General features: G+C 36.4%; 2 protein-coding genes and 4 pseudogenes across 2 annotated transcripts; all 6 read left to right on the top strand.

Moving 5' to 3' along the window:
* LOC102180017 lies at window positions 10,389-11,289 on the top strand (annotated as a pseudogene).
* On the top strand, window positions 26,491-27,429 carry LOC102181844 (olfactory receptor 6C74). Its single transcript, XM_005680454.2, has one exon. The coding sequence runs from the start codon at window positions 26,491-26,493 to the stop codon at window positions 27,427-27,429; it is 939 nt and encodes a 312-aa protein (XP_005680511.2).
* LOC102179741 lies at window positions 38,633-39,571 on the top strand (annotated as a pseudogene).
* Window positions 42,593-43,649, top strand: LOC108636105 (annotated as a pseudogene).
* On the top strand, window positions 57,494-59,200 carry LOC102179172 (annotated as a pseudogene).
* Window positions 66,520-67,458, top strand: LOC102181570 (olfactory receptor 6C1-like). The gene has a single exon (XM_005680453.2). The coding sequence runs from the start codon at window positions 66,520-66,522 to the stop codon at window positions 67,456-67,458; it is 939 nt and encodes a 312-aa protein (XP_005680510.2).

Raw genomic sequence — 72,089 nt, 5'->3', positions numbered from 1 at the left:
TCTATATATGTTCAGAAAATGTTGTTCTCCTATTTGAATTTCTGTAAAAGCTTAATACATTCAAAACAATGATATGATATGGCTTCTTGAGACTGTTTATTTATGTCCTGGCTTTATGTCCTTTGCACATTTTCTATTGTTTTTAAAGAAATATATTAAAAGGGGGACGTTGAGATTAAACTTTTTTTCTTGTCTTTAGACAAAAGAAAATGTTAATTTTTGTCTTTAGAATTTAAAAAATCACTCACACTATGCTAGTGTAATAAAAAAATTGTATGTCATATTTCTGTTACATTTTATTCTATGTAGTTAATAAATATTGAGTCATATATGTGTACTCAACCTAGGTAACTTTGATTAAGAATAAAATGCAGCTTAGTGAGATCACATTTAGTACTTTATCAGCTATTCCTTATTCATTTTAGAACTATGTTCCTTAGATTCTACATAATAGCATAAGTATATAACTAAAAATAATAATGTGATGATAACAAGCTTATTTTGAGATATTATAATGTCTAATTGAAAGTATAACTATTGAGTGCAAAGAGCAATGTTAATTACTAATTCATTTATATTATTGCATATATTCGCATACACTGTTAGGAAAACAAAAACAAAGTAGAGCACAGGAGTTTTTCTTTCTTTCTTTTTTTTTTTTTAAGAATCACTTAATCCAGTTGTAAATAAGAATAATTGTAACAGAGACAAGAAAATCAAATCAATTTATTTAATTGTACTAAGGAATAAGTAACAGTTAGAACTGTACATGGAACAACAGACTGGCTCCAAACTGGGAAAGGAGTACGTCAAGGCTGTATATTTTCACCGTGCTTGTTTAACTTATATGAAGAGTGCATGTGAGAAATGCCAGGCTGGATGAAGCACAAGCTGAAATCAAGATTGCCGAGAGAAATATCAATAACCTCAGATATTCAGATGACACCATACATATGGCAGAAAGTGAAGAAGAACTAAAGCACCTCTTGATGAAAGTGAAAGAGGAGAGTGACAAAGTTGGTTTAAAACTCAACATTCAGAAAACTAAGATCATGGCATCTGGTCCCATTACTTAATGGAAAATAGATGGGGAAACAATGGAAACGGTGACAGACTTTATTTTTTGGTGGCTCCAAAATCACTGCAGATGGTGACAGCAGCCGTGAAATTAAAAGATGCTTGCTCCTTGGAAGAAAAGTTATTACCAACCTAGACAGCATATTAAAAAGCAGAGATATTATTTTCCCAAAGGTCTGTCTAGTCAAAGCTATGGTTTTTCCAGTAGTCATATATGGATGTGAGAGTTGGACTATAAAGAAAGCTGTGCTCTGAAGAATTGATGCTTTTGAACTGTGGTGTTAAAGAAGACTCTTGAGAGTGCCTTGGACTGCAAGGAGATCCAACGAGTCCATCCTAAAGGAAATCAGTCCTGAATATTCATTGGAAGGACTGATGCTGAAGCTGAACTCCAATACTTTGACCACCTGATGTGAAGAACTGACTCATTTGAAAAGACCCTGATCCTGGGAAAGATTGAAGGCAGGAGGAGATGGGGGCGACAGAGGATGAGATGGTTTGATGGCATCACCACCTCAACGGACATGAGTTTGAGTTAGGTCCAGGAGTTGATGATGGACAGGAAAACCTGGTGTGCTGCAGTCCATGTGGTCTCAAAGAGTCGGACATGACTGAGCAACTGAACTAAACTGAGGAATAGAGTGTGATTATAAGCATGTAAAGTGTTATTTAAAAAGACTTCTGGTAAAATTCAAATTGTATGTTTTAAAACTATTTAAAAATCAGATGTCTATACATAAACTACCATTTTATAGGAAATATAGGACTCAGAGGATCATGTTAAATAACATCATAAGGATCCAGCTGTTCAATTTAGAAAATGACATATTGTATATGAAAATAATCTAATTATTTCAGCATGCCAAAAGCATAGAAAAAAGGAATGCTTGGGAATATTATTCTAGATTAAAATAATGTAAGATACATATCCATCAACTGAACATGTAGATCTCAGAGTCATAGTAACCTAACCAAGAAAACTGCAAAGTGGCATTTTTTAAGTGCCTGGTTAATTTTAAAATATGCAAAATGTGATAATGTCATTAGAATTATGTCTTTAAATTCCTTCTCTGTTAAACAATGGAGTATATAGAGTCGACATGATATGATGTCTGTTGTTTGTTTCAAAATCGTGCACTAAAAAATATTACAGTGATATCAACTAAACAAAAATACTATAATGTTTATAATAGTTGAAGCTGAACGATGGGTTCATTGGTATTATTTATACTATGCTCTCTGTAGTGTATATTTATAAATTTTCATTATACATATTTTATAATAAAAATTAGCTTAGAAAAAGATGGTGTATGACATGGTTAAAGTTCCAATTTACATAATTTTCTTCAGCTATCTCCCAATTTATTTGACACATTTAATTAACTTATACATGCCCTTTTCTTACATTTTCAAATATAAAAACAATAAAGAAGACACATTTTAGTGGATAAATGAAAAAGGGAAAACTAAACATGCATTAATTCTATGAAAATTCTTATTATTTTACATAGTGTTTACTATAACCAGTACCTTAAAGTCCATAAAATTCTAAAACCAAAACACCCCAATTTCTACAACTACTGCAAGTGATATTAAGGACAGTTATACAGGGATAGTTATCACAGACACTTTGTATTTGTGAGTAAGACTTTCTTTCCAGATACCTAAAGCAGCCTGCTATAATAAGGTAGGCCAAAAAAAAAAATCATTTAATATCATTTAGATAACTAATAAGAATTACCATTTCCATTCCAGGCATCATCCTAGGGGTCTACATATACTATCTGAATGTTCAAAATAAAAAGAAAACAGAAGAAACTATCCTGTATCATGAGTTAGTCTTATTTTACCTTGTGAAAAAGGTGAACTTCAATGAGCTACAGTAAATTTTCCAGAATCCCATTTGTTATTAAGAGAGACAGAACTCAAATTCATTTGTTTTTTTTATTCCATAGGCTTGTTCTATTCAGTTTCAACATTTCCCAGTAAGCTTGTGTCCAAGAGTGGTTTATAGACATGCCAAGATAATGATAAGTACTTTTTAGCAATTGGGTTTGGAGGTGCAAAAAGGAGCCTTTCAGGCTCTCAGACACTCAGAAACAAAAAGACACTTTTAGTAACCTGATGCGGTACCAGGTTACATCAGGCTGGTATTATAATTTGCAAGTAGTAACTTGTCATTAATACGTGTGCCAAGCCATTTAAAAAGCTGGAAAGCTCTGTACCATCGCAGGGCAGGTATATATTAATACTTGGAGGATGCTCCTGATACATTTACCATATGGCATATTATCAACATGAATTGCCTTGAATTATATACATAATTTGTCAGATAATCTGTGTGACAGGCTAGTTTCACAATCCCTCTCTCTCACACAAACACACATACACACATACATCTTTAGCTCTACCCCAATCATTTTATTTATTTCTTTATTCAGGTAGAAAATCATCCATAAAGCATAGTTTGGCATGAGGCCAAAATCAGTTCAGTAAAACTCAATTTAATAAAGTTTTCTAAATGTTTGAGAAAATATTCTTTTCTGTTATAGTTAGAGCTATGAAAAAATAACCCTGGGTCTTTGGAAGCTACTAAGTATAGTATGTTTACATGACTATGAAAATAGTATAAAGAAAATCAGAAAAGAATTGGGGAAGAGAAATACCAGTCACTTGTCTTGATTTCCTGTAACCACCCTTAGCAAAAGCTAGATTCCTTTGAAATTTCAGGCTGGATTTTCTACACTCATGATCAAAAGGGATGTATATAGTTGTTCTGTCTAATAAATGTTATCTCTGTATCACTATGTACTTCTCAACCCATGGCAGATTTTCAAACTTCTCTTGTCCTAGGAAAAATAATGAAATACAAATGCATTCAGGATTTTAACGAATAACAGTGTGCCAATGCTTGTTTCTTTGATACATGTTTTAATTTTTACAGTAGTATCAGGAATTGGTGAAAAAGCAACTGACGACTAACAAGCCTGAACTTTTTCAGTGTTTTTCCCTGAACATATTTGATCAGTCTTAATCCTTAAGTAATGGAAACCTGGGGGCTTCCCTGGTAGCTCAGATGGTAAATCATCCGCCTGCAATGCATGAGACCCGAGTTCAATCCCTGGGTCCCCTGGAGAAGGAAATGGCAACCCACTCCAGAATCCTTGGCTGGAAAATCCTAAGGACAGAAGAGCTTGGTGGGCAGTACAGTCCATGGGGTCACAAGTCAGACATGACTGAGCGACTAACACAATGGAAACCTGAGCCTGCATGCATAAAACAACAGCTAACAGATTAAACCTCTGAGAAGAAATTCGTTTTGTCTACTAGTCACTGAAGGCAAAATGTTGACAGTTATAGTTTATGAAGATTCAAGAGCATGGGTAAAAATGTAGACTTTTAGTTCAGAGTGCTGAAATTTTATACCCTAAGAATAAATATAATGAATTCATTATTTCTGAAAAATGATGAAAAACAGATTTGGATAATCTTACCCCCATGGAAAAGAAATGCAAAAAAGCAAAATGGCTGTCTGGGGAGGCCTTACAAATAGCTGTGAAAAGAAGAGAGGTGAAAAGCAAAGGAGAAAAGGAAAGATATAAGCATCTGAATGCAGAGTTCCAGAGAATAGCAAGAAGAGATAAGAAAGCCTTCTTCAGCGATCAATGCAAAGAAATAGAGGAAAACAACAGAATGAAAAAGACTAGAGATCTCTCCAAGAAAATGAGAGATACCAAGGGAACATTTCATGCAAAGATGGGCTCGATAAAGGACAGAAATGGTATGGACCTAACAGAAGCAGAAGATATTGAGAAGAGGTGGCAAGAATACACAGAAGAACTGTACAAAAAAGATCTTTATGACCCGGATAATCATGATGGTGTGATCACCCATCTAGAGCCAGACCTCCTAGAAAGTGAAGTCAAGTGGGCCTTGGAAAGCATCGTTACGAACAAAGCTAGTAGAGGTGATGGAATTCCAGTTGAGCTGTTTCAAATCCTGAAAGATGATGCTGTGAAAGTGCTGCACTCAATATCCCAGCAAATTTGGGAAACTCAGCAGTGGCCACAGCACTGGAAAAGGTCCGTTTTCATTTCAATCCTGAAGAAAGGTAATGCCAAAGAATGCTCAAACTACCGCACAATTGCACTCATCTCACATGCTAGTAAAGTAATGCTTAAAGTTCTCCAAGCCAGGCTTCAGCAATACGTGAACCATGAACTTCCTGATGTTCAAGCTAGTTTTAGAAAAGGCAGAGGAACCAGAGATCAAATTGCCAACATCCGCTGGACCATGGAAAAAGCAAGAGAGTTCCAGAAAAACATCTATTTCTGCTTTACTGACTATGCCAAAGCCTTTGACTGTGAGGATCACAATAAACTGTGGACAATTCTTAAAGAGATGGGAATACCAGACCACTGACCTGCCTCTTGAGAAATCTGTATGCAGGTCTGGAAGCAACAGTTAGAACTGGACATGGAACAACAGACTGGTTCCAAATAGGAAAAGGAGTACGTCAAGGCTGTATATTGTCACCCTGCTTATTTAACTTATATGCAGAGTACACCATGAGAAACGCTGGACTGGAAGAAAACACAGCTGGAATCAAGATTGCCAGGAGAAATGTCAGTAACCTCAGATATGCAGATGACACCACCCGTATGGCAGAAAGTGAAGAAGAACTAAAAAGCCTCTTAATGAAAGTGAAAATGAAGATTGAAAAAAAAAGCGGACATTGAAAAAGTTGGCCTAAAGCTCAACATTCAGAAAATGAAGATCATGGCATCTGGTCCCATCACTTCATGGGAAATAGGTGGGGAAGCATTGGAAACAGTGTCAGACTTTATTTTGGGGGGCTCCAAAATCACTGCAGATGGTCATTGCAGCCATGAAATTAAAAGTCGCTTACTCCTTGGAAGAAAAGTTATGATCAACCTAGATGGTATGTTCAAAAGCAGAGACATTACTTTGCCGACTAAGGTCCGTCTAGTCAAGGCTATGATTTTTCCTGTGGTCATGTATGGATGTGAGAGTTGGACTGTGAAGAAGGCTGAGCACCGAAGAATTGATGCTTTTGAACTGTGGTTTTGGAGAAGACTCTTGAGAGTCCCTTGGACTGCAAGGAGATCCAACCAGTCCATTCTGAAGGAGATCAGCCCTGGGATTTCTTTGGAAGGAAAGATACTAAAGCTGAAGCTCCAGTACTTTGGCCACCTCATGAGAAGAGTTGACTCATTGGAAAAGACTCTGATGCTGAGAGTGATTGGGAGCAGGAGGAGAAGGGAACGACAGAGAATGAGATGGCTGGATGGCATCACGGAATCGATGGACGTGAGTCTGAGTGAGCTCCGGGAGTTGGTGATGGACAGGGAGGCCTGGTGTGCTGCGATTCATGTGGTCGCAAAGAGTCGGACACAACTGAGCGACTGAACTGAACTGAACTTATTTGTTTTGATCAAGGTCATCAGACTTTACCTGTGTGCTGTGATATATTAAATTCTATTTGTAGACATAACGTCATCCAGAGCCTTTAACATTTGCAAATAGTTTTGAGTATAGATTAAAAAATTTACAGGTGTACCAGAGGGAGGTCAAATGACCGAAAACAATGGAAATGACAGCAATAGAGAGACCCAAGATGATCTAACCATATTTAGCACACAATCTGTAAATAGTTAATATTTCTTTAAATAACTAAGAAATTTGTAACTTATTTGGTGTTGGACAGCAATCAACAAATATCAGAGCTCTTTGAACAAAGAATTATTATAATCTGGCTTGGTGTGTGAAACTGTTCCATTAAACCATGTTTTAATGCTGGTATGACCTACAATTGTATCAGCATCCTGCATGTGTTCTATCTTGTGTATTCACCATTCCTTGTGTAGTTTCTAATGATAATGACTGCAAATGACTCGCCATCACATCAGTATTTCAGTAGTGAGAGGAGGTAAAGAGGAAGAGGAGGAATAACCACTCATATCAGAAGATAATCCATGGAACTGAATAAGGTATCTTCTTTTAATATATCCTTTGGACAGAATTTAGTTACATGGCCACAATAAGTTGCAAGGAGGCCAACTATATACATAGATAAATATTCATTCCACATAAGAAAGGTAGAGACTGCTTTGTTATTAAAGATCAATCTGAGATCCAATAAAAAAATATCACAAAACTATTTGGAGAAAAGAAACTGAGTTCATATATGACATGAAATGGCAGATATGTCTAGAAAATTAACACTGGTACTTTATTTTCCAGAAACTGTGGACAATTCTTACAGAGATGGCAATACCAGACCACCTGACCTGTCTCTTGAGAAACCTATATGCAGGTCAGGAAGCAACAGTTAGAACTGGACATGGAACAACAGACTGGTTCCAAATAGGAAAAGGAGTACGTCAAGGCTGTATATCGTCACTCTGCTTATTTAACTTATATGCAGAGTACATCAAGAGAAACGCTGGACTGGAAGAAACACAAGCTGGAATCAAGATTGCCAGGAGAAATATCAATAACTTCAGATATGCAGATGACACCACTCTTATGACAGCAAGTGAAGAGGAGCTAAAAAGCCTCTTGATGAAAGTGAAAAAGGAGAGTCAAAAAGTTGGCTTAAAGCTCAACATTCAGAAAACGAAGATCATGGCATCTGGTCCCATTACTTCATGGGAAATAGATGGGGAACAGTGGAAACAGTGTCAGACTTTATTTTTTGGCGCTCCAAAATCACTACAGATGGTGATTGCAGCCATGAAAAAATTTTAAATTTATTATTATTATTGTTATTACTTACTTAACAATATTGTATTACACTTCCTCCTTGGAAGAAAAGTTGTGACCAACCTAGATAGCATATTCAAAAGCAGAGACATTACTTTGCCAACAAAGGTCCATCTAGTCAAGGCTGTGGTTTCTCCAGTGGTCAGGTATGGATGTGAGAGTTGGACTGTGAAGAAAGCTGAGCGCCGAAGAATTGATACTTTTGAACTATGGTGTTGGAGAAGACTCTTGAGAGTCCCTTGGACTGCATGGAGATCCAACCAGTCCATTCTAAAGGAGATCAGCCTTGGGTGTTCTTTGGAAGGAATGATGCTGAAGCTGAAACTCTAGTACTTTGGCCACCTCATGAGAAGAGTTGACTCATTGGAAAAGACCCTGATGCTGGGAGGGATTGGGGGCAGGAGGAGAAGGGAACGACAGAGGATGAGATGGCTGGATGGCATCACCAACTCGATGGACATGAGTTTGGGTGAACTCCGGGAGTTGGTGATGGACGGGGAGGCCTGGCGTGCTGCAATTCATGGGGTAGCAAAGAGTCGGACATGACTGAGAGACTGAACTGAAACTTTGTCCAGGAAGATTAATAGTCACTTCTTTTTGAATATGTCTACAGTTTAAGATGATTATGACAGCAGATCCCCCCCTTTTTTTTCTTAGAATTCTGCTTAAATTTCTCCAGATATTATGGAATGACTTTATTTATCCTTTTATGCATATATGTATATATATATAATATATATAAATATATGTACACTTCTTTAATAATAATAATGTATATTTTAGCAGTTGGAAATAATAATCTTGATATTTTCAGTGCAGTAAGCATTGTTTTATCTAGTATCTCTCACAAAACCTTAATCATTTTATATGCTTCCTATTGAAGATACCAAGGAAGTAACAGTTCCTTGGAGATGTCATTAATCTTTTTTATTGTCAATGTATGGCAAAACCAATACAGTATTGTAAAGCAAAATAAAGTAAAAATAAAAATTAAAAGAAAAGAAATGCAGTATATCTGCTATAAAATTATTTGTACAAAATGTACTTTTAAGAGGACAGTTTTGAAAAATATAACTCTTTCAACTTGATCCTGACCTTCAAATTTTTATCTGTGCAAACCTGAACAATAGGACTGTCCCACTTCATGTATGTCCAGTGATGAGAATAGATCTCTATAGCTAATATTTCTGGAATTACATGTTACTCATATGTTTGAATATCCTTATGATAAGGAAACATATGCCTCCTAAACTTTGTCAGTAAGTCTAAGATTCAGTATGTGTTTGAAATGTACCAACTGGTGACTCATCTCTCAGGCTATGCTGAACTCAAATTTGTTCATATTTTTACTCTATAACAAAAGAATAAAGTGATAACTGTAGATAATAAGAGCAGATGGAAAAAAATTTCAAATGGTCAAAATTTTCTCCTTATAATTTTTATTTCCTAATTTTTACTGTTACTAATCTTCACTTACTAATTTATGTATTTTAATTTGAAAATAACTTGCATATTTTCAGTCTTCTTTCAAATTTTTCCTTAGATTAACTCTCCTATCTCTAAAAACCCTTCTTAATGTTCTACATTTGCATTATGCTTTGCTTTTTCTTTCTCTTTTTTTCTACTTCTTAAGCCTTTTACAGTTTCCTGAACACATATTTGCATATTTCTATCTGATCCTATATCCTGCACTCTTATTTTTACTTTTTCTTATGTGTCTACTCTCAGATTTGTAATATAGAAGAAAACATTAGTTTCTTATAACATATACTGAAAATTTCATACTTTTTCTGCTAATTTTGTTTCAGGATTCAAAAAGGGGAATTTTGAGAATGGTAACAGAAATTGAGAGAAAGTACATGACAGTAAGCGCAGCAAATAAGTACATTCCCAATTTATCATATTGACTTATCAGAAATTGGATTCCATTAGCCATGCAAGTAAAGGAAATGAGTATCAGGCATTTGACTTGATTAATTAATTAAAATGGTGTAGATATGTTAGCCCTGTTCATTGATGGTGGCTAGGACCATGTGTGTGTGAATGCGTGCATATGTGTGTGTCTGTTAAATGCATAAGAAGGGCTGATATGCATGTAATGACAGGTATCACTTTGCTTTAATAATGCAAAGCGTTCAATTAAACAGGTACTGGCATTCATCCCAACCCTTACAATAAAATCAACAGAGGAAAAAGCATTTTCGTATGCTTTAAATTCCCTTCAACTTATTCACATATTATCAATCAACATTTATTTCCATCATCTAGGCTATTTTAGAATTGTGAATTAAGATTGAATCATCTGTTATATACTCTGGAAATGCAAACTACTGTTCCTCCTGGCATAACCATTTTTAAAACACAAATGTGAATTGTGTTAATCTATCTGAAACATAATTTTGCTAAATTTTCTTTGAACATTAGTTACCAATATTATTTTTTCACTAAAACCATTTTCTTTTTTTCCTACACAGAACTGGAAAAGTAGAGGATATTAATGGAAAATTATACAAGAGTGACTGTTTATTCTAGCAGGTTTGACTGATGACCCATGATTGAAAGTCATATTATTTACCTTTCTACTTATCACCTACTTGCTGAGCATCACTGGCAACATGATCATCATCATGCTCATTCTAGTGGATCCTCACCTCAAGATACCCATGTATTTTTTTCCTTTAGAATTTTTCCTCCTTAGAAATTTTCAATACTACTGCATGCATCCCTAATTTGCTAGTTATGATGGCAACTGGGGACAAAAACATGTCCTATAGTAGATGTGTTTCTCAAGTATTTTTTGTCTTCCTTCTTGGAGTTTCTGAGTTTTACTTGCTAGCAGCTATGTGCTATGACCACTATGTTGCCATCTGTAAGCCCCTGCATCATACAACCATCATAAACAGTAAAATCTGCATTCAGCTTGTCTTCTGTTTTTGGATTACTGACTGCTTTACCACCTTTGTACCTTTCCTCTTAGATCTAAAACTATTTTTGTGCCTCCAATGTTGTTGATCATTTCTACTGTGACACAACTGCCCTCATGCAGATCTCCTGCTTTACATGCATATAATTGAGACAGTGGGATTCATTTCTGCTGCAGTGACTCTGTGGTCACATTAATAATGGTGATAATATCATATACCTATATTGTAATAGCAATTCTAAAAATTCCTTCATCGAACCAGAGGGAAAAAGCTTTTACAACATGTTCTTCTCACATGATTGTGATATCTCTTTCCTATGGCAGCTGCATTTTCATATATGTAAAACCTTCAGTCCAAGAAAGAATATCTTTTTCCAAGGGAATTTCAGTGCTCAATACCCGTTGCCCCACTTTTGAACCCTTTCATCTACAGCTTACAGAACCAAGTGAAAACAGCCTTCATGACTGTGACACATAGGGTTGTTTCTTTCTCATACAAATGAATATTATATTTAATTTTAAATAAATGAAATAAACAATGGGGTCTATAGTAATAATATTGTATCCAATTATAGCTTCTGATACATATTTTTTCTTTTATTTCCATTCATCTTTGTATCTTTGAAGCTTTATTTTTGCAAAAATCTTTGTTACAACACATCTTTTTCCTTATGTTCTTCAATAGATATTTTTAAAAAAATCACTTTCTATTCTTTTATAAGCTGAAAGAAGTATACCTAAGTTTTCAAACCATCTATTTGTCTATTTAGTCAAGAATACAACACTTTTTATTTAAATTATATTTAATGTAGCATGCAATGTAAATGTTATTGCAATCCTTTACTTGTACTTAGTTATAATCTAATTAAGCTAATATTTATTTATGTCCATTTGTAATACTACCAATATATTTGTACATAGTCCATTTAATTTAATGATGGAAAATTGCTGCAGAGATTAACCCTTAGTGTTGATGGTCAAACTAGAGATTTTTTTAAAATGATTGTCATTTTAAAATAATTTTCATAAAACCTAGTTGCTTAGATTGTATTTGAGAATTGGTAGCATTTACAACTATTTAAATTGGAGATGAAAATGTATTATTTTACTAGCATACTTTAAAAGTTAATAATAAAACATAATAAATAAAACATATTCAGTTCAGTTCAGCTCAGTCTCTCTGTTGTGTTTGGCTCTTTGTAACTCCATGAATTGCAGAATACCAGGCCTCCCTGTCCATCACCAACTCCCGGAGTTCACTCAAACTTACCTCCATCGAGTCAGTGATGCCATCCATCCATCTCATCCTCTGTCGTCCCCTTCTCCTCCTGCCCCCAACCCCTCCCAGCATCAGAATCTTTTCCAATCAGCCAACTCTTCGCATGAGGTGGCCAAAGTACTGGAGTTTCAGCTTTAGCATCATTCCTTTCAAAGAAATCCCAGGGTTGATCTCCTTCAGAATGGACTGGTTGGATCTCCTTGCAGTCCAAGGGACTCTCAAGAGTCTTCTCCAACATCACAGTTCAAAAGCATCAATTCTTCGGCACTCAGCCTTCTTCACAGTCCAACTCTCACATCCATACACAACCACAGGAAAAACCATAACCTTGACTAGACAGACCTTAGTCGGCAAAGAATTGTCTCTGCTTTTGAATACGCTATCTAGGTTGGTCATAATTTTTCTTCCAAGGAGTAAGCGTCTTTTAATTTCATGGCTGCAATGACCATCTGCACTGATTTTGGAGCCCCCCAAAATAAAGTCTGACACTGTTTCCACTGTTTTTCCATCTATTTCCCATGAAGTGATGGGACCAGATGCCATGATCTTCGTTATCTGAATATTGAGTTTTAAGACAACATTTTCACTCTCCTCTTTCACTTTCATCAAGAGGCTTTTGAGTTCCTCTTCACTTTCTGCCATAAGGGTGGTTTCATCTGCATATCTGAGGTTATAGATATTTCTCCCGGCAATCTTGATTCCAGCTTGTGTTTCTTCCAGTAGAGCGTTTCTCATGATATACTCGGCATATAAGTTAAATAAGCAGGGTGACAATATACAGTCTTGATTTACTCCTTTTCCTATTTGGAACCAGTCTGTTGTTCCATGTCCAGTTCTAACTTTTGCTTCCTGACCTGCATACAGATTTCTCAGAAGGCAGGTAAGGTGGTCTGGTATTCCCATCTCTTTCAGAATTGTCCACAGTTTATTGTGATCCACACAGTCAAAGGGCTTTGGCATAGTCAATAAAGCAGAAATAGATGTTTTTCTGGAACTCTTTTGCTTTTTCCATGATCCAGCGGATGTTGGCAATTTGATCTCTGGTTTCTGCCTTGTCTAAAACCAGCTTGAACATCAGGAAGTTCACAGTTCACATATTGCTGAAGCCTGGCTTGGAAAATTTTGAGCATTACTTTACTAGCATGTGAGATGAGTGCAATTGTGTGGTAGTTTGAGCATTCTTTGGCATTGCCTTTCATTGGGATTGGAATGAAGACTGACTTTTCCAGTGCTGTGGCCACTGCTGAGTTTTCCAAATTTGCTGGGATATTGAGTGGAGCACTTTCACAGCATCATCTTTCAGAATTTGAAATCGCTCAGCTGGAATTCCATCACCACCACTAGCTTTGTTGTAGTGATGCTTTCTAAGGCCCACTTGACTTCACATTCCAGGATGTCTGGCACTAGATGAGTGATCACACCATCGTGATTATCTGGGTCGTGAAGATCTTTTTTGTACAGTTTTTCTGTGTATTCTTGCCACGTCTCCTTAATATCTTCTGCTTCTGTTAGGTCCATACCATTTCTGTTCTTTATCGAGCACATCCTTGCATGGAATATTCCCTTGATATCTCTAATTTCCTTGAAGAGATCTCTTCTTTCCCATTCTGTTCTTTCCCTCTATTTTTTTGCATTGATCACTGAGGAAGGCTTTCTTATCTCTTCTTGCTATTCTTTGGAACTCTGCATTCAGGTGCTTATATCTTTCCTTTTCTCCTTTGTTTTTTGCCTCTGTTGTTTTAACAGCTATTTGTAAGGCCTCCCCAGACAGCCAGTTTGCTTTTTTGCATTTGTTTTTCATGGGATGTTCTTGATCCCTGTCTCCTGTACAATGTCACGAACCTCATTCCCTAGTTCATCAGGCACTCTATCTATCAGATCTAGGCCCTTAAATCTATTTCTCATTTCCACTGTATACTCATAAGGGATTTGATTAGATCATACCTGAATTGTCTAGTGGTTTTCCCTACTTTCTTCAATTTCAGTCTGAATTTGGTAATAAGGAGTTCATGATCTGAGCCACAGTCAGCTCCTGGTCTTGTTTATGTTGACTGTATAGAGCTTCTCCATCTTTGACTGTAAAGAATATAATCAGTCTGATTTCGGTGTTGACCATCTGGTGATGTCCTTGTGTAGAGTCTTCTCTTTTGTTGTTGGAAGGGGGTGTTTGCTATGACCAGTGCATTTTCTTGGCAAAACTCTATTAGTCTTTGCCCTGCTTCATTCTGCATTCCAAGGCCAAATTTGCCCGTTACTCCAGGTGTATCTTGACTTTCTACTTTTGCATTCCAGTCCCCTATAATGAAAAGGACATCTTTTTGGAGTGTTGGTTCTAAAAGCTCTTTAGGTCTTCATAGAACTGTTCAACTTCAGCTTCTTCAGTGTTACTGGTTGGAGCATAGACTTGGATTACCATGATATTGAATGGTTTGCCTTGGAAACGAACAGAGATCATTCTCTCATTTTTGAGATTGCATCCAAGTCCTGCATTTCGGACTCTTTTGTTGACCATGATGGCTACTCCATTTCTTCTGAGGGATTCCTGCCTGCAGTAGTAGATATAATGGTCATCTGAGTTAAATTCACCCATTCCAGTCCATTTTAGTTCTCTGATTCCTAGAATATCAATGTTCACTCTTGCCATCTCTTGTTTGACCACTTCCAATTTGCCTTGATTCATGGACCTGACATTCCAGGTTCCTATGCAATATTGCTCTTACAGCATTGGACCTTGCTTCTGTCACCAGTCACATCCACAGCTGGGTATTGTTTTTGCTTTGGCTCCATCCCTTCATTCTTTCTGGAGTTATTTCTCCACTGATCTCCAGTAGCATGTTGGGCACCTACTGACCTGGGGAGTTCCTCTTTCAGTATCCTATCATTTTGCCTTTTCACACTGTTCACGGGATTCTCAAGGCAAGAATACTAAAGTGGTTTGCCATTCGCTTCTCCAGTGGACCACATTCTGTCAGACCTTTCCACCATGACCCACCCGTCTTGGGTTGCCCCACAGGCATGGCTTTGATTCATTGAGTTAAAGAAGGCTGTGGTCCTAGTATGATTAGATTGACTAGTTTTCTGTGAGTATCATTTCAGTGTGTCTGTCCTCTGATGCTCTTGCAACCCCTACCATTTACTTGGGTTTCTCTTACCTTGGGCGTGGGGTATCTCCTCATGGCTGCTCCAGCAAAGCAGAGCCGCTGCTCCTTACTTTGAATGAAGAGTATCTCCTCACTGCCACCCTTTCTGACCTTCAGTGTGGGATAGCTCCTCTAGGCCCTCCTGAGCCTGTGCAGCCACAGCTCCTTGGACGTGGGGTGGCTCCTCCCGGCCGCTGCGCTGACCTTGAACACGGGGTGGCTCCTCTGGTCCGTTCCTGCACCTTCGCAGCCTGGCACTCTCAGCTACTGCCCCTGACCTCGGACTCGGGGTAACTACTCTTGGCCACTGCCCTTCGGGCATGGGGTCCTCCCGGCTTCTGCCCTTGACCTCGGACGTGGGGTAGCTCCTCTCGGCGCGCTTAGTGCGCCGGTTGCAGCTGCCCACGCTTAATGCGCTGGTCACAGCCGCCTGTGCTTAGTATAATAATAAATAAATATAAATATTAAAATATTAATAAAACATTACAATAAAACATATTTGGTGTTTCTATATATAAAAAGACACCTTTCAGTAACTTGGGATACTTTTGAAAATTATTGAAAGCTGCTTGTAAATAACTGTTAAATAAAGAAAACGATGCTAGTCAGTAATATTTTCAGATTATCATAAATGTCAATGTATACATAGCTATATCTTCTATCAGGGAAACCAAGATGACAGAATAAACTATTGGTTTTTTTAAGGATTTTTGAATTCTTAGTCATAAAGTGATTGGAATTTGGGGAACTCAAATCAATTTGTGTGTCATGACCAAAATTTGAAAATATTAAATAGAGTAAAAAAGGTTTTCCCAGGTAAACATCATTTTCCTGATTTTTTTCTAGAAATGTTTGTACTTTTGACTATAATATTTTTTTCATTTCCTTTTAGTATTTTGATTTTGAATTTGAAGAAAAATTTTTGTTTTGAATAAAATATGTTTGAAAAATGCTGTCTTATTACAGACCAGAAAAGTATATAGCCAAGGAGAAAAATACATATAGTATATAAGTGACAGGACAATTTTACAGGTTTTGGTACAACTAGTTAATGAACTATGTCTTAAAAGATATGTGTCAGGAATATGATTTCAGGAATAACATTTTAAAAATTGGTTATCACTTTACTTCATCAATATTTCATTTTGAGAATATATATCTAATGATTTTGGAACACTAACTTTTAGAAATTTTAAGAGCACAGAATGTGAAAAAAACATGTAACATATTGGGACAATCTTATACAAGTAAAACCTATAGCTCTCTCAGTGTTCTTTTTAGTTTTGATTCTGTTAAGTGTGAGTCAGGAAGGTTTGCTTAAAAAACACTATCCAAGTTAAACCAGTAACTTATCATGGAGCTATTTTGAAATGTTTCACTTATATATTTTTAAATGTCTGTCATATTGCACAGATGCTCTACAATTCAGGGTCTAGCACTTCTAAAATACAACTTCCCCATTCCTATTCTGCCCACTCCCAGGAACGTTAAAGTTATGTTATTTGTCTTCTCTGCCATTTTGTTTAGTCTGTATCATATTGCATTTCCTTATAGCTAATAGACCCACAACCATTGGCGTTTGAATTTGAATCTCCAGATAGTTTAATAGTGCTTTAAAAAAAAAATCTGTTCTTGATCAAGTAACACAGTTTCTTTAATACAGAGTCAGCTGAGCTTCTGCCTGAAGTACTGAAATGCTTTACCTTGAAATGCGTCAGCTTTACTCCTGGACAGCAAACATGATATTAAAATAAGATCTCTGTTTTGTTGAGAACTCATTAAAGGCACTGGTAGCGGTTTTATATATAATTCTAGAAACAAAAATATAGTATAATAGTTAGGATTTCACATAAGAGCAAGAAGTTCAGTAAGTATAAGATCAGATCATTTTGAAGAGGACAGATCTAAAAAATAGAATCATACATGTCAATGTATGGCAAAAACCACCACAATATTATAAAGTAATTAGCCTCCAATTTCAATAAATAAGTTAGTTGAAAAAATAAATAAAATAAAAGATGTTGATGACGGAAAAAATAGAATCATGGAAACAAATTTAGAAAGATTTTAGTTTTCAGTACTCCTTCTGCGGAGTACTGAATTATGTAGTGATTAGTAAGTGATTACTAGTAGTAATGATTAGAAGTAGTGATTAGTGAAAGTTGCTTAGTAATATCTGACTCTTTGCGACCCTGTGGACCATACTCCATGGAATTCTCCAGGCCAGAATACTGGACTGACTGAGCCACCGCAAGCCCAGTGATTAGTAAGAGGAGAAATATAATACATGGAGGTGGACCAAGAAAAGTGGGAAAATATTACTAAAATTATTTTCCACAGATGCTTAAATTCAGACCTTAGAGAAAACAGTTAAATGTACCGGCTTCCCAGCTGGCCCAGTGGTAAAAGAATCCACTTGCTAAGCAGGAGATGTGGGTTTGAACCCTGTGTTGGGAAGATCGCCTGGAGAAGGAAATGGTAATCCACTCCAGCATTCTTGCCTGGTAAATCCCATGGATGGAGGAGCTTGACGGGCTACCACTACATGGGATCACACAGAGTTGGACACGACTTAGAGACTAAACAAGTGCATCATAGAAATACTGTATATAGAGCATCTGTAATAGAAAATCAAACTGTTAAAAATAATATGAAAGTATTATGTCTAGTTGCTGCCTTTCTTGAGTGAGCAGTGGCCATCGCCACGACTGCCAGAGCACGTGGGCAGAACCTCCCCCTCTGTGGGAGGTGAGGGGATGGATGCGCCAGCCCCGCGGTGGGGCCCTGTGCCACTGGTTGTTTGGGCTTCTCTGGTGGCTCAGACAGTAAAGCATCTGCCTGCAGTGTGGGAGACCTGGGTTCAATCCCTGGGTTAGGAAGATCCCCTGGAGAAGGAAATGGCAACCCACTTCAATACTCTTGCCTGGAAAATTCCATGGACTGAGGGGCTCCTCAGAGCCTAGTAGGCTACAGTCCATGGTGTCGCAAAGAATCGGACACGACTGAACGACTTCACTTTCACTTTTCATTATGTCTAGTAAAATTGATAACTCAACAATTTTCAACCATTTTAACTTTCAGCATTTCTCAGTTAAAACATTTTAGAATTGTCTGTGTGAATAAATCTAACCAGTTTATAAATGGCAAAATGCTCAAGTGTACAAAAACAGTAGAACTAAAGAGTTAAAGGAAATGTACGTATTTCCAAAAATAATACAATAAGGGTCATAAGAAGTTACAGAATACTGCTGTCTTTTGGGAAAATGACCAACATATTAATGACAAAAAATACCTAACTCAGCTTTTGAAAGTCACTTGGATATACAAGCCTACTTCCTATGGTTTGTACAACAATCAATGAGTTGAAGGAATTACAAATTATAAATAGTACACATATTTTCCCATGTATCATAAAGAAAATGATAAAGGAAAGCATTTTTAGTTTCTGTTTCACTCAGCTTTCTTAAAGTTCTGTCCTTTTATATGATACAGATTTTGAAAGCATAAACTCATTACTTGGACTAAAGATAAAACAGTATAATAAATATATTGCAGGTTAATACAATTAGCAAAAAATAAGATACTTATTTAAAAATAATAAATGAGATTTTCTGTGTTAAATACGTGAACACTGTTTGGTGGTTATAAGTTGTAAGTTAAATTCAGATACTGGATGGAAAAATGAAATGTGAAAAGTATGAAGTGAAATGAAAGTTGCTTAGTCGTGTCCAACTCTTTGCGACCCTATGGACTATGCAGTCCATGGAATTCTCCAGGCCGGAATACTGGAATGAGTAGCCGTCCCCTTCTCCAGATCTTCCCAACTCAGGGATTGAACCCAGGTTTCCCGCATTGCAGGCGAATTCTTTACCAACTGAGCCACCAGGGAAGCTCATGAAAAGTATAACTAAAATTGTGTAGAAATATCTGTAGAAATAACATGTAGTCCATGTGTAGAAATAACATGGACTCAAAAGTCTATTATTGAGAGGAGCCCTTTGGACCATAGATTATAGTTGACTTTAATATTTCAAATGAACTTCAGTAATTTTTTCTTACATATCACTACAAGTGACTAACTTGTTCTTTAAAATAACTCTTTAGAATATTTATAAAGTAAGGAATCAAATTGTAAACAATAAGGTAATTTATGTATTGGCAACTAGAGCTATACAAGTTCTTAAAGAGGGGAATATCTGTTAGAATATAGCAATCTCTAGGTCTGTCTGTTATATGACTTCAGCTATTATGTGACATTTTATGCAGGGAGAAATACTTCCTCATGGTTAAGATTCTGCAAATAGGCCTTTCTTTGGTTGTGAAACTAAAAGGGAAATAAGAATCAATCATGGAAATAGAGTTCATTTGACTTGGACTGATAGCTTAAACTTTACTGAAAATTGTTATTTTCCTGTTTCTGTTTCACAAATAGGTGGTTGAGAGTAAATTCTTGAGATAAATCAAGAATTTATCCTCTTTACAATGTTGAATCCCTACTTAAATTTTTTTTTCAAAAATAACCTATTTTATTTTATTTATTTTTAAAATTTAAATTTATTTATTTTAATTGTAGGCTAATTACTTTACAATATTGTATTGATTTTGCCATACATCAACATGAATCCACCATGGGTGTACACATGTTCCCCATCTTGAACCCCCCTCCGACCTCTCTCCCCGTACCATCCCTTGGGTCATCCCCAAATTTTTAATGTAATTTTTCATCCAAAATTTCCCTTTTTGAAATATATATTCCTAAAGTTTTTATAACTACTGTGATGAAAGACTAAACAATTTCCTAGAGTGTAGCTAGTTAATTTTTCCCACTTTTGGGGATCTTCCAAATTTTATATTCCTATTTCCTATGACTACTCTGTTGTGGTTCAGACTGTTTCGTTGCCTGATCATTATGCATAGCAAAATGTGCTATCAGCTTGTACTTGGCTCCTAGGAACTAGATTACTAAATTAATCTTTTGATAGTTTGAGCACAGATCATAAATACTTTGATGGTATTTGTGTATCCAGTTTTTCCTGTAGTATTAGCTTGGCCAAACATTTCATTCAGATTTTTCTACTGAATGTAACATCACAGAAATACAGACATATCGAGCCAAAATTTCAGAATCAATTATTCTGGAACTCTAGACACAAGCAAATGTTTACAACAACCAAGCAAGTGTTGAATAAAGAAAAATAAACTGATAACTAAAGGAGAGGTTTGCAGCATTTTTATTTTCCCTTGTCCAGCCCCCTCGCTGGGTTTGTATTGGTTCTGATGGTGGCAACCCGGTGTTCACTGTGTGGGACCTTGTTTACTAAGTTCAACTAAAGTAGAACAGACCTTATTCTCACTTCTGCATTTTATGATTTTAATAGCTTAATTAATGTGTGGCTTGCTGTGAATTTCCTTATTCTAAATAACATTCATGTATGTTTCTAATTCCATATTTATAAATTTTGCTCTCATAATTTTGCTATTGCTGCCTTAAAGAATGGCACTCCAATATTAGGAAGTTCAAACATCCCCCAAACATGTAACTACACTTGAAAGGAGGAGAAAGGTAAAAGTACTCTTCATGTGTATGGGAAACAGTCATTTCAATACAAGAGTTGTACTTCGAACCTAGAAAAAATCCATACTGACATGGCTGGGAGCAAAAAGTGTTCCAGAACAGATGATGCTGAGGAAAGAGAAAATGAAGATGCAAGCTTGCCTAATGTGTTTGTTATTTTTGAGGATATATCGTCACTTCTGGATTCTAGCCTGAGTTGGGAATACCGAAAAATATGTAAATACTTATGCAATTATTTTAATGGAAATTGATACCTGTGGATACAAAATATTGTTAAATAGACAAAAACCATGTAGACAAAGATGTTGCTCAGCTTGAAAAATAATTTCATTGTCAAAATAGTGTAAATTAAGATAAAACTGATGATCATTATAAAAATATGAAAAATATAATAAAAATGAGAAATATTAATAGAAATTACTTTTGTGATGGTGATTTAGTCTCTAAGTTTTCTCAGACTCTTTGCAACCTCATGGGCTGTAGCCCACCAGGCTCCTCTGTCCATGGGATTACCCAGGCAAGAATACTGGTAAGTCTCCTCTGTCTGCTGCATTGCAACTAGATTATATATCACTGAGCCATTGGGGAAGCCAACAAGAATACTGGAGTGAGTTTCCATTTCCTTCTCCAGGGCATGTTCCCAACCCAGGGGAGGAGTAAAGGATACAAGAAAATAAATAACTAATTTTTCATACTAGAAATCCAATAGCCTAAACTGAAAATGTCATTTAAGAAATAGTAATAAATATCAAAGGGGACAAAAACTAACACTGGAAGTCTCCAGAGAATAAGACTAAATGATAGGTGAGGGATGAAGCAGGAGGCTACTAATTTTCATTGGCAGAGTTCCAGAATTTTTCACTTTTTGAACTTTGCAAATGTTTATCTTTAATTTTTTTAAAAAACAATTTTATTAAAGTAGTACTTCAGGTTGAAAAAATGGCAAAATCAATACAATATTGTAAAGCAATTAACCTCCAATTAAAAGAAATAAATTTATATTTAAAAAAAGAAAAAATAGCAATAATTAAATCACTTTTTAAATATTTTAAAATTTGTATTTATTTATTTGGCTGTACCAAGTCTTAGTTATGACACGTGGGATCTTTGATTTTTGTTGCAGCATGCAAACACTTGGTTGTAGCATTTGAACTTTTTTTTTTTTTTTTGAAGCATAAGTCATTACAGGGTATTGAGTAGAATTCCTTGTGCCATCTTCTCTAAATTCTCCCCATTCTTACTGCCCAGACTTCGTGTTGCTATGCTTGGTCATATTTAGTGAATTTGCCTTATTTCCCGTTCTGTTCTATCTTCATCAAAATTTTAGAATAAACTTCATCAGCTCTTCTATCAAGGTAATTCCATTTTTAATTCATCACATATATTTACTCAGTTACTACTTAGTACCAGGGTTATTCCAGATCCTAAAATTATATGGATGACAAATATAATAGACAAGGTTCTACTATGATGCAACTGAAATTTCGTAGGAGAACCAGATTTAAAAAATGAAGAAATAACATGTAGAAATAAATATTGATAGAATTATAAACAATTAAAGTCTATACATAAAATCCATGAGAAAAGAAATGTCTCCTCACAAATGGTCACCTTGCAAATTGACTTTTTTATGGAAATATATTGGGTTGGCCAAAAAGTTAATTCAGGCTTTTCCATGAAAATGTTAAGGAAAAATTTGAATGAACTTTTTGGCCAACCCAAAATAATCTGAAGTCTGGAGTTTGGTGATGGAGTGAGAGCAGAGATAGGGAGAGAGGTGACAAAGAGCTCGAGAATGAAATATAAAAAGAAAAGAGTGGAAGAACATGAAGATAGGACAGGAAGGAAGTGAGGAGTTATACCAAGGATTCTTTGCTGGTCCCTGGTACCTTGCCATTCAATTAGGTTTCAGGACATAATTTTAGCAAAGATGTGGGATAATATGAATTAAATTTTAGAGAACATATTTTTATCTTTTCTGTAGAAAATGGATTGAATGAGGGAAGGAAGCAAAGATTATTTAGACATCTCCTACAGGCTATTATTAAGACTAGGTGGAAGGTAATGGTTTATTGGATTAGAATGTTGGCAGCTGTAGCAGACAGTCTTCTAATTACAAAATGTTTCCTGCTGGACTGAAAATAGATAGGTGCCTTTCATTTTTCTTTTCTTCTTCTTCTTCTTTTTTTTTTTAATGTATATTTGTCATGGACATGTAGGGTAACAGTATTTTTTAAAAAATTCCTATAGTTTGCATCTTATGAAAATGAAAAGTGAAAGTGTAGTCCCTCAGTCGTGTCAAACTCTGTAACCCCATGGGCTGTAGCCCACCAGGCTCTTCTGTCCATGGGATTCTCTAGGCAAGAATACTGGAGTGGATTGCCATTCCCTTCTCCAGGAGATCTTCCCAATCCAGGGACTGAACCCTTGTCTTCCACATTGCAAGTAGATTCTTTACCATCTTAGCCACCAGGGAAGCCCTCTTACAGCTTACAGCTGCCTTACAAAGAAAAAAAATAAAGTGTTTTTATCTTGTTCTTTGGAGCTTATGGATTATAATTCCTCCATTCAGTCATTTTTCATATAGTCTTAACATCTTGTGCAGTGTTCTCCAAGGAAAACTTTCCTTTAAAAAAATATTTTAAATCAGTTAATCCTCTTGAGACACATGACATACTGCTTAAAAAAAGATGATACCTATAATCTTAAACCTACAAAATAAACAACTGGGCTTTCCATGTAAGACAGAACCATTTCAAAATAAAAAGGAGCCTGAAATCTTCTCCTTTTATTCAGTTTTTCTTAACTGCTTAAAACAAGAAAAAGCTATTTGTTTTGCTCTAATCTTAAAAAATATGCTCCAAGTTAAATAAAACATAAATTGGAGAATATTTCCTATCTTAAAAAAATGAGAAGAAATGAAACAACTTCTTACTGTGACAGAATCCTTGAATTTACACATTTGAGTGTGTATTACTGAAGCTAACGTTGTTTGGATAAGAATGCAAAATAAAAGTGCAAGTTAAAGCAAAATATGAAAACATGGATAGGCAGCATTAGAAATTGCCTCTATCGTGGAACTCATGTCAAAAGAAGAAAGTCAAGAATGAAATTGCTACTAAAGACATTAAGGTTTGGGGAAAAAGTCTGTTTTTATTTTAATTATAATAACTTTATTGCCTGAAACTGGAAGAAATATTCAATCCCTGTTTATCAGTTGAAATAGGATGGCATGCAGTTAGAAATATTTTTCTTTCACAAAGGAAACATTAAATTGACTGTTTTAAAAGCTACACTGAAGGAATCAATTGTTCTATTGTAATAAGAAATCTTTGAACCTTTCATTTCCTAGAATCTGGCTTTCAATAGATATTCTTCTCAGCATTAAACAGAATCTCAGAAATGCTCTTTATTAAATGAATGTTGTTTACCTCAGATAATTGTAAATGTGTATTCCTTTAGTACACAGAGTCAGTGTAAATAATGTGGATTATGACACTGGACTGAACTTGGGAAATTATTTTTGTATTTATCAAACAGTCATTTTGAATTTAATAGAATTTAAGCCTTTCAAGAACTGTCTAATTTTAATATTATAAGAGGATCTCTTATCTTGTACCTGTAAATTGTCAAAGCAGTTACAGAAGCCCTTGGGACTGTGTGCTGTGCTTAGTCTCTCAGTAGTGTCCAACTCTTTGCAACCCCTTGGTCGGTAGCCCACCAGGCTTCTCTGTCCGTGGGGATTCTCCAGGCAAGAATACTGGAGTGGGTTGCCATGCCCTCCTCCAGGGGATCTTCCCAACCCAGGGATTGAACCCAGGTCTCCTGCATTGCAGGCAGATTCTTTACCAGCTGAGCTACCAGGGAAGTCTCCCTGGGACTGTAATAGTAGTTAAAAACAATGACTATTTTACTTTTACCGAGCAAGAATTTATCTGAGGAATTAGGAAGAAAATAATGTTGTCAAGTAGTTTAGAATACTTGTTTAGAATGTTGTAATTTAAGGTTAGATTAGTGTGTGTGCCTAGTTGCTTAGCTGTGTTGACTCTTTGTGACTCCATGGACTGTATCTTGCCAGGCTCCTCTGTATATGGGATTCCCCAGGAAGGATACTGGAGTGGGTTGCCACTTCCTTCTCCAGAAGATCTTCCTGACTCAGACATGGAAGCTGGGTCTCCTGCATTGCAGCAAGATTCTATACCATTTGAGCCACCAGGAAAGCCCCTATAAAATAGACTAAACATTTGTGAATCTACCTCTGACAAAATACTCTGGCAGTTTATATAGCTCATCACAATTTATTGATATTTGCCTATACATTTCACCTTTAAAATAGACTAACTTTATATTTCTAAAATCTCACTGAGTATAAATTTTACTTAGAATATAAACACATTTAGAAAAAAGGATCCATTGAAGAGGATAGAAAACAAAGGAGGTAAAAGAAGGAAGACAAAAATTTTAGTTGCATTGTATTCATTTATAATTGTTTGAGATGTTTGCATATTAAGTCCAGAATTGGAATATAGAAATATAATAGGGATAAAATAGTTTCAGATATGATATCATATTATTCTTAAGGAAAATACTTTCATTCTCTAGAAACAATTGATGATACAATTTTGTGGTGATGAATGTAAGATATAAGGATGATTTTGAAGAAGATGAAAAAATAAAAAAACAAAATGGTTAACAGAATTTCAAATTGTCATGTATTGAACCAGAAAGAAATGAGGTTAGAGGTGAATAAATAAGAAGTGGCTCCCAGGGTGACAGGGGGAGACACATGGAGCAGTGATGCACCAGGCATGTCTAGATAATCTTTTATTTATTTTTTATTTAAATTTATTTATTTTCCTTATTCTAGAACCTTGCTCATTACTGCAGATATTTAGTAAAGTGTGCTATATAACACACTCCATGCAGGATGATATACTTTGTATCTGCTTGAGTGAATATCGGAAAAAAGAGCACAACCAGAGTGAGTAAGATGAAAGTAAATTAAAATCTTCAGGTAGAGTGGGAAAAGCAGAACTAAAAGTGGTTGTGAGAATTTAAATATTGAAGCTTATAGAGGTTTGGTAAAAGTAATTCCCGCTTTATATAAGCTAGGGATATTTAGGTCAAGTTACGTTAATTTTTAAAGGTGAAAATTTCACTTCGGGTGAAATCTGACTTCCAGAATTATAAAGTTTACCTTAAACTGTAATAAACACAAAAAGAGATGTTTGGCAGAGTAGAATTAATCATCTTTCTGTAAAGTGAAGATAATGACATTTAACCTTTCTTAAGTAAATGGCTTTCTGAAGATCTTTGGAGGCTCTGTGTAGCTTTAGAATCTGTGACCCAAAAAGATGGTTCCATCACTTTGTATTTTCATCCGTATAACCATAAATTATTCTTTTAATAAAGAAAGAAGAAAGTTATGTAAATAATTTAATGTATACTAAATAGATTGGAAACTTTGAAAATACAGAAAATATAAGTTAAGATACTATTTTTTTCTCTTTGTTTCTATTTTTATATGATTATCAATGTACTGTGTTTTCCTTTGGGAACACATGAATTTATGACACTTGAGAAAACAAACCAAAAAACCTCACAAATTACACTCAGTGAAATTTTGAGTAAAAAATTATATGAGTACATTTTTATAGGCTGTTATTCCTTTTTGATTCTTCTTTCTTCTTTTTTTAAATAGAAGTCAGCGATGAGAAACCACACAACAGTAACAACCTTTATTCTTCTTGGACTAAGCAATGATCCACAATTACAGGTGGTTATTTTTCTTCTCCTTTTTTTCACTTACTTATTGAGCGTCACTGGAAATCTAATCATCATCACCCTTACCCTGCTATATTCACACCTCAAGACACCCATGTATTTCTTTCTTCGAAATTTCTCATTTTTAGAAATCTCATTCACAACTGTCTGCATCCCCAAATTTCTTGTCAGTATGGCAACAGGTGATAAGACCATTTCTTACAACAATTGTGCAGCACAGCTGTTTTTTACTATTCTCTTGGGTGCAACCGAATTTTTTCTTCTGGCTGCCATGTCCTATGACCGCTACATGGCCATCTGCAAACCCCTGCATTACATGACCATCATGAGTGACAGAGTGTGCAACTTACTGGTCTTTGCATCATGGTTGGCTGGTTTCATAATAATTTTTCCACCACTCCTCGTGGGTCTCCAGCTTGATTTCTGTGCAGCCAACACTGTAGATCATTTCTTCTGTGATGTATCTCCTATATTACAACTCTCTTGCACAGACACAGATAAAGTAGAAATAATGATGCTTCTCTCAGCCATTCTAACTCTCCTGGTTACTCTGGTGTTAGTTATTCTCTCCTACACAAACATCATTAGGACTATTCTGAAGATACCTTCTTCTCAAAAGAGGAGGAAAGCCTTTTCTACATGTTCTTCTCACATGGTGGTTGTGTCCATTTCTTATGGAAGTTGCATCTTCATGTATGTGAAACCCTCTGCCAAGCAAAGAGTGTCTTTAAATAAAGGGATAGCTCTGCTCAGTACTTCTGTTACCCCCATGTTGAATCCTTTTATTTATACACTGAGAAACAGACAAGTGAAATATGCTTTTAAGCTCATGATCAAAAATATTGAGGCTTTCTCAATGAAGTGAACAACATTAGTGACATTCTTGAGTTTATAAGTAAAATAAATCAAGAAGTGTGAAGTGTGTTGTACATCTCTTCTATGTTTGTGTTCTACATAATATTACTATCTTACATGACTTACAATGTTCATTGTGACTTGCCTAAAAATCCCAGTCTAACTTTCACTTCTATTTTCTCCTCATGCTAAGATCACATATACATCTCTTATATGTGATCATATTCATTTGCCTTTTGATTTGGTGACTCTGTTGATTTCCTTTAAAAATTGCCTCAGAGGAAGACAAAGTGGGACTTCAATTTTCCTTGTTCCTTTCCACCATTGAGAAATTTAGAGATTCAGTTTGGTGTATATTCTATGCAGAGTTTAGTACCCCACCTAGATTTGATCACCTAATCAGCTTTTCTGTAGTGGATTCCAAGTTTGAATTCTGAATAGAAATTTGGAACAAACCAATTTAATGCATTTCTTAAACTACACACATTGATAGTTTCAAATTTTCAACCAGGCTTGGACTTCTGGTATATTTTTAGAAACAGATTGAAGAAAATCTAGAGATGTTAAGGCATTACTGCCTTGCAATAACCAGATAAATTATTGCTAACATGAACTAATTGCTTACAATGGCCAGGTTTATGAAATGCACTAGCCTGTATCTTGAAAACAGCATAAGACAGGTATTATCATACTCACTTATGAGTAACAATCTTTAGCCTATTTAAAGCTTAAATAACTTGCTGGATTAGAATAATTAATACTGTGAAAGTGACCATAGTACCCAGATTCAATGATTCCCTATTAAAATAGATCAGTTTTCATTCCAGTCCCAAACAAGGGCAATGCCAAAGAGTGTTTAAACTACTATACAACCGCACTCATTTCACATCCTAGCATGTAATGCTCAAAACCCTTCAAGCTAGGTTTCAACAGTATGTGAACTGAGAAGTTCCATATGTACAGGCTGGATTTAGAAAAGGCAGAGGAACCAGGGATCAAATTGCCAACAGCCGTTGGATCATAGAAAAGGCAATGGAATTTCAGAAAGACATCTGCTTCATTGAATATGCTAAAGCCTTTGACTGTGTGGATCATAACAAACTGTGGAAAATTCTGAAAAGAGATGGGAATAGCAGACCACCTTACCTGCCTCCTGAGAAACCTGTATGCAGGTCAAGAAGCAATAGTTAGAACTGGGCATGGAGCAAACAACTGGTTCAAAATTGGGAAAGGAGTACATCAAGGCTGTATATTGTCACCCTGCTTATTTAACTAATATGCAGAGTTCATCATGCGAATGATGGGCTGAATGAAGCACAAGCTGGAATCAAGATTGCCAGGAGAAATATCAATAACCTCAGATATGCAGATAACATCATTCTTATGGCAGAAAGTGAAGAAGAACTAAAGAGCCTCTTGATGAAGGTGAAAGAAGAGAGTGAAAAACCTGGCTTAAAACTCACCATTCAAAACACTAATATCATGTCATTGGATCCAATCACTTCATGGCAAATAGATGGGGGAAACAATGGAAACAGTGACAGACTTTATTTTCTTGGGCTCCAAAATCATTGAGAATGATGACTGCAGCCATGAAATTAAAAGACGCTTGTTCCTTGGAATAAAAGCTATGAAAACCTAGACAGTGTATTAAAAAGCAGAGACATCACTTTGCTGACAAAAGTCCATATAGGTCAAAGCTATGGTTTTACCAGTAGCATGCATGGATGTGAGAGTTGAACCATCAAGAATACTGAGCACTAAAGAACTGATGTTTTCAAACTGTGTAGTGGAGAAGACTCTTGAGAGTCCCTTTGACAGCAAGATCAAACCAGTCAATCTTAAAGGAAGTCAACCCTGAATATTCTTTGGAAGGACTGATGCTGAAGCTAAAGTTCCAATACTTTGGCCACTTGATGCCAAGCATTGGAAAAGACCCTGATGCTAGGAAAGATTGAGGGCACGGGGAGAAAGGGGTGGCAGAGGATGAGTTTGTTGGATGGCATCATCAACTCTATGGACATGAGTTTGAGCAAACTCCAGGAGATAGTGAAGGACAAGGAAACCTGGCATGTTGCAATCCATGGGGTCATGAAGAGTTGAACATGACTGAGCAATTGAATGACAAAATCAAAATATCCATATTTTTCACAGAACTAGGATAAATACTCTTAATGTTTATATGGACCCAAAACAGACCCATAATTGCAAAATGATCCTGAGAAAGAGATCAAAGCTGGAAGTATAACTCTTCCATATTTCAGACTATACTTCAAAGCCACAGTAATGAAAACAATGTGCTATGGACACAAAAACAGACACATAGATCAACGGAACAGAATAAAGAGCCCAGAAATACACTAACTCATCTATGGGCAATTAGTTTACAACAAAGGAAGGAAGAGGGCTTCTCAGATAACACTGGTGGTAAAAGACTTGCTTGCCAGTGCAGGAGACATAAAAGATGCGGGTTCTATCCTGGGGTTGGGAAGTTCCCTTGGAGGAGGGCATGACAACCCACTCCAGTATTCTTGCCTGGACAATTCCATGGGCAGAGGAGCCTGGTGGGCTACAGCCCATGGAGTCACAAAGAGTTGGATGTGACTGAAGTGACTTAGACTGCAGGCATGCATGCACAAAGGAAGGAAGAAGGTACAATGGAGAAATGACCATCTCTTCATTAAGTTTTGAATATCCATTCATCCATGATGGTCATAACTTTGTGGTGGTAAAGTATGCTGTAGTAAACATGGGGGCCCTTATATCTTTTTGAATGAGTTAATTTTCTTCAGATAAATGCCAAGAAGTGGAATTTCTAGATCATATAGTATTTCCATTTTTAATTTCTTTGTGAACTTTATAGTATTTCCCGTAGTGGCTACATCATTTACATTCCCACTAATAAGTCACAATTGTTCTTTCTCCACATCACTTGTTATTTGTTGTCTTTTTTTTTTTTTGGTTGTCTTTTTAATAATAGTTACTCTAAAATGTGTGAATTGATATCTCATTGCATTATTCTCCAGTGATAACAATTTTGAGTTATCTTTTCATGTGTCAGTTGTCCATCTGCATGCCTTTTAAAAAATGTCTATTCAGCATTTCCACATATTTTTGCCAATATTTCAAGTTAGGGATCAGTTGGTTGCATCTACACTATTTTGGTTCTAGATACTAATCTCTGGCAAGTGTTCAGGTCTTTGGAGAAAATGCAATTTGACCACGTTTATTGGGCAAACTGATGAGCAAAAGTCAGATTTCATCTCTCTCATCTCTTCCTTATCCCTGGGACCTAGATTAAGGATGTAGTCACTGAATCCAACTCTTCCCAGAAAGGAGTTATCTCCTTTCATTTCTTCCTGGTAGTGATCAGAATAAGGGGTTTGGGGATAGAGAGATATACATATCTACTTGGAAAACCCAAGATTCCATCTAGATTATTCTTGGGAATGAGATTTTACTTTCCCCTAACTACATCCCCTAATCAATCTGGTTGGCACACCTCCCAGGTGGCAACATCTTCACAAGGGAGGACCTTACGGATTTGCACTTAATTCTGGTCCAGTTCAATTCAGTTGCTCAGTCATGTCTGACTGTTTGCAACACCATGGACTACAGCACGTCAGGCCTCCCTGTCCATCACCAACTCCTGGAGTTCACTCCATCTCACGTCCATTGAGTCAGTAATGCCATCCAATCATCTCACCCTCTGTCTTCCCCTTCTTCTCCTGCCTTCAGTCTTTCCCAGCATCAGGATCTTTTCAAATGAGTCAGTTCTTCAGATCAGATGGCCAAAGTATTGGAGTTTCAGTTTCAGTATCGGTCCTTCCAATGAATATTCAGGACTGATTTCCTTTAGGATGAACTGGTTGGATCTCCTTGTAGTCAAAGGGACTCTCAAGAGTCTTCTCCAACACCACAGTTCAAAAACATCAACTCTTCGGTGCTCAGCCTTCTTTATAGTCCAACTCTCACATCCATACATGACTACTGGAAAAACCATAACTTTGACTGGACAGACTTTGTTGGCAAAGTAATGTCTCTGCTTTTTAATATGCTGTCTAGGTTGGTCATAACTTTTCCAAGGAGCAAGCATCTTTTAATTTCATGACTGCAGTCACCATCTTCAGTGATTTTGGAGCCCCCGAAAATGAAGTCTGACACTGTTTCCACTGTTTCCCCATCTATTTGCCATGAAGTGATGGGACCAGATGCCATGATCTTAGTTTTTTGAATGTTGAGTTTTAAGCCAGTTTTTTCACTCTCCTGTTTCAATTTCATCAAGGGGCTCTTTAGTTCTTCACTTTCTGCCATTAGGGTGGTGTCATCTGCATATCTGAGGCTATTGATATTTCTCCCACAGTCTTGAATCCAGCTTGTGCTTCATCCAGCCCAGTGTTTCTCATGATGTAACCTGCATATAAGTTGAATAAACAGGGTGACAATATATAGCCTTGACATACTTCTTTCCCTATTTGGAACCAGTCTGTTGTTGCATGTCCAGTTCTGCTTATGCTTCCTGACCTCCTTCAGATTTCTCAAGAGGCAGGTCAGGTGGTCTGGTATTCCCGTTTCTCTCAGAATTTTCCACAGTTTGTTGTGATTCACACAATCAAAGGCTTTGGCATAGTCAATAAAGTAGAAGTAGATGCTTTTCTGGAACACTCTTTCTTTTTTGATGATCCAGTGGATGTTTGCAATTTGATCTCTAGTTCCTCTACCTTTTCTAAATCCAGCTTAAACATCTGGAATTTCACAGTTCATGTATTGCTGAAGCCTAGCTTGGAGAACTTTGAGCATTAATTTACTAATGTGTGAGATCAGTGCAATTTTGTCGTAGTCTGAGCATTCTTTGGCATTGCCTTTCTTTGGGATTGGGATGAAAACTGAGCTTTTCCAATTCTGGTTAATTTCATTAAAAGGGACTTGTCATTCAGTCACTTGACCCTTCTAAAAAAAGACTGAGTGTGAGTAGGTGATGTTGGAAACACTGATGAAATTATACTAAGTGAAAAGGAGCACCAATTTTTCGGGAATTGCAGGGACAGAATAACCTAGCATTTAGTGAGAAAATACCTTCAGTTAAGTTCAGTTCAGTTGCGCAATTGTGTCTGATTCTTTGCGACCCCATGAATCACAGCACGCTAGGCTTCCCTGTCCATCACCAACTCCCGGAGTTCACCCAAACTCACATCCATCGAGTTGGGATGCCATCCAGCCATTTCATCCTCTGTCGTCCCCTTCTCCTCCTACCCCCAATCCCTCCCAGCATCAGAGTCTGTTCCAATGAGCCAATTCTTCGCATGAGGCGGCCAAAGTATTGGAGTTTCAGGTTTAGCATCAGTCCTTCCAAAGAACACCCAGGACTGATCTTTAGAATGGACTTGTTGGATCTCCTTGCCAGCCAAGGGATTCTCAAGAGTCTTTTCCAATACCACAGTTCAAAAGCATCAATTCTTCAGCGCTCAGCTTTCTTCACAGTCCAACTCTCACATCCATACATGACTACTGGAAAAACCATAGCCTTGACTAGACAGACCTTTGTTGGCAAGGTAATGTCTCTGCTTTTGAATACCTTAGACCTTAGCAAGCATGAGTTGGGACAAACATTTATGATCTTTGTCAGTAAGAACTATCCCTGGAGCCTCCCTCCAGAAGAAAAACACTCCACTGCAGATCTCTTGAACTGTTGCAAGCAACTTAAGTTGACATGACAGTTGGTTCTTCAATCCTCACTGAGAAAGTTTATCAAGATAAAAGACACAATAGGGGAGGTCACTAGCAGCAACCCCCCATCGTAAGGCGAAATATTCCTTGATGCTTTTCCCACCCCTACTCTCAGCCAGTAAGGGTGAAAAATATCACATGTCTGGTGGCATGAACAGATTGGATTGATTTAGGATTAAATTGGATTAAATAAAATAGAACAGACTGAGTTAAAACATTCCATCCAAAACCAAGTTACAGGATGGAAACCCTGAAGCCTTACCAGCCAGGTGGAAGGCTATACTGGTAAAATAAGATTTTAATCTGGGTGCCTCTTGCAGCAAAATTGTAAACACTTTCTAAGAAACCTTATGCACACTTGGGTTTGTATCTCTTGTGTGAAGACTGAGCATTGGGCTGACTCTTTTTTTTTTTTTTAACTTTCTTTTTTTAAAATATAAATTTATTTATTTTAATTGAATGTTAATTACTTTACAATATTGTATTGGTTTTGCCATATATCAACATGAATCCACCATAGGTATACACATGTTCCCCATCCTGAACCCCCCTCCCTCTTCCCCCGTACCATCCCTCTGGGTCAGTGCTGACTCTTCTGAAATATTTGTGACTTGCACCTTAGGAGTGAGAGAAAAGTCCTCCAGTTTAATTAGAGAGCTCAACAGAATGATGTGCTTATGAGAAATTTCAACAGAAGTCAAAATGCTTTATAAATAAGAGGTGGGTTTACTTGTATATGTGTCTATACCTCTTGTGGGAAGTCTTGTCCTGGACTGCCTTCTCAAGAATGTTTTACAGCTTTTGCATGTTTTTCATTTCTTTCAGAAAATTAAAGACATTCTCTTCTAATTGGACAAATTTAGGCAGATTTTCCCTTTAAAAAGTTGAGAATTAACTAACTTTGGGGTTCCTCTAAGGTTATTATTGATAAGGGAGCATACTGTAAACAACATCCACTAGGGGTTCTCATGGAATTTAGAGGAAAAGGGGAAATGTGAGAATAGGAAGCTCATGCTTTCACCTATGTAGTGAATAATAAAATTTCTGTCTCTGTGACAGTAGGCTGTGTTGTTTTGTCAATATTTGTGAAGTGGTGATGGGCTAACCTGTTTGCCTCTTAAGTGGGATAAAACTTCATACCATTCTTAGGTTTGTATGATATTCTAGATCTGGTAGAGTATGAGAAAGATAAATATCACAGTAACTTAAAAATTGTTTATTTTTATCTCATTTAAATATTCAGGCTGGTATGCTAAAAACTCTTCATTAAGTCTTTGTGTTTCTATGCTGACGTAGCCTATGATCGGCTCAGGAACCTGAGTGTGTTCTGTCTTGTTGATTCACCATTCCTACTGAGATTTCGAATATTCATGGCTCAGAATACTTCCATTCCAACTGCATTATAACAGTGGGGGTGGGGGGAGAGAAAGAAGAGAACAAACCCCTTCTATCAAAGGATATGCCTGAAAGTTGCACAAAGTATCTCCGTTTACATCTTTTGAACAGAATTTAGTCAAATGATCACAGCAAGTTGCAAGAAAGGCTAGCTACATGTACACATAGATGAACATTCTATTTATAGTGAAGAAATAGAGAATGCTCAGTTATTGTAAACTATTAATTTGCATTCTATTAGACAATACTACAGACACTATTTAGAAAACAAAAAGAACAACTTTTCTTTGGGCATGCCTGAATTGTTAATAATTATGCATTTAGCCTAAGATACAACGTTTTCTATAACAAGCTGTGTTCTCCATCTAATGTTCTTAGTATTTATTACTAGTTAAAATAAAATAATCTTTTTTCTTTCTCCTTTCAAATCTTTATCTTTGTATCTGGGATTTCAAAACATGAATGTGTGGAAGGGCAATAATATATTAAACAAATTATACTTAATTCTTTGGAAATACATTAAAAGCAGTTATATCTATATATATATTAAATTATTTAGTACCTAGAGAGAACAGTTTCTAATATACAAATTTGTTGTCCATTGGGAAATAGTGTTCATGAAACTCATCCTCCTGAGAATTCTCCATCATCTTTAGATATTTTCCTTCGGGGCACAGAAGGCATAAACACTACATGTGGTCAAGAGTTTATTAATTTGAAAAAAAAAAAGAGTTTATTAATTTGTAGGGCACTCTGGGTAGTACATAGAAAAGTATTCAGTATATAATGGGGACTTTAAAGTAGTAGCCGAAAAACTGTGTTAAAAGTTCTAATCAATTTGTTTCAAACTTTGCAATATATGTAACAAACTATAATCACAGATTGTGAAGTGGAGTGAAATGCATTTGGAGAGGAATGAAATATCAGTATGCTGTTCAGCATGATGATGAAAACTAAATATTGAGGCAAAGATATTTCACATGAATAAATATGTATATGTATATATATATATATATATATATATAGTCTGTAAAAAAGATGTTGGATTTTTAAATGTTTTTGGCAGAATGATTTAAGAGTCAACATATGAAAAGAATTGGTATGTCTTAAAATGTAAAGATAATATTTTCTTTTATATACATATGTGTGTATAGGTATATAAACATTAGTTCTATTTTACCTTTTAAATTTTGATTTAGGAAAAAAACAGTGAAAGAAGTGTAATGCAACATAACAAAAATTTAGTCTTGAAATTCTTTTTTTTTTTTTTTGTAATTTAGCTGGTATTCACAATATCTAATACAGCTAACCCTAACTGTGTTCATAGACCTTCTTTCTAATGGTTTGTAATGTAAATTTTTTATAGCCTCTATTGGGGAATTGTTGCTGTGATATGATTGGTGAAGCTGGACAAAGGAATGATATAACATGATAAAATTCTTATAAGATTATTTAGATATATGCATTCTACAATTGTTGCCATTATGATAAATTGTGTAAATGAGAAAAAAATTATAACAGATTGCTGCACAATTTTCTGAATGTTCAAATAATGTCCAAGAAAAATGTCATCTCTTTTCATTCATAAATTTATATATATTAATATGTATGGTTTTGATACATGAATTTGAGCAAATACACTATATTCTGGCTTCTAATTATTCATAAAAATGTTTTACTGCTAAGAGGACAGCTTTAGAGAGAACACATTTTCAGTTAATCTTCATGCCCACTTTTACTGGCTGTACAAACCTGAACAATCTGTCTCACAATATATGCCAGTGAGGGGAATAGTCGTAAATAGACAATATTTCTTTAATTGCACATTACCCAGACACTTAATATCCTTACAATAGGGACATATGTGTCTCTCAATATTTGTGTCACCCTATTATGTGATTCATTATGTATTGAAATTTGCCAGTTAATCGTCTTTTTTTAGACTATGCTACTCTCAAAATTGTTCATGTTTTCAGTCTGTATTTTAGATAGAGAACAAAAAGGTAAGTATAAGGAATATAAGCAGATGGAGAGAAATTTCATTCATAAAAATTTCCTCCTTTAATATTTACATATTTTAACCTTACTTTAATTTTTCCTTCAAACTCACTACCCTATCCCTGAAAAACTTTTCTTACCTCTCTTGATTTACATAGAGCTTTACAATTATGTTTCTATTTCTCTTAACTTCCTCCACTTCATACAATTTCATGATGCCATATTTATGTTTATCTCTTTGCCTCTATATCCCTTATCCTTAGTTTTCACTTTATTCTACCACATCCATTCTCAGAATCACAACCAGCAGAGGAAAACTGCAATCTCTCAGTACACACATTGACTGCACAGACTGCACTTGCAGATTTTGTGTTAGCGTGCAAAATGGGAATGACAGGTCACATCAGAGACTGAGGAGATGGAAATACTATAGAAAAACAAAAAATAAGACTTAAAAAAATTTCTATTTATTGAGCTAGTTATTTTTCGTTGGGCTTCCCCGGTGGCTTACATGGTAATGCAGGAGACCTGGGTTGAATCGCTGGGTTGGGAAGATCCCCTGGAGAAAGGAATGGCAACCCACTCCGGTATTCTTGCCTGGAGAATCCCATGGTCAGAGGAACCTGGCAGCCGGTCCATGGCGTCGCAAAGAGTTGGACACAACTGAGCGACTAACACATACACATTTTTGGCTACTCTGGGTCGTCGTTGCTGTGTGGGCTTTCTCTAGTTCCTGGGAGTATGGTCTGCTCTGCATAGTTGTAGTGTACGGGCTTTTCATTGGAGTGGCTTCTCTTGTTGCAGAGCACAGGCTCTAGAGTGCAGGCTCAGTAGTTGTCATGCAGGGGCCTACTTACTGTGCAGCGTATGAGATTCTCTTGAACCCGAAGTCAAAGTGGTGTCCCCTTCACTGCATGGTGAACTCTCAACCACTGGGCCACTAGGGCAACCCAAGAACAGAAAATAAGACTATTTCCAATGCCCCATATTAATTTATATGAAATTGGATCAGGTTAGCTATGAAGATAAATGAGTCTAAAATCAGGCATTTGAGTTTGATTAATTGAGTAAAATGGAAACGATGTACTGCTGCTGCTGCTAAGTCGCTTCAGTCGTGTCTGACTCTGTGCGACCCCATAGACAGCAACCTACCAGGCTCCTCCCTCCCTGGTATTCTCCAGGCAACAACACTGGAGTGGGTTGCCATTTCCTTCTCCAATGCATGAAAATGAAAAGTGAAAGTGAAGTCACTCAGTTGTGTCCGACTCTTTGAGATCCCCTGGACTGTAGCCCTTCAGACTCCTCCATCCATGGGATTTACCAGGCAAGAGTACTGGAGTGTGGTGCCATTGCCTTCTCCTAGCTCTGTTTATTGAGGATGAATAGTGCGTGTGTGTATGAAACCTGGGCTTCAATGATATATATAATTTTTATTCTAGTCTGAGAACTTAATTGAACAGGAAATGGCATATACCCAAACTCTTGGATGATATAATGAGAGAAAAAGCATTTATTATACTTTAAAAGTTCTTTATATCCCTGATTGACTTACATAAAAACTATCAACAATTACTACTGTTATATAGATAATTCTCTAAAAGAACTGCAAGCTGAACTTTTAATTAATCTATGCAGATATTTTGCACATGCATCTATTACTATCTCTGAAAAAATAAAACACTTTTAAAACAGGAATGAACTTTGTTTTGCTGTACATGAAAAATTGCTTTGCTGCTGCTGCTGCTAAGTTGCTTCAGTGATGTCCAACTCTATGTGATGGATGGCAGCACACCAGGCTCCCCCATCTCTGGGATTCTCCAGGCAAGGACACTGGAGTGGGTTGCCATTTCCTTCTCCAATTAATAAAAGTGAAAAGTGAAAGTGATTTGCTCGGTCGAGTCCCACTCTTAGTGACTCCATGGACTGCAGCCTACCAGGCTCTTCTGTCCATAGGATTCTCCACCAAGAGTACTGGAGTTGGTTGCCATTACCTAACTTTACCTTAAATAATGTTTATTCCTGTTATGTCTCCCTTGGGTTCTTTTTTTTTTCTTTTTCTTCTATTCAGACAGAGCAATTGTCAGAAAACTAGAATGGGAAATCATACAAGGGTGGTAGTGTTTATTCTAGCAGGTTTAACAACTGACCCACAAATGAAAATTGTTTTATTTATCTTCCTACTACTCACCTACTTGCTAAGCATCACTGGCAATCTGATTATCATCACACTCACCCTGCTAGATACTCACCTGAAGACCCCCATGTACTTTTTCCTTTGAAATTTTTCCTTTTTAGAAATTTCATATACTACTACATGCATCCCTAAATTGCTGCTTATGATGGCAACAGGAGACAAAACCATTTCCTATAACAGTTGTGTGACTCAAGTGTTTTTTGCCTTTCTTCTTGGAGCATCTGAATTTTACTTACTGGCAGCAATGTCCTATGACTGCTATGTCGCCATCTGTAAGCGCTTGCATTACACAACCATCATGAACAGTAAAATCTACATGCAACTTGTCCTCAGTTGTTGGTTTGCTGGATTCTTTGTCATCTTTCCACCACTCCTCTATGGCCTAAACCTTGACTTCTGTGCCTCCAACGTTGTTGATCATTTCTATTGCGACACAACTCCCCTCCTACAAATCTCCTGCTCAGATACAAAGTTAATCAAGATGATGGGATTCATCTCAGCTGTGGTGACACTGGTGATCACATTGGTAATGGTGATCATATCATATACCTGTATTACCTTGACCATTCTAAGAAGTCCCTCAGCTAGTCATAGGAGAAAGGCTTTTACAATGTGTTCTTCTCACATGGTTGTGATATCCCTTTCTTACGGCAGCTCCATCTTTATGTATGTTAAACCTTCAGTCAAACAAAGAATATCTTTTTCCAAAGTAATTTCAGTGCTCAACACCTCTGTTACTCCACTTTTGAATCCTTTCATTTATACCTTAAGGAACCAACAAGTGAAGATAGCCTTCATGAATATGATACACAGAGTTGTTTCTTTCTCAAAGAAATGAATATGATTTGCACTATACATAAGGAAGATAAACAAAAAGGCATCAATCAACAACAGCATATCCAATGTAGTTCTAATACATATTTCCTGTGCTTTTACTCTAATTTCTACAACATTAATCTTTATTTAAAGCTTTATTTTTACACAAATTTTGTGCTAGAATTTTAATTTTATTCTTCTATATTTATTTTGAATCTCACCTTCTTTGTACATGTAAAAGAAGTTGAGACACATTTTTAATTTGTTTCTTTATCTCTCAGTTCTAGTTAGTCAAGCCTAAAAGTAACCTTACATTTGAACTATATTTGAAGCAGCTTGTAATGCCATGTTATTGCTATCTTTTAGTTGTTATCATTTAATACCTATTTAAATCTAATATTCATGTATATTTTTCATACTACTAATTTATTAATGCACATTCTATTTAAAACAATAGAAAATTAAAACAAATTAATATAATGTTCATGTTCATATTTTAAGTGTTTATTAAATATGATTATCATTTTAATACATTCTTTAGAAATTAGTTCTTTATAAGAAAGTATATATATGGAATTTAGAAAGATGGTAACAATAATCCTGCATGTGAGACAGCAAAAGAGACACAGATGTATAGAACAGTCTTTTGGACTCTGTGGGAGAGGGTGAGGGTGGGATGATTTGGGAGAATGGCATTGAAACATGTATAATATCATATATGAAATGAATTGCCAGTCTAGGTTCGATGCATGATACTGGATGCTTGGGGCTGGTGCACTGGGACGACCCAGAGGGATGGTACGTGGAGGGAAGAGGGAGGGGGGTTCAGGATGGGGAACATGTGTATACCTGTGGCAGATTCATGTTGGTATATGGCAAAACCAATACAATATTGTAAAGTATTTAACCTCCAATTAAAATAAATAAATTTATATTAAAAAAAAAGAAAGTATATTTGAATACTACCTTAAGAGCAAAATAAATGATAGGCAGGAAGAAAACTACATATAATATGTAATTGACCAGACAATTTTATATATTTGTTTAAAAACCATAAAATGAACTATATTTTAAAGGCTATTTGGATCTTAAACATAATCTTAGGGAAAATGTATATTTAAACAAATTATTCCATTTTTGGTGATAATTTAAGTACATACATATATACCTTTTGAGACAATCTAATTAAAATAAGACTTGCTGCTAAGTCGCTTCAGTCCTGTCCAACTCAGCGACCGCATGGACTGCAGCCCACCAGGCTCCTCCATCTGTGGGATTTTCTAGGCAAGAGTACTGGAGTGGGTTGCCAAAGTCTCTCTAAATTCCTTACTAATTTTGATTCTGTTATGTGCTAATTAGAGGAATGTCCTTTAAAAACATAAGTTCAAGTTAAACCACTACTTTATCATTGAGCTATTCTGAAATATTTTATATATTTTAAAGATATATCATCTACTCTGTATTTAACATACAGCATGTACTGAAACTCTTGATAAGGATGCAGCAGCTTTAAACTAAAATGTCCCAATTCCTATTTCTTTCTGTACCAAGGTAGATTAAAGTTACATCATCTGTCATCTTCATTATTTCAGTTGGTCCATGAAATATCAACTTGATTATTTCTATTCATGCCAGTACCATCACCTCTGAATCCTGAATCCTGAATCCTCAGAGAACTTACTACTACTTTTTTGTTTGTTTTTTATTAAATTAGATCTCTAACGCAACTTTTGTTTTCCATTCACAATCCAATTTATTTTTCCACAATAATAAGTGCGATTTTATTTTTTTAATATAAATTTATTTATTTTAATGGAGGTACTTCTATTTAAAAGTTGTGTTAGGATGGGAAATCTAACACAACTTTTAAATAGAAGTACAACTTACTTCTTAAGAAGGTTTCCATGTGAAATGCTAAAATACTTTATTCTTAAATGCTTTCACCTTTTCAGCTCTACTGAAGTAGGCTGAACAACAAATATATTATTAGAGATAAGAACTCAGTTTATTGACTACTCAGTAAATGACAGAAACTGGTAGGTATTTTATGTAAATCATATAATTTTGGAAACAATAGTGTGATATAAAAATCATTATCATTATGCATAAGAGCAAAGGATAGCTCAGTGAAGCCACTAGAAAGAAAAATCAAGAAAACAATCCTATTCATAATAATAATTAATAATTAATAATAATTAATAATTTCACCAAGAAGAATAAATTGCTCAAGAAGAAATTTAACCAGGGATGTGAAATATTTCTATTCTGAAATAGAATAGCAATGTTCTTCAGAGAGGATTTTCTGAAGTATAATCCTTTTCTGAAGTATAAAACATTGATGAAAGGCATTGAGTATGATGCAGATATATGGAAAGATATCCTGTGTTTATGGATTAAAAGAATTAATTATGTTGTTAATATATCCACACTACCCAAAGTTATCTACAGATTTAATGAAATCCCTGTTAAAATCCCTATGACGTTTTTCACAAAACTAGAACAAATAATCCTAAAATTTTATAGAAGCACAATAGATCTCAAATAGTCAATGAAATTTTCAGAAAAAAGAACAGTGCTGGAGATCTCACACTCCCTTACTTCAGACCATACTATAAAGTTACAGTCATCAAATCAGTATGGTCTTGCAAAAAAAAAAAAAAAAAAAAAAAACAGACACAGAGATCAATGGAACAGAATAGAAAGTCCAGAAACAGTGCATGATGGCTAAGACACTTCAGTCTTGTCCAACTCTTTGTGACCCTATGGACTGTAGCCCACCAGGCTCCTCTGTCCATGAGATTCTTCAGTTAAGAATACTGGACTGGGTTGCCATTCCTTAGCAAACAACTCAATTAAAAATTGGGCAGAAGGCCTGAATAGACATTATTTTTCTCCCAAAGATGGCCAACAGGCACATGAAAAGGTGCTCTACATCCCTGATCATCATATTTGGGAATCCTCTCTTCTAGTGTATTCCTTGTGCTTTCTCTTGTAGGTCTCCTGGAAGGAGGAAAACAAACAAACAAACACAAGCAACTGAAGAATGAGAAACCATACAGAAACAATAGAGTTTATCCTCCTGGGACTGTCAGATGACCCACAATTTCAGGCTGTGATCTTTGTCTTTCTGCTCATCACCTACATGCTCAGCATCACTGGGAACCTGACCATTATCACCCTGACCCTGCTGAATGCCCACCTCCAAACCCCTGTGTATTTCTTCCTCAGAAATTTCTCCATCTTAGAAATATCATTCACAACTGTCAGTATACCCAAGTTCCTAGCCACCATTATTACAGGAGATAAAACCAATTCTTTTAATGATTGCATTGCTCAGTTTTGTTTTTGTTTTTGTTTTTTTTTTCATTCTCTTGGGAGTCACTGAGTTTTACCTTCTGGCTGCCATGTCCTATGACTGTTACATTGCCATCTGCAAACCCCTGCATTACATGACCATCATGAATCACAGAGTCTGCACACTGCTTGTCTTCTCTTCCTGGCTAGTTTCATTCTTAATCATATTCCCTGCACTCATGTTGCTCTTAAACCTTGATTACTGTAGGTCTAATATTATTGACCATTTTGTCTGTGATTATTTTCCTCTGCTTCAACTGTCTTGTTCAGACGCAAACTTTCTCAAAATGATGGGGTTTTCCTGTGCTGTGTTTATTCTAATGTTCACTTTGGCATTAATAATTCTGTCCTATACACGCATCATCAGAACAGTTTTAAGAATTCCTTCTACTAGTCAGAGGACAAAGGCCTTTTCCACATGTTCTTCCCACATGATTGTCCTCTCCATCCCTTATGGCAGCTGCATTTTTATGTACATTAAACCCTCAGCCTAGGATAGGGTGTCTTTGAGCAAGGGGGTTGCTGTGCTAAACACCTCACTAGCCCTCACGCTGAACCCCTTCATTTACAGTGTACAGAATGAGCAAGTCAAACAAGCCTTCATGGACGTGGCAAGAAAGACTATTTTTCAGAAGCAAATGAAAATGATGTGCTATAATAAATTAGAGACATTTTGCAGGGCAACTTTAAAAAAATATATAATCAAGAATTTTATTCAAATCACAATGGCTTCCCTGTCAATCTAGTTTATTCTTTTTATTCCTAGGAGTTGAAAATCATATTTGTTTATACACTTCTCATTCAATTTGAACAACTTTTCTTATGTCTTTCTGACTCCCATTCTTCTGAACATTTTGTTAGTTACAATTTCTTAAGTTAAAAATTCTTTAATATAAATTCCTGTTTTGAGTTTGGATGTGATATTTAGTTTACTCAACACAGGAAATATAATCTTATGAATTTCATTTACAGTATATTTGACAGAAACTTTTTACCATTTTATAGTTTTTAAAAAATTTATGTTTATTATTTATTTTTTTACTGAATCTTCATTGCTTCTCGTGGGCTTTCTCTCGTGGGCTTGCCTTCTGTTGAGGCAAGATGGAGCTACTCTTTGTTGCAGTGCATGGGTCTCTTATTGCAGTGGCTTCTCTTGTTGTGGAGCAAGGGCTCTAGGCATGCAGACTTCCATAATTGCGGTGCATGGCGTCAGTAGTTGTAGCTGGTAGGCTCTAGAGTACTGGCTCAGTAGTTGTGGCAGAGGGACCTAGCTGCTCCATGGTATATGGGATCTTCCTGTCCCAGGGATTGTACTTGTGTCTCCTCATTAGCAGATGGATTCTTAGCCACTAGAGCCTCAGGGAAGTCTCTTCACTATTTATCTGGGGAAATGTTTTTAAATGCTGTATAGTTTATTGAAAAATGTGTGTATTTTCATTTAAAGACAGAAAGATTATTTATGGCACACGTTAATAAGGTATATCCTAATAATTTCTTCACCACCCTTATGGCAGAAAGTGAAGAAGAACTAAAGAGCCTCTCGATGAAAGTGAAAGAGGAGAGTGAAAAAATTGGCTTAAAGCTCAACATTCAGAAAACGAAGATCATGGCATCCAGGCCCATCACTTCACGGCAAATAGAAGGAGAAACAGTGGAAACAGTGCCCGACTTTATTTTGGGGGGCTGCAAAATCACTGCAGATGGTGACTGCAGCCATGAAATTAAAAGACACTTGATCCTTGGAAGAAAAGTTATGACCAACCTAGATGGCATATTAAAAAGCAAAGACATTACTTTGCCAACAAAGGTCCGTCTAATCAAAGTTATGGTTTTTCCAGTAGTCATGTATGGATGTGAGAGTTGAATCAAAAAAAAGCTAAGCCCTGAAGAATTGATGCTTTTGAACTGTCGTGTTGGAGAAGACTCTTGAGCATCCCTTGGACTGCAAGGAGACCCAGCAAGTCCATCCTAAAGGAAATCAGTCCTGAATGTTCATTGGAAGGACTGATGCTAAAGCTGAAACCCAATACTTTGGCCACCTGATGCGAAGAGCTGACTCATTTGAAAAAACCCTGATGCTGGGAAAGATTGAAGGAAGAGGAGAAGGGGATGACAGAGAATGAGATGGCTGGATGGCATTACAGACTCGATGGACGTGAGTCTGAGTGAACTCCGGGAGATGGTGATAGACAAGGCCTGGCGTGCTGCAGTCCATGGGGTCTCAAATAGTCGGACACAGCTGAGCGATTGAACTGAATGAACTGAATAATGTTTTCATTAATTAAAAACATAGTCTTTTAGCAATATGTGCTTTTGTAAATGTAGTGCTAGATGGATCACTATTTATTTCCAAATCCCATAGTAACTCAAGAGAAGTCAGTAGACACACATATATGTAGTAGAATATGGTGAAGAAATAACCATTTTAGATATGTAGGATTAAGTTCACTTTCTCCTATTCCACATAAAGTAAACTCTATTTTCTTATCTAGCTGAAATATATACACAGCTCCTTCCCAAGTTCAGGACTAGTTCGAAACAGGGCATATATCTAAATTATTTAATCCCTAAAATATTTATTTGTTTATTTGTACCTTAAACTATTTTATAACAAAATCACTTAAGTTTTGTAGAAGTTAAAATCTTGATAACAAAGCAGAATCTCCCCTTTGTATAGAAAATTAGGATTTCATGTGCTAAAATACTCTTCCACTTATTAAGGCCTTGCTGCTGCTGCTGCTGCTAAGTCGCTTCAGTAATGTCCCACTGTGTGCAACCCCATAGATGGCAGCCCAGCAGGCTCCGCTGTCCCTGGGATTTTCCAGGCAAGAACAGTGGAATGGGTTACCATTTCCTTCTCCAATGCATGAAAGTGAAAAGTGAAAGTGAAGTCGCTCAGTCTTGTCTGACTCTTCGCGACCCCATGGACTGCAGCCTACCAGGCTACTCCATCCATGGGATTTTCCAGGCAAGAGTACTGGAGTGGGGTGCCATCGCCTTCTCTGTATTAAGGCCTTAATGGTGCCTAAAGTATTTGGAAATATGGGTGTAGGTGTGTAGGTGTAGTGATTACAGATACCAAAATAACCCTCATTAATATAAACCACATTTTAGTAATAGAAAGTACAAACTTAATTAGTGGTGCAACATATTTAATAATCATTAAGAGATACACACACTTGAGAGATATATCATGTTTTCTTTTTTTTAAACAAAGGGAGGGGTGAGGATGGGAGTGATGGAAAATAGAAGGGAATTTAAATGTTAAAGGGAAGTTAAGTGTGGGTTCCCCATTTCTATCTTATCTCAAATATAATTTGCATATTAAATAAGGTGAATATCTGAAAAACTTAAGGTTTCTATAATCTCTAAGCAAATATTTTCCCATCAGTAAGTCAGGTGTAAGTTCAGGTAAGCCAGGTATATATAACTTACTATAGAAATGAAAATGAATTTGTAAAGCATATAACATAGTTAGCTATCAATAAATTATAATAATGTTTATTAACATTATCCTGCACATCTAAAAACTACAGATATATACAGATTATACTTTTCAGGTGATAAGAACTCTTAATATGAGATTTATCCACTTAAAAATTTAAAGACACGATACAGTGTTGTTGACTATAACACACTTTTTGTCAATTGATTAGCAATATCCACATTTCCCCCTCCCTCTCCCCCTGGCAACCACCATTCCACTATCTGAATCTAGGAGTTTGAGAATTTTCGGTTTATCACCTAAGTGAATTCTCGCAGTTTTTAACATTTTATGACTGGCTTATGATACTTAGCATAAGGCCCTCATGCTTCATCCATGCTGTTCTATATATTGAGATATTTTTCCTTTTTTAAGGCTGAATAATAGCCCAGTACTATCCCATTAAATGCATTTACTGTATTTTCTGTATCCATCCATCCTTCCCTAGACATTTGGGTTCCTTTCCATATCTTAACAATTGTGAATACTGCTGCAGTAACATGACAATGCTATCACTTACATACCCTGATTTCAATTATTTTAGATACATATCTGGAAATGGGGTTGCTAGATAACATGGTAGTTCTATTTTTAATTTTTGAAGGAAATCTGTACTGTTTCTCATAGTGGCTGCACAATGTGCATTCCCACCGACAATGTATCAGGATTGTAAATTCTCCACACCGTCATCAACACGTGTCTTTTATCATCTTGATAACAGCCATCCTGACAGGTGTGAGGTGACTTAATATTGTCCTTTTGATCTTCCTTTCTCTGAACATTAGTGGCAGTAAGTATCTAGCATATATTTGTTAGCCATTTATCTCCTTATATTTGTGTGTCTTCTTCGGGAAAATGTATACTTGAGTCTTCAGTCCTTTTATTAATTAAGTTATTAGGTTTGGGGGTTTGTCCGGCTTTTGTTCTATTGAGTTGTAAGACTTTCGTACATATTTTAGACATTAATCCCTTATCGGATACAGTGTCTGTAATATTCTCTTCTATTCTATAGCTTGTCTCTTCACTCTGCTGTTTTTCGACTCTTTCTTTGGTGGTGAAAGTGCTTTTTATTTTGATGTAATCCCACTGTTCTATCTACTTTTATTGCTTATGCTCCTGGGGTCATATCCATTAAGTCATTGCCCAGTCCAATATCATTCAGTTTTTCTGCTACGATTTCTTCTAAAGAGTTTTAAAACTTTATGTCTTATGTTTAAGCTGTAATCTGTTTTGAGTTGATTTTGTGTACAGTGTAACGTAAGGGTAGAATTTCCTTCTTTTGCATGTAGATGCCCAGTTTTTCCATAACTACTCTTTCAAAAGACTGTCTTTTCTCCCTTTATGGGTTTCTGGTGCCCTTTTCAAAGATCATTTCACTGTATATACCTGAGTGTTTTCTGGGCTCCCCATGCTGTGTAATTGATTAAGATGGCTATTGTTATGCTAGTACTCTATCAATTTAATAATCATAGCTTTCAATATATTTTGAAATCTGGAAGCCAGCTTTAGTTTTTATTCTGAAGATTTATTTGGCTATTCATGGTATTTTGTGATTCCTTATAAATTTTAGAATTTTTTTTCTGTTTCTGTAAAAAAATAATGCCATTGGTATTTGACAGGACTGCACTGAGTCTGTTGATTTTGTTGGGGAGCAGGACATATACATAAGTTTCCTCATCCATAAGTACTGAATTTTTTCCCATGTGTTTATGTCTTTAGTTTCTCCAAAGATTTGCATTTTTCAATGCATGTATCTTCTACCTTTTTAGTTAAGTTTATTCCAAAGTGCCTTATTCCTTTTAGTACTATTGCAACTTTCATTTTTTACTTAATTTCTTTTTCAGATAATTAATAGTATAAAAATGCATCTTACATTCTTAATGTTCATTCTATGTTCTGCAACTTTAAAAGTTTTTTACAAAGTGTGTAGAGTTTTCTATTATAAATCATGTCACCTGCAAATAGAGATGACTGGTTTATTGATTGATCAAATTTGTCCAATTATTCTAACTAGTAATTTCTGTACTATATTGAATATAAGGGCATCCTTGCTCGTTTCTAATTTTAGAAAAAAAGTTTTCAGTTTTTAATTTGAGTATAATGTTTCATATTTTTGATGAGAGTGAAAAAAGAGAGTGAAAAAGCTGGAATAAAACTCAACATTCCAAAAGGTAACAGCATGGCATCCACTACCATCACTTCATGGCAAATAGATGGGGGAAGAAAGTAGAAACAGTGACAGATTTTATTTTCTTGGGCTCCAAATTATTTTTGGCTGTGTATGGACAACAGAGGATGAGATGGCTGGATGGCATCACTGACTCAATGTACGTGAGTCTATGTGAACTCTGGGAGTTGGTGATGGACAGGTAGGACTGGCAGTGCTGTGATTCATGGGGTCGCAAAGAGTCGGACATGACTGAGCAACTGAACTGAACTGAACTGATGGTGACTGCAGCCATGAAAATAAAAGATACTTGTTCCTTGGAAGAAAAGCTATGAGAAACTCAGTGTATTAAAAAGCAGAGACATCACTTTGCCGACTAAGGTCTGTATAGTCAAAGCTATGGTCTTCCCAGTAGTCATGTATGGATGTGAGAGTCAGACCATAAAGACTGAGCACCAGAAAATTGGTGCCTTCAAATTGTGATGCTGGAGAAGACTCTTAAGAGTCCCTTGTACTACAGGGAGATAAAATCAGTCAATCCTAAAGAAAATCAACCCTCAATATTCACTTGAAGTACTGACGCTGAAGCTGAAGCTCCAATACTTTGGCCACCTAATGCTAAGAGACGACTCATTGGAAAAGACCCTGATGCTGGGAAAGCTTGAAGGCAAAAGGAGGAGGCAGCAAAGGAATGAGATAGTCAGGTAGCATCACCAGCTCAATGGACATAAATTAGAGTGAACTCTGGAAGATGGTGAAGGACAGGATCCTGGAATTTTACATTCCATGGGTTACATAGAGTTGGACACAACTTAGCAACTGAATAACAACAACAAATAATATTCCCTGTGGGTTTTTCATATATGTTCTTTATTGTGTCAAGATAACTTCTATTACTAGTTTGTTGAGAGCTTTTATCTTGAAAGGTTCTTGAATTTTGCCAAACGCTTTTTCTACATATATTGAGATACTCATGTGATTTTCACCCTTTGTTCTATTAAAGTAGTGTCTCACATTGATTGATTTTCATATATTGAACAATTCTTCATACCAGGGATGAATTGACCTCGCTGGTTGAGCATATGAACTAAAAGAATAAATGCTGTCTACAAGAAATAGATATGATTTATGGTATTCCTATAAAACTCCAGGTAGTATAAGAATAATGGTAACTGTCTAAATATTTGTTTTCACAAATTTAAAAAATAATTATATAAACTTCAAAACTAATTGGCAGATGAGACACTATTTTCTTATTTTTACAAGTATGTAAATTGATGCTCAGAAAAGTTGTGTACTTGCATGAGGTTGTGAGCTATAATAGCCAATATAAGAAACTGATTAAAAAAAACACAACAAACAAAACCTTGTGCTTGCTTAATTTTATAGTGTTAACATTAATCAATAAAAACAGATAACTTCAAACTATCATCCCTGACTGCCGAGAAGCAGGAAAAGTATATAAAGTGTTAGCGATATTATGGCACAAAAATCTTATTGGAAAGCAGATTAAAAATAATAGAGCCATTTTGTACCACAAAAAATAGTGGCTCCTCAATAGCCATTGATCAACAATGGATACTAAAGATGAAAAAAAAAATCAATTCAGCATATTTCTGGAGTATCATTGCAAAAGAAAAAAAATCCCCAGATCTAAACCTGGATATAGCCTCTATCATGAGGATGAGGGTTTAACCTAGTGAAGCACTACTGTGCATGTGTCCTTCATGAATAATATAGAGTTCCCTGTTGCTTGTTAATTGAGCTCTTAGGGTGAACGCATTCATCAGATCGCTATCACCACAAAGCTGATATCAGAATACTGTGTTACATAACTGAAAATTGCTGAGAGTAATCTTAAATGCTCTTACCACAAAAAAAGTAAATAGGAACTATGTGAGTGATAGATATGTTTACTAACCCACTGTGGTAATCATTTCACAATATATACATGTATAAAATTAACATGTACACTTTAAACTTATACAATGTTTTATGTCAAATGTGTCTCAATAGAGTTGAAAAAAAGATGAAGTGGACAAAGGTATCAATCCTTGTGATATAGAGAGACATCTGCCAAAATGCTCCTTTACTGAGTTAAATAAAAACAGTACATGTTCTGTCACAGATACGAGTTATGCTACCATTTTCTTCTATTTTTCTTTGCACTCTTTCCTAATGCCTCTCTTCCAGTAAATAACTCTCAGGCAGACTTCCCCCAGCAGTGCTCTAGTTCTGCATTAGTGACTCTATTATTATTTTATTATATGAATTCATTATTGTATTCTTTATGTTAAATAAAGTTAGTTCATTGAAATATATAAATATATTTAATATAAAGTATATTTAATATAAAGTATCTATTATTTGATGTGTTATTCATATATTGATAATTATATAACAATGAATGGCAGATTATTAGCTGATTACATATAATTTTCACTATCAAAGTCTTGGGGAAAAATAAAAACAAAAACAAAGGAAATAAGGAACAATAATTCAATGACTAGACCCTGAAAGAAACAAAAGATTGTAATTTTGTGGTGTTTCTCACTAGTATGTCAAAGACATGATAAAGACATGCAAAGGCCAAGATGAACAATAAGATGGACAAAATTGACACTGCAATTAAATATTGCTATCGATAGTGAGGACTCAGTTAATCCCACGTAACAGCAATTTTTAAAAACTGTGAGGGCATTATGTGCATTATAATAGTTATCATACAACATAGAAATGTCAAAAAACCTTGTTTTGTGAAGTTCCAAAAATAATAAAGTCAAAGAAAAGCAAAAAAATTGTATATGTAGAAAATTTTCATATATCAAGATTAAAAATGAAGTAGATTAAGACTGTTACTTTGTAAGATTTTACATCTATTTTATTCAGTTCAGTTCAGATCAGTGGCTCAGTCGTGTCCTACTCTTTGCGACCCCATGAATTGCAGCACGCCAGGCCTCCCTGTCCACCACCAACTCCCAGAGTTCACTCAGACTCGCGTCCATCGAGTCTGTGATGCCATCCAGCCATCTCATCCTCTGTCATCCCCTAACCCTCCTGCCCCCAATCCCTCCCAGCGTCAGAGTCTGTTCCAATGAGTCAACTCTTTGCATGAGGTGGCCAACGTACTGGAGTTTCAGCTTTAGTATCATTATTCCAAAGAAATCCCAGGGCTGATCTCCTTCAGAATGGACTGGTTGGATCTCCTTGCAGTCCATGGGACTCTCAAGAGTCTTCTCCAACACCACAGTTCAAAAGCATCAATTCTTTGGCACTCAGCTTTCTTCACAGTCCAACTCTCACATCGATACATGACCACTGGAAAAACCATAGCCTTGACTAGATGGACCTTTGTTGGCAAAGTAATATCTCTGGTTTTGAATACGCTCTCTAGGTTGGTCATAAATTTTCTTCCAAGGAGTAAGCGCCTTTTAATTTCATGGCTGCAATCACCATCTGCAGTGATTTTGGAGCCCCCAAACATAGTCTGACACTGTTTCCACTGTTTCCCCATCTATTTGCCATGAAGTGATGGGACCGGATGCCATGATCTTCGTTTTCTGAATGTTGAGCTTTAAGTCAACTTTTTCACTCTCTTGTTTCACTTTCATCAAGAGGCTTTTTAGTTCCTCTTCACTTTCTGCCATAAGGGTGGTGTCATATGCATATCTGAGGTTATTGATATTTCTCCTGGAAATCTTGATTCCAGCTTGTGCTTTTTCCAGGCCAGTGTTTCTCATGATGTACTCTGCATATAAGTTAAATAAGCAGGGTGACAATATACAGTCTTGACATACTCCTTTTCCTATTTGGAACCAGTCTGTTGTTCCACGTCCAGTTCTAACTGTTGCTTCCTGACCTACATATAGGTTTCTCAAGAGGCAAGTCAGGAGGTCTGGTATTCCCATCTCTTTCAGAATTTTCCACAGTTTACTGTGATCCACACAGTCAAAGGCATTGGCATAGTCAATAAAGCAGAAATAGATATTTTTCTGGAACTCTCTTGCTTTTTCCATGATCCAGCGGATGTTGGCAATTTGATCTCTGGTTCCTCTGCCTTTTCTAAAACCAGCTTGTACATCAGGGAGTTCACGGTTCACGTATTGCTGAAGCCTGGCTTTGAGAATTTTGAGCATTACTTTACTAGCATGTGAGATGAGTGTAATTGTGCAGTAGTTTGAGCATTCTTGGGCATTGCCTTTCTTTGAGATTGGAATGAAAACTGACATTTCCAGTCCTGTGGCCACTGCTGAGTTTTCCAAATGTGCTGGCATATTGAGTGCAGCACTTTCACAGTATCATCTTTCAGGATTTGAAATAGCTCAACTGGAATTCCATTACCTCCATTAGCTTTGTTCGTAGTAATGCTTTCTAAGGCCAGCTTGACTTCACATACCAGGATGTGTGGCTCTAGGTGAGTGATCACATCATCGTGATTTTCTGGGTCGTGAAGATCTTTTTGCACAGTTCTTCTGTATATTCTTGCCACCTCTTCTTAATATCTTCTGTTTCTGTTAGGTCCATTACATTTGTGTCCTTTATCGAGCCCATCTTTGCATGAAATGTCCCCTTGGTGTCTCTAATTTTCTTGAAGAATCTCTAGTCTTTCCCATTCTGTTCTTTTCCTCTATTTCTTTGCATTGATCGCTGAGGAAGATTTTCTTATGAATTCTTGCTCTTCTTTGGAACTCTTCCTTCATATGCTTATATCTGTCATTTTCTCCTTTACTTTTAGCTTCTCTTCTTTTCACAGCTATTTGTAAGGCCTCCTCAGTTGGCCATTTTGCTTTTTTGCTTTTCTTTTCCATGGGGATGGTCTTGATCCCTGTCTCATCTACAATGTCATGAACCTCTGTCCATAGTTCATTGGGCACTCTATCTGTCAGATCTAGTCCCGTAAATCTATTTCTCACTTCCACTGTATAATCATAAGGGATCTGATTTAGGTCATACCTGAATGGTCTAGTGGTTTTCCCTACTTTCTTCAATTTAAGTCTGAATTTGGTAATAAGGAGTTCATGATCTGAGCCACAGTCAGCTCCTGGTCTTGTTTTTGTTGACGGTATAGAGCTTCTCCATCTTTGGCTGCAAAGAATATAATTAATCTGATTTTGGTGTTAACCATCTGGTGATGTCCATGTGTAGAGTCTTCTGTTGTGTTGTTGGAAGAGGATGTTTGCTATGACCAGTGCATTTTCTTGGCAAAAGTCTATTAGTCTTTGCCCTACTTCATTCCATATTCCAAGGCCAAATTTGCCTGTTACTTCAGGTGTTTCTTGACTTCGTACTTTTGCATTCCAGTCCCCTATAATGAAAAAGGCATCTTTTTTGGGTGTCAGTTCTAAAAGGTCTTGTAGATCTTCACAGAACCATTCAACTTCAGCTTCTTCAGCATTACTGGTTGGGGCATAGACTTGGATTACTGTGATATTGAATGATTTGCCTTGGAAACGAACAGAGATCATTCTGTCATTTTTGAGATTGCATCCAAGTACTGCATTTTGGACTCTTTTGTTGACCATGATGGCTACTCCATTTCTTCTGAGGGATTCCTGCCTGCAGTAGTAAATATAATGGTCATCTGAGTTAAATTCACCCATTCCAGTCCATTTTAGTTTGCTGACTCTTAGAATGTCGACATTCACTCTTGGCATCTCTTGTTTGACCACTTCCAATTTGCCTTGATTCATGGACCTGCCATTCCAGGTTCTTATGCAATATTGTTCTTTACAGCATCGGACCTTGCTTCTATCACCAGTCATATCCACAGCTGGGTATTGTTTTTGCTTTGGCTCCATCCCTTCATTTTTTCTGGAGTTATTTCTCCACTGATCCCCAGTAGCATATTGAGTGAGTGAGTGAGTGAAGTTGCTCAGTCGTGTCTGACTCTTTGCGACCCCATGGACTGTAGCCTACCAGGCTCCTCTGTCCATGGGATTTTCCAGGCAATAGTACCGGAGTGGATTGCCATTTCCTTCTCAGGGGATCTTCCCAACCCAGGGATTGTACCTGGGTCTCCCACATTGTAGACAGACACTTTACCATCTGAGCCACACCTACTAACCTGAGGCATTCCTCTTTCAGTATCCTATCATTTTGCCCTTTCATACTTTTCACAGGGTTCTCAAGGCGAGAATACTGAAATGATTTGCCATTCCCTTCTCCAGTGGACCACATTGTGTCAGACCTCTCCACCATGCCCGCCCATCGTGGGTGGCCCCACACAGCATGGCTTAGTTTCATTGAGTTAGACAAGGCTGTGGTCCTAGTGTGATTAGATTGACTAGTTTTCTGTGAGTATGGTTTCAGTGTGTCTGCCCTCTTGCAACACCTACCGTCTTACTTGGGTTTCTCTTACCTTGGACGTGGGGTATCTCTTCATGGCTGCTCCAGTAAAGCACAGCTGCTGCTCCTTACCTTGGACGAGGGGTATCTCCTCACTGCCGCCCCTCCCGACCTTGAATGTGGCTCATGAAATAAATAATTGTGATTAGTGAAACTGGATCTTTTTGTAGATGTCATCGCTGAGGTATTTTGTGGGATGCTGCTGCTGCTGCTGTGTCACTTGAGTCATGTCCGACTGTGTGCGGCCCATAGATGGCAGCCCACCAGGCTCTGCTATCCCTGGGATTCTCCAGGCAAGAGTACTAGAGTGGGTTGCCATTTCCTTCTCCACTTCTGTGGGATGAACATAACCATTCTCAAGGGAGATTGCTATAGAGGAGAGTCAGGAGGTTACTGAGAACACCAAGGGTGCCTTCCAGAAATCCCCCATGGTCCACAGCATAACACTGATGTAGCCTGGACTTTGCTTTTTTCCTAGGAGATCAACACATGTCTTTCTTCATAGGTCAAAACAACTAGATTTGAGTATTTGGCTTTTAGTGCAACCAGAGGGACCCCAGATCCTAGTCCCAGAGACACCAGAATCTATACTTGTAAAACTAAATGTTGCCATATCCCTTGTGATTCTTTCTGTAAATATTTCTCCCTTAATCTTCTAGACTGATGTTACTGAAGAGGATAGTATATTTATACATCTTCTTAAGGTTTCTGAACATTTTTATTCTCATGAATCATCATAAAACAGAGAAAAAAATTCAATTTGATTAGTGTGATATTTGATAGTGTCTAGCAGAGAAGCAATGATTTTACACTCTATTATTCATAGCAGAAGTATGAATATATGAAATAAGGAGAAGGGAGTTTTCACAATTTTTAGCAAACCAAATACACAGAAAGATATATACAGCAGAGCTGGGAATTAGCTGAAGAAGTTATGAATGCATAGGAGAGGTTTTGCTATACATATCTGGAATATCCCTTTAAATCAGTCATCTCATGCACATGAAAAATGTGGAGCAGAACTACAAGGGAATAAAACATTTTTCATAAAGCTTAATAGTTAAGAGACAATGATATTTAAGCAGAAAATGGACTGGGCTACAATATGGGTAACAGAGCTGCTAAGATCTGAGGCAAGGGCTTTCTTTTCAATTTGTGCTTCAGTGCAAAATGAAAAGTATATGAATACTGCATATCATTTTAAGCTAAAACTTAAAACTGTTTCTGTATGTACATTCCTAGCAAATCATAGTAGATGCCAAATATTAATGATTTCAATGGAATTATAAGACAAATCATTGAGTAAGTGAATATGTCCCCTATTAAATAAAGCAATTAGGTTATTTATTCTAAATACATATGTAAAATATATACATTGTTCTCATATTATCTTGATACTTACATTCATAAATGCTAATAAAATAAAATTGATAATTAAATTATTTCATCATTAAACATTTATTTTATTTGCTAAGTAAATCATTAATTTCTTATATCATAAAAGTATTGGGTTGTTACTTCAGATTTTTATGTTTCATTTTGATCTTGTGAAGGAAGTGAGATCATCCACTTCTGTTTTAGGTGGATGGACAGGAGTCTGAGTGAACTCCGGGAGTTGGTGATGGACAGGGAGGCCTGGGAGTCGCAAAGAGTTGGATATGACTGAGCGACTGAACTGAACTGAACTGAACTGATCTTCTAATAAATACATGACAGAAAAAAAGAAAAACATATATTTTATAGGATTATTCCAACAAAACTACAATGATTTAATTGGAAAAAGAAAAAAGCATTGATTTATTTCACTTATTGTCTCTCTATAATGCAGAGACATTACTTTGGAACAAAGGTCTGTCTAGTCAAGGCTGTGGTTTTTCCTGTGGTCATGTGTGGATGTGAGAGTTGGACTGTGAAGAAGACAGAGCACTGAAGAATTGATGCTTTTGAACTGTGGTGTTGGAGAAGACTCTTGAGAGTCCCTTGGACTGCAAGGAGATCCAACCAGTCCATTCTGAAGGAGATCAACCCTGGGATTTCTTTGGAAGGAATGGTGCTAAAGCTGAAACTGCAGTACTTTGGCCACCTCATGAGAAGAGTTGACTCATTGGAAAAGACTCTGATGCTGGGAGAGATTGGAGGCAGGAGGAGAAGGGGATGACAGAGGATGAGATGGCTGGATGGCATCACTGACTCCATGGACGTGAGTCTGAGTGAACTCCGAGATACGGTGATGGACAGGGAAGCCTGGCATACTGCGATTCATGGGGTTGCAAAGAGTCAGACACAACTGAGCGACTGAACTGACTGAACTGAATGCAACTTATTGTATGAAGATTTCTTATCATCTGCTAGATTTAGAATCAGAGAATTAGTATTTAAAGCAGGATTCACAAATATGTCTTAAGTAATAGTGCAAATAAGATAATCAAAATAAAATAACATTGACATGAATTATAAAGTTTTAGAACTGCATTAATAATGATGATATTGGTCACAATAAATTATACCTTTCATCTATTCCCTTTAATGTACTTCCACTTAAGTATATTTAAAAGAAGAAAGAAAAAAATAAAAGGAGAGAGAGAGAGAAAAAAATGAACCATACAGTGATCACAGTGTTTGTCCTCCTAGGCCTTTGTGATGATCCTGAGCTTCAGATTGTGATTTTCCTCTTTTTATTTGTCACATATGTATTAAGTGTCACTGGAAACCTGACTACACCACCCTAACCTGGGTGGACTCCCGTTTCCAGATGCCCATGTATTTCTTCCTCCGAAATTTCTCTTTCTCAGAAATCTCTTTTACTGCTGTGTGTATCCCTAGATTTCTGGCGGCAGTTATCACCAGGGACAAGATTATTTCTTACAATTGTGCAGCCCAACTATTTTTCTCTGTTTTCATGGGGGGTGACTGAATTTTACATTCTAACTGCCATTGTCATATGTTGCCATCTGCAAGCCCTTGCATTATACAACCATCATGAGCAGGAAGCTCTGGAGCCTGCTTGTGCTCTGTGCATGGCTGGGCGGGTTTCTTGCCCCTTATGCATCTCCTCCAGCTGGATTAGTGTGCTTGCAATGTCATTGATCACTTTGCATGTGACTATTTCCCCCTTTTACAATTGTCTTGTTCAGATACATGGCTTCTGGATGTAATGGATTTTTACTTTGCTTTGGTTAGTTTGCTATTCACCTTGGCGTTAGTGATTTTGTCCTATACATACATTAGCAGGATATTTTGAGAATTCCATGCCAGTCAGAGAAAAAAGGACTTCTCTACTTGTTCTTCTTACATGATTGTCATCTCCATCTCTGATGGAAGCTGCATATTCATGTATGTTAATCCCTCCCCAAAGAAAACAGATCGTTGACAAAAGGAGTTCAGTTCAATTCACTCGCTCAGTCATGTCCGTGTCCGACTCTTTGTGACCCCATGAATCGCATCACGCCAGGCCTCCCTGTTCATCACTATCTCCCGGAGTCCACTCAGACTCATGTCCATCGAGTCTGTGATGCCATCTGGCCATCTCATCCTCTGTCATCCCCTTCTCCTCCTGCCCCCAATCCCTCCCAGCATCAGAGTTTTTTCCAATGAGTCAACTCTTCGCATGAGGTGGCCAAAGTACTGGAGTTTCAGCTTTAGCACCATTCCTTCCAAAGAAATCCCAGGGTTGATCTCCTTCAGAATGGACTGGTTGGATCTCCTTGCAGTCCAAGGGACTCTCAAGAGTCTTCTCCAAAACCACAGTTCAAAAGCATCAATTCTTCGGTGCTCAGCCTTCTTCACAGTGCGACTCTCACATCCATACATGACCACAGGAAAAACCATAGCCTTGACTAGACGGACCTTAGTCGGCATAGTAATGTCTCTGCTTTTGAATATGCTGTCTAGGTTGGTCATAGCTTTTCTTCCAAGGACTAAGCGTCTTTTAATTTCATGGCTGCAGTCACCATCTGCAGTGATTTTGGAGCCCCCCAAAATAAAGTCTGACACTGTTTCCACTGTTTCCCCATCTATTTCCCATGAAGTGATGGGACCGGATGCCATGATCTTCGTTTTCTGAATGTTGAGCTTTAGGCCAACTTTTTCTCTCTCCTGTTTCACTTTCATCAAGAGGCTTTTTAGCTCCTCTTCAAAAGGAGTAGCTATTCTCAATACCTCTGTGGCCCTCCTTGCTGTACCCCTTCATCTACACCCTGAGAAACAAGCAAGTGAAACAAGCCTTCAAAGACTTTGTCTATAAAGCAGTCTTTTCTGCCAATAAAATTTTTTTTTTTTGGTCAAAAATAAAGGACATTTAAAGAACAATCAGGTTAAATCCTGAAATTCCTAACCATCTATTCATTCACCTTTGCTCTTTATAGCCTCTTAACCTGCCGTATGACAGTTATATTTCACAATCTGTTACTTTCACTTCCAAGCTAAGTTTTTCCAGTGCATTGCTTATCAACATTTCAAAATATATAAAGTTATTCCTCCTACAGAATTTTTGTAGATTGAAATGTATTTCTTTAAGACAAAGCACATTGGGAAAAGATCATTTTAATTCTGTTAATCAGTCCCTGAAAGGATCCTATGAAGTACCAGACTGTACTTCAAATGTAGCATTTCAAAATGAGTGTATAATTTCCTATGTATTTTCAAGGTGAACACTGATAGTTTCCTATGGTGTAAAGAAGCTATATATTCTGTGTAATAGTACACGAAATTCAGTCCAAAGAGATAATAAGTAGTCGTGCATTGCACTTTTAAAGTAGAGGTTTTTATTTCATGAAATTCAATATATATATATAGAAGGTAAATATTGATCATGATATTGTGTATTTTTATAGAATTTATATGTGAATTCCATTAAAATACATAGTAAATTATATTTATGATCAAATAATTAAAAATAAATGTAATATAACTAAAACACTGCCACTTTCCAGAATTTAATACTCATGTCTACGACACTTTGAATTCTTTGTCAAGTGTTCATAAACCTACATTTATTTAGGGTCTATTTTTTGAGATTCATTTTATTTGCATCATTTTCTCTTCTTTATGTCCCTTGTAAATTGATGTTGTTATGTACACATTTGATAAAACAGCCACCTCTCCCAGTCTTTTAAAGCTGGGTTTGTTCAGGGGAAACCATCACTACTCAATCCACCTAGAGACTCTGAGGACCTCTCCAATCTTTTCTGAGTATGTCTGTCCTCAGATTTGTGTTTGGAGAGTCCTCAGCAAGCTGAGTAAAGGTGAGTTCATATCTATTTTAATTCTATTGTATCTACAGTGTCCTATAGTATTGAAGACAGCAGGTTCTCAATGTTTGTTGAAAATAACAGCGATTAAGTCAACAGATGTGGAGATCTTTTTTTTTGTCATTTCTAAAATTAGATTAAAGGAATCTGAATTGTAAATTTTTGCAGATTTCCTAGGTTTTATGCTACAGTCCATCGTGTCGCAAAGAGTTGGACATGACTGAGCGACTACACTTCACTTCACTCCACTCCATGCTTTCATACCAGAACCCAGCCCACCAATCAAATGAAAAGAGGCCTCTGGATAGTAGATACTTCTCAACAATTAGCACCATTATTAAGGGGAAATGACCTGTGAAAATTCTTGGAACATATTGAAGACTTTAAAATTTATTTAATCCAACTCTTCTCATGCCTTCTATGGGAATTTAGTGCGCATCACATTGTATCTCATTCTTCTTTTCATTGTTCTCTATTTAATCTTTTGAATAATTTATTTTATACTTAATAGCTTAGTGGGCCACTTTATGGGGACATTTTATTACACAAGAAAGAAAATGTAGTGTTTGCACATAAGATTCATTCATCCCAATATTGCAGTCAACAAGACCAAGAAATAGCTATACTTTAGGGAAATTCTGATGTACCAAATTCAGAAAACCTCTTCCAAAAACATATTCCATATGTTTTTACCCTGCTTCTCATGCTTTTCTATCTCTTTGGACATTGCCCACCAAGTTTTCTAATTCAATATTGGTACAAATATTAATAACATAGGTACAATCCTTAGAGTATTTTCCTCTTGGCTCTGTTGGCACATTTGATTCACTGCAGTGCTTCCCATGAGCCATGGGCATATGTTGTGATAAAATTGCCTGTGGCTTATGCAGGCTAAAAATCCATATAAAAATCATGTCCATGAAGAACCACAGTAATGATATCTTGCTACCCTTCACCATTTTTGCTCCCATGGCTACAAAGCAAAATGCATCAAAGAAAAATAACTATAGAAAGAAGATAATTGCAAGTGTGTTGAGATAGAGTATTTTTACAAATGCTAAATATCTTAACCTAAACTTGAAGTAGTTGTCAATATTTTTTAATAGTTTCTGCCACTTAATGTGAGGCATTTGTAGAAATAGAGGTAAGATTGTAGAGTAAAAGCCAATGTAAACTTTCCTTTCCTTAGCACTGATTTATTAATTCTTAGCTTAGCATTTCATCAGGTGAAATAAATGATGAATAATTTGAGGTTGCCTTTCCTTCCTGTATATATCAAGGATGCTGAAGAATGAGTCTGTTTATGTTTCCTGTTTGTCATACTAATTTATTAATTTTCAGAAAATTACTCTGAGTTTGGTCCTGCTCATTGAATATATGTCTGATATGTATCACATGCTTTAGTTTCAGGAGGAAATAGTATAGAATTCCAATTTGACCTTTAACTAGCTCTATGCTTTTTTTAATAATAATTAATCTCTCATTGTCAGTTTCTTCAAAGGTAACATAAGGTTATTGCAATGAATCAATGAGATCAATGAGATAAGTACACAAGCAGCACTGTCTCTCAAATAAGTTTCCTCCAAAATGGTTGCTATTGTTTATAGTGGGACCATCTTCCTCAAATGTACTAATTGATTTTATTTGTAGGAATAACAAAGAGAACATTATTGACTGTGTGGGAATACATGCTTTAAAATTTTATATAATTTAGTTTTACTTTTAATCAAGTTAGCCATCACAATAATTCTATGAAATATTATCCTCATTTTCACAGTGGGGAAGGAAAAAACATATAACTCAGAGAGAGTTGTATTTTTATCCAGATCTCTTGGAATGCAAATCCCCAATAATCCCACACAAAATAATTAAAATTAAGACCTGATGCTATATTTTTATAAGAATTTCTTTTCCTTTTTAGGTTAAAAATTATTTTCAAATATAGATACTAGTTAACAAACAGACATTTAGGGAGAAATAGAATATCTCTATGGAGAAGGCAATGGCACCCCACTCCAGTACTCTTGCCTGGAAAATCCCATGGATGGAGGAGCCTGGTAGGCTGCCATCTATGGGGCCGCACAGAGTTGGACATGACTGAAGTGGCTTAGCAGCAGCAACAGAAGCAGAATATCTCTGTGGAAACCCACAGATACAAAGAGTGATTTAGGTGATTACATTTTCTTCCTTCATTGTTCCTAATCATACGAGTTTGTGTGTTGATCTGACTTATTTGATTTGACTCCCCTTTTCCTTTAAGAAAAAGAAAGTTGCCTTTTTTTAGAGGAGTCAGAGAAACAGAATTCTGAACTAACTGTAGGACTATTCAAAAATAGTCTTAAGGTAATAATCTGAAAATAATCTAAATTGACTCTTCTTATGAATTTTTTTTAATACAGTCATAATGAAGTTCTTCCATGGTATTAGATGTCAGCAAGCACAGTCAGCAGTGGAACAAATCATTCTAGAAAGCAATTAGGGTTGTTATAAATCTAAACTATTACCCAAGATATAAAATTTAACCAATATTCTGTTCTCTTCTATGACAAATTATCCTAACTTATAAACCTAACACCAAAAAAGATCCTTAACTAATAGGGAAAGACAGGTAATTGGAATTCTGTGTAATAATGCTAGAGCTTCCCATGTATCTCAGTGATAAAGAATGCGCCTGCCAGTGCAGAAGATTCAAGAGACCCAGGTTCTTGATCCTGGGGTTGGAAAGATCCCCTGGAGGAGGAAATGGCAACTCACTCCAGTATTCTTGCCTGGGAAGTCCCATGGACAGAGGAGCCTGGTGGGCTACAGTTCATAGGGTTGCAAAGAGTTGGACATGACTGGGCACGATGGTGCAAACTCTCTTGAGTTTATGTTTGTTCATAGCATTGCTTATGACTTCTTAGGAGCTTTAAAGCTAGGATTAGTAAAGTCAGTACATATAGAGAATGTGAGAAGCTAATTTATATTTCCAGTTATAGTGTGGAATTTATGGAGCTTCCCACCCATGTCTCACAATTTAGATAAAATAAGGAAAACAATCTCTCAATCCTTAATACACGTTTACATATTGTTGCTTTTTCAAATTGTAGCAGTTAGGGAATGCTGGTGATCTTTTCTCAAAGAAGCCATTCTTACAATTTACTGTGGAATAGCAGATGTGTCCTAAAAATAATTTCCAGTTATGTTATTTAACTCCAAATTTTATTTAACTCAATGGCAAATATTTGCCTATTATATAGGCTAATTTTCTTTTTCAAAGATCCACAAACCTAATTTGACACTGAGCTATCCAACACATTAGAATTCATTAAAAGGAAAGGGACATAAAGGAACATGAAGCTTACTATCTAAGATCCTTGGAAATAGAAAAAACGCGAATGAGCCATTAGTAAGGAAAGTATGAAATGATGACTTAGAGACTTGGATATATTCTTTATTACATTACCAAAAACATCCCAGGAATGGTTGACACCTCACATACCAAAAATGATTTACAGATTAAAGTCATAAATAGCTGTTTACTGCAGAGGATTGTTCATTGAGAACAATGAGTTTTAAATTTTAAATATCTATCAAATACTTGACTTGCCATAAATTTGCCTAAGAAATTATGCTTGTAAGGCTTGCTTTTCTTATAAATGCTCTTGAACTTTTTTCTCTAGTCATTGAGGATTAGCAAAAGGATAGGTTCATTTTAATGTGAACATCACATTTTTTTCCCAGTGCACTGGCCACCATTGACCTCAATTGGAATTTTCCCTAAATCAGCAGCAGCTCTACTTTTTGCTATACAGAGGAGTAAATGAAAAGAGAGCTCAGGTTTGTAGAGGAAAAAAAAAAGTGAGAATTTTCACAACGTTACGATAAATTACATGCTAACAAATCAACAAACCCACACCTTAAAATTAAGTATTCTATTGCAAAAAGTTCTCTCCTGACACTAGAATATAAAAGCTACAAGTTAATGAGAATTCACAAAATAAATGATATTTAAATTTGTTATTGTTGTTGTTATTCAGTCACTAAGTCATGTCCAGCTTTTTGCCACCCCATTGACTGCAGCATGTTAGATTTCCCTGTCCTTCACTATTTTCTAGAGATTGCTCAGATTCATGTCCATTGAGTCAGTGATGGTATCTAACCATCTCACCCTCTGCTGCCCCATTCTCCGTTTGCTTTCAATCTTTTCCAGCATCAGGGTATTTTCCAATGAGTTGGCTTTTCACATTAGGTGGCCAAAGTGTTGCTGCTTCGTTCACCAACAGTCCCTCCATTGAATATTCATGGTTGATTTCCTTTAGGATTGACTGATTTGATCTCTTTGCAGTCCAAGGGACTCTCATGAGTCTTCTCCAGCACCATCATTTGAAAACATCAGTTCTTGGATGCTCAGCCTTTCTTATGGTCCAACCTTCACATTCATACATGACTACTGAAAAAACTATAGCTTTGACGATATGGACCTTTTTGGTAAAGTTATATCTCTGCTTTTAAATATGTTGTCTAGGATTGTCATAGCTTTTTCTTCCAAGGAGCAAGCATCTTTTGATTCCATGGCTGCAGTCATTGTCCTTAGTGATTTTGGAGCCCAGAAAAGAAAAATCTGTCACTGCTTCCACTTTTTCCATTTCTATTTGCCATAAACCAATGGGACTGGATGCCATGATTTAGTTTTTTAAATGTTGAATTTTGAACGAGTTTTTTCACTCTCTTCTTTCACCCTCATCCAAAGCCTCTTTAGTTCGTCTTCACTTTCTGCCATTAGAGTGGTATCATCTGCATATTTGAGGTTGTTGATATTTTTTCCAGGCAATCTTGATTCCAGTTTGTGCATCATCCAGCCTGGCGTTTCACATGATGTACTCTGGGGCTTTCCTGGTGGCTCAGGGGTTAAAGCATCTGCCTGCAATGTGGGAGACCTGGGTTCGATCCTTGGGTCAGGAAGATCCTCTGGAGAAGGAAATGGCAACCCACTCTAGTATTCTTGCCTGGAGAATCCCATGGAGGGAGGAGCCTGCTAGGCTACAGTCCATTGGGTCGCAAAGAGTCAGACAGGACTGAGCTACTTCACTTCGCTTCACTCTGCATAGAAATGAAATAAGCAGGATGACAGCCTTGATGTATTCCTTTCCCAATTTGGAACCAGGCCATTGTTCCATGTCTGGTTCTAACTGTTGCCTCTTGACCTGCATACAGGTTTCTCAGGAGATAGGTAAGGTGGTCTGGTATTCCCATCTCTTTAAGAATTTTCCACAGTTTGTTGTGATCCACATAGTCAAAGACTTACTGTAGTCAATGATTCAGATATTGAAATAAACTGGTTAAATGATTTCTGCTACTGTTAGTTATGATGACAAAATAAAGACTTTATTGCTCTTTCATGAATTATACTAGTAGACTGACAAAATAGAACTTCTATTAAGGGAATATTAATGTAGATAAAATAAAAATATAATGTAAAAATCAGAATATACACATATAGATAGAGAGAGAATGCTAATAATATTTAGATAGAGAGATTTGGAAGAAAATAAGTGTTATCCTGAAGGTAATGTTTTATTTTAGATATTGACACACTTTGGTTTCCTTAGCTCGTGACACAGATCCAATATACTTAATACCCACTCTGCCTCCTTTCTACTCTTGACTAATATCTGAGAAGACCATCAAAACAGATACATGACCTGGATTCCTTTATTCCATTATCTGGGGCTTCAGAGGAGTCAGAGGTTGAGAAGTTGAGTGTGAGTCTGACTCAAAACTTAGAAATCTGTCTTGTAGCTAAAGATTTATCTTCCATGATTTTCCTTTTGGAAGCATATGCACTGAGTGGCCTTTTTCCTGACACATTTGGTTTTTCTATATTATGCTAGGAAACAATCATTATATGAGAAACTAGGTGACAGACATTAGGATAGGATGATTTTACTGAGGTTGAAGAAAAGACAAAGAGTATCCCAATAGGAGGGGATCCTGTGGAGACTCTTTTTAAGACTCAACAGGTAGCTTTTCTCTTCCTGTATTTCCTAGATTTGAGAAAAACATAGATTATAATCCTTGCTTTTCATGTGAAGGATATATTGTTTGTATAAGGTTTTAAAAAATATTTTTAGCCTGATACCAATTTGTAAACTAGGGATTTTATAAAGTAGCATTCTTTGTGAATCACAAATCTGACATGTAGTAAAAACTTACTTCAAAACAAGTTATCTATTTCATTAACTTTTAAACAACGTCCTGAATTATGTTAGCAGGGCACAGTAGGTTTACTTTCAGAGACCAATCCCAGTGCTAAACATAGATAATCCCCTTTTCTGTGTCTTCTGTTTATGTTTTCTCCTGAAGGTTACTCTAAAGAAGAAGAATAAAAAATGAGAAACTACACAGAAATAACAGAGTTTATCCTCCTGGGACTGTCAGATGACCCACAACTTCAGGTTGTGAGCTTTATCTTTCTGCTCATCACCTACATGCTCAGCATCACTGGGAACTTGACAATTATCACCCTGACCTTGCTCGATGCCCACCTCCAAACCCCCATGTATTTCTTCCTCAGGAATTTCTCCTTATTAGAAATTTCATTCACAACTGTCAGTATACCCAAGTTCTTGGCCACTATTATTACAGGAGATAAAACCATCCCTTTTAATGATTGTATGGCTCAGTTATTTTTTTTCATTTTCTTGGGAGTTACTGAGTTTTATCTTCTGGCTGCCATGTCCTATGACCGCTACATTGCCATCTGCAAACCGCTGCATTACATGACCATCATGAATCACAGAGTCTGCACACTGCTTGTCATGGCCTCTTGGCTGTCTTCATTCTTAATCATATTCCCATTAGTAATGCTCTTCCTACAGCTTGATTACTGTAAGTCCAATGTTATTGACCATTTTAGTTGTGATTATTTCCCCTTATTATACCTTTCTTGTTCAGACACCAAATTTCTAGAGATAGTAGGGTTTTCCTGTGCTGTGTTTATTCTCTTGTTCACTTTAGCATTAATAATTCTGTCCTATACATATATCATCAGAACAATTTTGAGGATCCCTTCTACCACTCAGAGGACAAAAGCCTTTTCCACGTGTTCTTCCCACATGATTGTCATCTCCATCTCTTATGGCAGCTGCATTTTCATGTATATGAATCCATCAGCAAAGCACAGGGTGTCTTTGAGCAAGGGGGTGGCTGTGCTAAACACCTCCATAGCTCCTATGCTGAACCCCTTTATCTATACCCTAAGAAATCAGCAAGTCAAGCGAGCCTTCATGGACACGGCAAAGAGGACTGTATTTTTCTCAAGCAAATGAAAAATAAAAGTCCTGTTTTATGAATTAGACACAAATGAATGAAAAGCAGTTAAATGAAAATCCAGGAATTTCAAAATCTATTAATATGCACACAGCCTCCCTAGATTCATTTTTCATCATTCATATTTTTATTGCCAGCAGTTTATCAAGGATATTTGTATATGTATATTTTCTCTTTGCCATTCAAATTTGAATTCTTCATATATGTATATACACATATACACCAATATATGCTTATACAGTATACAGTTTTTTTCCATTCAAATCGCAACCCTTCTCTCATGTACTTTTCTTCCTTTAGGGCTGGTTTTTCTAGTCTGTAACTATGGGAATGATTTTATTTCCTACTTTGAAACATTTTTAATTTCATTATTTAACACTAACTTTTAGAATATTAAAGTAAGAAAGAGACAGAGCAGGTGCACACAAGAGAGAATAGTGTTTTACAATCTCACTAGAAATCAGGTTTTCTAGAGATTAAGTGAGTATTAAATCATATTTAATCTTATTTTAATTTACTACACAAAGACTATAAACATAATCTGACAGTCTAATTAGAATTTTGAACGCACTCATCTTTTCATACTGTGGCCTACTTTGTTAACTATGTGAAAAACAGTACAACTAAAAGAAAAACGTAAGTACATTTTCTTGAGAAGTCAAAAAACTTTTCCCTTTATCGAGTTTAACATTTTCTGTGCTGTTGTTCAGTCGCTCAGTCATGTCCAACTCTTTGCGACCCCATGGACTTCAGACTCCTGGCTGCAGAAGACCAGGCTTCCCTGTTCCTTATTATCTCCTGGAATTTGTTCAAACTCATGTCCATTGAGTCTATGATGCCATTCAAACATCACTATATTATTCTTCAATTCAAAAAACTATTATAATGAATAGTTGCTTAGGGAAAATTATCATACAGACCCTGCTTTGGGGGAATGCCAATATTAACATATATACGATAGCAATTCTTTTAAACAGCCTGAAGAAACTGACAACTTAAAACACTTGAGAGCTGTGTGTTAAGTTTTTAGGTGGGCAATGTGAGCAACCCAGGAGACAGTGCCTCAAATAACTGAGAAACCTGAGAAACTGTTCCAAAGAGGTATGGGGGAAGGATAGTATATATTATTTTAGAATTTCTGCTGGTCTTATGAAGCTTCTGCCACTTATGAGAAACAATTTGCACCATGAAGAATTTTAGTACTTTTCTGGATATGAGGAGATACAAGAATTGGGCTCATAAAATCAGCTCCTGGGTGTATCCAACTATCTGAAGACCTGTCCTGGCAGTTTTCCTGGAGCAGAGAGTGCCTCATTTCTTCTCTCTACCCTCACTCCTTCAGGGAGGGTGAAGGTCAGTAGTTGCAGCAGCACATGATTTAATCCTTGTAGAGGTTTTATGGCAGGTACCCATGCCAATTGCCAATTTGTAGTTGCTGGATACCAACTATGACTACATTTGCTATGGTCAGTTGTATATTTAAATAAATGCTTGATGTTAAGCTGGTCTTTTGATAATCAATAACTAAGGTTTTTTTTAAAAAAATAACTTTCTCATATCTGTGGATATTTTGAGATAATAGCTTATGCATACAATTCTTTTAATTACCTGTTTAAGTGATATGCCTAATCAGTAGTAGAGAAACTAACAGTAGCAAAGTTTTACTATACACAAAATTGAGATTTTCTTGTTAAAAATGCTTGTATTAAGCATTAGAGTATGATATCATATGGAAAAATATACTGATTAGAATTTATACGAAGAGCTGTACAAGATCATACAATTCTGGCTCTGAACATTTTTTTTTTCTGTTTTCCATGAAGTCAAAAACTGAAATAATAATGAAGAGTGCTCAAACTCATCCTACACTTTTAAACCATTATTATAGAAAGAATGTAATCATAATTCATTGAACTAAGTTCTGATATTCATGTACTATACTCAGCTGAGAGCCTTAAATACACCATTTGCTGAAACACAAAGAAAATAACTTATAAACCATACTGAGGAGATTTCCACACTGTAGGGAATTAATGCAGTTACTTTTTCCTCCCATCATGCTGGACATCTATAATTTCTAAGCTTAATTGGAAACATGTGAAAATACTGAAGTTAGACCTGATTGGTAACTGTGACATCTTAATGACTCAAAAAAATATACCATAGACTGTTGCTGCTGCTGCTAAGTCACTTCAGTCGTGTCTGACTCTGTGTGACCCCATAGATGGCAGCCCACCAGGCTCCCCCATCCCTGGGATTCTCCAGGCAAGAACACTGGAGTGGGTTGCCATTTCCTTCTCCAATGCACGAAAGTGAAAAGTGAAAGTGGAGTCGCTCAGTCGTGTCCGACTCTTAGCGACCCCATGGACTGCAGCCTACCAGGCTCCTCCATCTATGGGATTCTCCAGGCAAGAGTACTGGAGTCGGGTGCCATTGCCTTCTCCGACCATAGACTGTAGATAGGTGTAGTTCTGGTAATTGAAGGCACTGTAAAATTATTGCAAAAGATATGAGAGAGTTTATGTTGATATTATCAGATAATGCAGCTCCCTACATAACACTATGCAAATTCCTTAGTGGTTATTATAACTGTTTGCAGTCTGTATGAGCATTTTGATTATCAACATCACCAGTCAAGACATACTTTTTCTATAAAAGGGTCATATATTAATAATTTAGAATTTGTAGACCATAAGTCCTTGAGATAACTAACTCTCCCCCTCTGTAGTGTGGATGCAGCTATGAACAACATGTACATGAAAAGGCTAAGGCATGTTTAATAAAGCTTTTAATAAAAATAGTTCATGAGCCTTATTTGCCCAGTATGCTATAGATAGTCTTTTGCTGTCTTAAAATTTCCCATAAACTTTGACCAATTGGGCAATAATCTTGTAAAATATTTCCAGAGAAAAAATAAGATAAATATTTCTGCAAGAGAATAACACTTACAGGTACCTCATAAAGTTGTTGGTAGGATTCAAAGAGGCAATATGAAGAAAACATTTAAAATAGGTCTGCTGCTTCTGCGGCTCATGCTAAGTCACTTCATTCGTGTCTGACTCTGCGACTCCACAGACAGCAGCCCACCAGGCTCCCCCGTCCCTGGGATTTAGGTCTGGACTATAGTAATTGCTGAAAAAGAAATTATCTCTAGCCTCCTCTTTCTTTTCCTGCCCCTCATTATTATCAGAAGTACTATTAATAATGTAAAGAATTTATATATATATATACATATATATATATATGAGTTTCTAATCTTTTTTTAAGCTCGGTAAACATTGTAATGGTCTGTGACTTTTTATTGATGACTTCCTTGGTGGCTCAGATGGTAAAGCATCTGTCTACAATGCGGGAGACCTGGGTTTGATCCCTGGGTTGGGAAGATCCCCTGGAGAAGGAAATGGCACTCCACTCCAGTACTATTGCCTGGAAAATTCCATGGACAGAGGAGCCTGGTAGGCTACAGTCCATGGGGTCGCAGAGTCGGACACGACTGAGTGACTTCACTTTCACTTTCTTTCACTTTACATGCTTAAAAGACTTTATAGCATAGAATAATTTTTCTTTTTTTCTTTTTTAAAATTTATTTATTATTATTATTATTATTTTTACTTTACAATATTGTATTGGTTTTGCCACACATCAACATGAATTCACCCTGGGTGTACATGTGTTCCCAATCCCGAACCCCGCTTCCACCTCCTCCCTGCCCTCCCCCCCGACCCCCCCACCACCTCACCGCCCCCCCCCCCAGCCCACACACACACCATCCCTCTGGGTCATTCCAGTACACCAGCCCCAATCATTCTACACCCTACATTGACCCTAGATTCGCGATTCGTTTCTTATATGATATTGTACATGTTTGGAGAGGGAGAGGGTGGGATGATTTAGAATATTTTTCTATAGTGATCTTAAAATACATTGCAGAATCTCATCCTTGAGTAGCATAAAGCTACATTTCTTTTTAAAAATTTCATAGCATATATACTTTATTGAAGTATAGTTGACTTACAATGTTTCAGGTACATAGCCAGGTAATTCAGTTACACATATACACATATATTATTTTTCAAATTATTTTCCATTATAGGTATTACATGACATTGTTTATAGATCCCTGTGTGATACAATAAAACTTTGTTGCTTGTTGTATATCTATTTTTATAATTAGAAATATAACATTTTATCAATACTAAGTCAAGTTGAGTCAAAATGTCAAATTTTTTATTTAGGAAAAAAAATCATAAATTTTCTAAGATATATATATATATATTACAAATGCTATTTATATATATGTATATGAAAACTGTTGTACTTTGCTATAAAGGCTTGAGAAAGGACATAAAAAAAAGTAGAAGAGATGGAGAAATCTGAAAACAAAAGCTAAATGAGATGGGAGTACTGAATATGAGGGAGAGGGAGAGGGTGGGATGATTTGGGAGAATGGCATTGAAACATGTATACTATCATGTAAGAAACGAAGTGCCAGTCTATGTTTGGTACAGGATACAGGATGCTTGGGGCTGGGGCATGGGGATGATCCAGAGAGATGATATGGGGTGGGAGGTGGGAGGGGAATTCAGGATTGGGAGCTCGTATACACCCGTGGTGGATTCATGTCAATGTA

Source organism: Capra hircus, chromosome 5 (assembly GCF_001704415.2).
Source record: "Capra hircus breed San Clemente chromosome 5, ASM170441v1, whole genome shotgun sequence".
NCBI lineage: Eukaryota > Metazoa > Chordata > Mammalia > Artiodactyla > Bovidae > Capra > Capra hircus.
Note: the sequence above shows the minus strand (reverse complement) of the source record. Positions and strands in the feature narration are given on the sequence as shown.

Bases quoted from the DNA above. Each gene is read 5' to 3' on its own strand.
- LOC102181570 (XM_005680453.2), top strand. From the start codon at position 66,520: ATGAGAAACTACACAGAAATAACAGAGTTTATCCTCCTGGGACTGTCA.
- LOC102181844 (XM_005680454.2), top strand. From the start codon at position 26,491: ATGAGAAACCACACAACAGTAACAACCTTTATTCTTCTTGGACTAAGC.